The sequence below is a fragment of the Lolium rigidum genome, chromosome 1, assembly GCF_022539505.1.
Source record: "Lolium rigidum isolate FL_2022 chromosome 1, APGP_CSIRO_Lrig_0.1, whole genome shotgun sequence".
In the NCBI taxonomy this organism is placed as follows: Eukaryota; Viridiplantae; Streptophyta; class Magnoliopsida; order Poales; family Poaceae; genus Lolium; species Lolium rigidum.
In genome coordinates this window covers 72,168,538-72,240,626 of record NC_061508.1, presented here as the reverse complement: position 1 = coordinate 72,240,626, position 72,089 = coordinate 72,168,538, and the positions used below count along the sequence as shown (strand labels likewise).

Genomic DNA, 72,089 nt, shown 5'->3' with positions numbered 1-72,089 from the left:
CCGCCACCATAGGGCGGCGCGGCCAGCATGGGGCCCGCGCCACCCTATGGGGTGGGCCCCTCGAGCGCCCCCCTGCGCTGCCCTTCCGCCTACTTAAACTCTCCGTCGCGAAAACCCTAGTACCGAGAGCCACGATAAGGAAAAAGTTCCAGAGACGCCGCCACCGCCAATCCCATCTCGGGGGATTCTGGAGATCGCCTCCGGCACCCTGCCGGAGAGGGGAATCATCACCGGAGGGCTCTACATCACCATGCCCGCCTCCGGACTGATGGATCCATAGCAGTAGCTAGATAGTTGTCTTCTCCTCTTGTGCTATCATGTTTAGATCTTGTGAGCTGCCTAACATGATCAAGATCATCTATTTGTAATGCTACATGTTGTGTTTGGTTATTGATCTATCATATATGTGTTGTTTATGTTCTTGCATGCTCTCCGTTGCTAGTAGAGGCTCTGGCCAAGTTGATACTTGTAACTCCAAGAGGGAGTATTTATGCTCGATAGTGGGTTCATGCCTCCATTGAATCTAGGACAGTGACAGAAAGTTCTAAGGTTGTGGATGTGATGTTGCCACTAGGGATAAAACATCAATGCTTTGTCTATGGATATTTGTGTCGATTACATTACGCACCATACTTAATGCAATTGTCTGTTGTTTGCAACTTAATACTGGAAGGGGTGCGGATGCTAACCTGAAGGTGGACTTTTTAGGCATAGATGCATGCTGGATGGCGGTCTATGTTCTTTGTCGTAATGCCCTGATTAAATCTCATAGTGATCATCATGATATGTATATGAATCTTTATTTGTCAATTGCCCACCCGTAATTTGTTCACCCAGCATGCTATTTATCTTATTGGAGAGACACCACTAGTGAACTGTGGACCCCGGTCCATTCTTTTAAATCTGAAATACAATTTACTGCAATCTCTGTTCTCTGTTGTTCTTCGCAAACAAACATCATTCTCCACACCATACGTTTAATCCTTTGTTTTCAGCAAGCCGGTGAGATTGACAACCTCACTGTTACGATGGGGCAAAGTATTTTGATTGTGTTGTGCAGGTTCCACGTTGGCGCCGGAATCACTGGTGTTGCGCCGCACTGCACTCCTTCACCAACAACCTTCACATGGCCTTCATCTCCTACTGGTTCGATAAACCTTGGTTTCATACTGAGGGAAACTTGCTGCTATACGCATCACACCTTCCACTTGGGGTTCCCAACGGACGTGTGCTTCACGCGTTATCAGTCAGCGCGTCATTCTCTCTGTTGAACTTGATCTTCCCCTCTTGATCATCCCTCATTGCGTCAATAAGGGCTTGGGTGGGTTTAAACGTTGTCTGTCGGTGAACACACTCCCCTGTCACCGGGTCTAGCGATCCCCCATGCCCGTACCACCAGCTTTTGGCCCTTGGGTCCCATCCCATCTGTACCTAGAGGGATTCCTCGCTGCCTCAGGTCGTCCTCCATCTTCTGCCACTTAGGCTCCGAAAGGCGGTATCCTCCTGGCCCCATAATATGATTGTATGTTTTCTTAGCCGCATTTGCCTTATTCTTTTCTGATATGGCCATGAAATGCTCCGATTTCTTCTGCCTCACAAATTCGAGCCAATCATCTTTCAGCTTCTCATACTGTCCATTGAAATCCGGAGTCTTCCCCTTCTCGACATATTGAGCCGCTACATTTTTCTTGTAGATCCGGAATGCTGTGGCCATCTTCTGAAGAGCGAACTCTTTGACTAGCCTCCTCCTCTGACGTCCGCCCTCCACCTCATTACCCTCTTCATCGTATTTGTTGTATTCTAGAGGTAGAATGAAATGCTCCATAAGCTTTCTCCAGCATTCCTTTTTCGTTCTCTTGCTGACGAAACTGAAACCAACACGTGCCTTCACTGGCTCATGCCATTCCTGCACGATGGACGGGGCATTGTCTCTAACAACGACTCCGCATTGGTTGATGAACTTGGTGTAATGCTCTTCGGGTTCCAGCGGCCTGCCGGTTGCACTGATAACATCGATGTTATATGTTCCTCCTTGTTTCAGCGTCTTGGTTTTGCCACGCTTTGTCTTCACCGATTTTTTCGACGATCTGGCCGAGGGCTAAAATAAGAAAGAAAGTCGAGTTAATACACATATTTATTCAAATTGGTAAATTTGTATCACCAGAGGCTCAATGTATATATATACCTCGCCGGAGGTGGTTGCTAATTGCTTATCTCCATCGTCGTTTGTCGATGGTTGACCTCCATCGACAGTGTCCGTTCCTTCGTCATCACCTTGTTGACGACCTTCACCATCACCGTCAAGGTTCAGATAAGAAGAGACATCCTCTTCTTCATCTTCTTCGGCCGCCACATAAGGAATGTCGCCGTTTGTGATGCCGAAAATATGTGCCTCAGCTTCCACATTATAGTTTTCCCTAATCGGGTCGGCTCTATCGTCCGCCATATGTGTCACTCCTGAAAAGATGTAGTAAAAACTAATTAATCCCGGTAAAGAAGGGGGGCGGTGGCGGTGGCGAAAGGGGGGCGGTGGAGGTGGTGAAAGGGTGGTGGCGGTGGCGAAAGGGCGATGGCAAAAGGGGGGCGGTGGCGGTGCCGAGGACAACACACATAGGGGCCTCCCTCGCCGCCCCCTCTCGATCCCAAAAAAAACACCGCGCGTATACGGAGGGGGCGACGAGGGGGCGCGGCACACAAAGTTGTGCGCCGCCCCCTCCGTATACGCGCGGTGGTTAAGTCAAAAAATTTAATTCGAATTTTAGTTAATTAAGTCAAATTTTAGTTAAGTCAAATTTTTTAAGTCAAATGTTAGTTAAGTTAACTCTCATAGTTAAAATAGAGTTCTTTTCTTTATTTATTTTTCTTCTATATTAAAAAAAGATAGAGATTTTCTAAATTATTTATAATTAAAATTTTGTTAAGTTAATTTTTTATTTAAGTCAAATTTATAATTAAAATTTTGTTAAGATAGAGATTTAATTCAAATTTTAGTTAAGTCAAATTTATAATTAAAATTTTGTTAAGTTAAACAACAACAAAAAATTGTGGAGAGGGGCGCCACAGTACACGCGCCCCCCTCTCCCTTGCATGTGATGCGCGCGCGAGCGGCGGCGTCGGTGGCCAGCCGGAAAGTGTGCACGGCGGCGGCGGGGCGTGTGCTGCGTGACTCGGCGGCCGCCGCCAGCGTGCGGCGTTGTGGTGTAGCGCGGCGGCGGAGGAGGGCGGCGCGCGAGGGGCCGGCAGATCGATCATAGTAACGTATGGGGGCGGCCGGCGCAGACGCGGGCGACGAGGAGTGCGGCGGCAGGAGGGCGGCAGCAGAGGAGTCGACAGCGCGGGGCGTCGTGGAGTCGACGGAAGTGGCAGCGGAGGAGTCGATCGGCGCGTAGCCTGTCGGCGTGTTCGAGGAAGAAGATGGAGTGGAACCGCGCGGGCGCGCGAAGTTTTATAGGCATTGAGCTTTAGTCGCGGTTGGGGAGACCAACTGCGACTAAAGGGTACCCTTTAGTCGCGGTTGGTGTCCCCAACCGCGACTAAAGCCTTTTTTTTCGCCAGTTTTGCAGTTCCCGCGGAAACCACCTTTAGTCGCGGTTGGGGACACCAACCCGCGACTAAAGGTGCTTTTCCAGTTTAATAAAACTAATTCATTTCAAAATCTTAAAAATACAAATAATATATTAAAAAATTCAGAAAAATAAAAATAATTCATTTCAAAATCTTAAAAATACAAATAATATATCAAAAAATTCATAAAAATAAAACTAATTCATTTCAAAATCTTAAAAATACAAATAATATATGAAAAAATTCATAAAAATGAAAATAATTCATTTAAAAATCTTAAAAATACAATTAATATATCAAAAAATTCAGAAAAATAAAACTAATTCATTTCAAAATCTTAAAAATACAAATAATATATCAAAAAATTCAGAAAAATAAATTTCTTTCCGCCTCTGTCTTCCCGCCCCGCTCTTCCCACTAGTTTTTCCCGGCCGCCTCTGTCTTCCCGCCCCCCTCTTCCCGCCAGTTCTTCCCGGCCGCCTCTGTCTTCCCGCTCCCCTCTTTCACGGGCTTGCAGGAAAAAATTCCGAGGTGCAACTTCCGAAGATGCCATAGGGCGTGTGCACCAACGACATCTTCGAGAAGCTGCGCCACGGGAGATTTTCCAACCCTTTACCCAGCACTGTTAGAGGAGATGGAGTCTTTCACGGGCTTGCAGGAAAATTTTCCCGAGGAGCAACTTCCGAAGATGTCGTAGGGCGTGTGCACCGACGACATCTTCGAGAAGCTGCGCCACGGGATATTTTCCAACCCTTTACTCCATCCATGGGGATGAAACTCTCCGTACCTGCTAGGTTGGCTTCTTGGTTTGCTTGCCAAGGCGTATCGATGCTCCTTTTATAGGCACGGCGCCGCTTCTGCTTTGTCTTGTTCCTCCGGCAGGGCGTCGTGCGCTACATGCTTTATCTCATCGAGTAGTGGTCCACCCAGGCGTCCTTATCCTGCCGACAGCTTTAGTCACGGTTGCACCCTCCAGCCAGGACTAAATCTTACCCAAACATCCTTATCCCACCGACAGTTTTCTTAGATGACACAAAAACCACCTTTACTCCCGGTTGCACCCACCAGCCAGGACTTAAGCTTACCCAGACGTCCTTATCGCACTGACAGTTTTATTAGATGATACAAAACCACCTTTAGTCCCGGTTGCACCCACCAGCCGGGACTAAAGAATAGATGACCAGCTCTGGATTCCTCTTCTTCCCACCACTTCTTCCCTGTCTTCCCGCCTCTTTCTTCCCGCCTCTTTCTTCCCGCCACTTTCTTCCCGCCTCCTGTCTTCCCGCTCCCATTTTTCCAGCCATTTCTCACTACATATATGTAGCCCGGCTTGGCCAGCATTATCACATATCTATAATCTCTCATCAGTCTCTCATGGCTTCCACCGCACCCACTCTAACCTACCAGCAGGTGGAGGAGCTTTGCGCCTCGAACTACCCTTGCCCACCGGGCTACCGCGTCCCCGCCGGCTGGAGCCTAAGCACCGGAGGCGTCCCGGTCCCTCCCGTCCCTCAGGGTACTGCGCGCCGGGCGGCCATCACGAACCACTACTACCTCGACCTCACGCCGGAGCAGCGAATGAATGCCCGCTGGCATCCGGATAACCAGCATACTTGGGACGCCTTCTTCATCAATCGGCGTGAGAGGGCGCTCGCCAGGTATGAGGAGGACGGTCTGCCTCCTGGGAACTTCCACGAGGCCGGCCGTCGGCTATGGTGGTATGGCCGGACTCTGCAGAGCGTCAAGGACTACATCACGGCCGGCGATATCCCCCGCCTGCGCTACCCTTAGTACGAGCCACGAGCGCCGCCCTACGACAGCGACGACGGCAGCGACGACGACGGCGGCAACTTAGAAGGCGCCGACTACCAGTACAACGGCGGCACTATGAAGACTACGAGTATGCATATTATACGCCTAGGCAGGAGTATGACTAAATCACTCCAAAGTTCATGTATCATCAGTGGTATCTCGAATCAATCGAATCATTCGAAAATGGACACCAAACACATCACGGATAATATAATTCACATGATCCATTCAACAAAGTTTGGTACTATAAATTATTACACATCATTTCTTCCCTTGTGTCCCTGATTTCTTACGATTGTGCCGTATCCATGGACCATCCTCATCATTTAACTTAATGCTTGGGTCAGTGTTCACTTTGAAGGGCGGAATTTCACCAAACATATTATAATCTTCTGACATGTCTGTCTTGTCCTCCACTCCCACGATGTTTCTTTTCCCTGAAAGAACAATGTGGCGCTTTGAATCATCGCATGATGTACCGATCGTTTTCTTATCTTTCCGTTTCCTCGGTTTGCTACTCATGTCCTTCACATAGAAAACCTGAGCGACATCTTTGGCTAGGACGAATGGTTCATCAAGGTAACCAAGATTGTTGAAATCCACCATTGTCATTCCGTATTGCTGGTCCATCTTTACCCCACCTCCTGTTAGCTTGAACCATTTGCACCGGAACAAAGGGACCTTAAAGGAGGGTCCATAGTCAAGTTCCCATATCTCCTCTATGTAACCATAATATGTGACCTTTTGCCCATTCTCGTTTGCTGCATCAAAGCGGACACCACTGTTTTGGTTGGTGCTCTTTTTATCTTGGGCGATCGTGTAAAATGTATTCCCATTTATCTCGTACCCTTGGAAAGTCGTTATAGTAGAAGATGGTGTCTTGGCCAACATGTACAGCTGATCTCCAACATCATTATCATTCATTAAATGTTTTCTCAACCAACTGCCGAAAGTCTCAATGTGGGCCTTTCTAATCCAGGATTCAGGCATCCCCGGGTTGTCCAAGCGTAAAATATTCTTGTGTTTCTCGAAGTACGGAGCCACCAAGCTGGAATTGGTCGGAAGCTGTGTGGTGTGCTTCAGTCATAGAATGGTCGTCCATACATATCGTTGATTTCCTTCCGATCGTGCCTTTTCCATTTAGTCTCCCCTCGTGTCGCGATCGAGGAAGACCAATCGGCTTAAGGTCAGGAACAAAGTCAACACAAAACTCAATTACCTCCTCATTTCCATAGCCCTTTGCGATGCTTCCTTCTGGCCTAGCACGGTTACGAACATATTTCTTTAATACTCCCATGAACCTCTCGAAGGGGAACATATTGTGTAGAAATACGGGACCGAGAATGGAAATCTCTTCGACTAGGTGAACCAGGAGGTGCGTCATAATATTGAAGAAGGATGGCGGGAACACCAACTCGAAACTGACAAGACATTGGACCACATCGTTCTGTAACCGTGTTAGATCTTCTGGGTTGATTACCTTCTGAGAGATTGCATTCAAAAAAGATGACCTTCTCTTCTTTGGTAAGAGCGTAGCTCGCACGACCTTGAAACCATTCCGGATGCCGGTCATCAGGGTCTTTCAAACGTTGCTGGTCCTGCCGTGCTTCCTTTGTATCATTTGTATTCCCATACACGCCCAAGAAGCTTAGCAGGTTAATGCAAATATTCTTCGTAACATGCATCACGTCGATTGCAGAGCGGACATCTAGGACTTTCCAATATTCTAGCTCCCAAAATATAGATTTCTTTTTCCACATGGGTGCGTGCCCGTCAGCTCCCTGCGGATCTGATTGTCCGCCAGGACCCTTTCCAAAGATGACTTTCAAATCCTTGACCATATCAAATACCTCAGCACCAGTACGTTCCGCAGGCTTCGGCCGGTGATCTGCCTTGCCGTTGTAATGCTTGCCTTTCTTTCTTACGTTATGATTTCGGGGAAGAAATCGATGATGCCCCAGGTTCACGTTCTTCTTACAATTTGGCAAATATACACTTTCAGTCTCATGTAAGCAATGCGTGCATGCATTGTATCCCTTATTTGTCTGTCCCGAAAGGTTACTAAGAGCAGGCCAATCGTTGATGGTTACGAAAAGCAACGCTCGTAGGTCAAATTCCTCTTCTTTGTGCTCATCCCACACACGTACACCAGGTCTGCCCCACAACTATAAAAGTTCATCAACTAATGGCCTTAGGTACACATCGATGTCGTTGCCGGCGGGTTGCTTCGGACCTTGGATGAGCACTGGCATCATAATGAACTTCCGCTTCATGCACAACCAAGGAGGAAGGTTGTAGATGCATAGAGTCACGGGCCAGGTGTTATGGCTGGAGCTCTGCTCGCCAAAAGGATTCATGCCATCTGTACTTAGACCAAATCTTATGTTCCTTGCGTCAGCTGCAAAATCTTTGAACTCTCTGTCGATCTTTCTCCATTGCGTTCCATCTGCGGGGTTTCTCAACTCCCCGTCCGAGTTACGGTCTTCTTTGTGCCATCGCAACAACTTGGCATGCTCTTTGTTCCTGAACAGACGTTTCAACCGTGGTATTATAGGAGCATACCACATCACCTTGGCGGGAACCCTCTTCCTGGGTTTCTCGCCCTCAACATCGCCACAAGGGTCATCGCCTCTGATCTTATAACCAAATGCAGTGCATACCGAGCATTCATTCAAATTCTCGTATTCACCGCGGTAGAGGATGCAGTCGTTAATGCATGCATGTATCTTCAGAACCTCTAAACCTAGAGGGCAGACAATCTTCTTTGCTTCGTACGTACCGGCGGGCAACTCGTTATTCTTTGGAAACATATTCTTCAACATTTTCAGCAAGTTTTCAAATCCTGAGTCAGCTACACCTTCCTGTGCCTTCCATTTTCGCAATTCCAGTGTGCAGCCTAGCTTTTTCAGACCATTATCGCATCCTGGGTACATCGACTTTTTGTGATCCTCTAACATGCGATCCCAATTCTCCCTCTCCTTTTCAGTTTCGCAGCGTCTCCGTGCATCAGCAATGGTCCGACCAAGATCATTAGCGGGCTCATCACGTGCCTCTTCTTCACCTTCCCCTTCACCTTCCCCAGCTTCAGCATCCTCTATGAAAGTATCACCGAAATGATCAAGATAGTTGTCATCGATGATATCATCCCCTTCTTCATCTTCTTCCATTATAACCCCTCTTTCTCCATGATTGGTCCAACAATTATAGCTTGGCATGAAACCGTGCCGAAGCAGGTGCAGGTGAACTTCTCTTGAGGAAGAGTAACCCTTCTGATTCTTACAGCCAACACATCGACAGATAACAAAACCCCCCTGCTTGTTCGCATTAGCCACACGAGGAAATCTTTGAAACCCGTAGTGAACTTGCCGGAGAGTTGGTTACCGTACATCCATTGCCGATTCATCTGCATTACTATTATATATATATAATTAACCATCATGCATTTGTTAAACTAACTAGCTAGCTAGAAATAATAGAAATTAAACAATGAACTACACACATGCATATTTTATCAATGACACATGAAAGGTTCAAGTTGCTAACCGCGATCGAGGAGGAAAAATAAATGAGAAAGCTCAAGTGTGGCTGGGACACTTCATATCATGTTTCTTTCAATCTCTCGGGCATTTCATCGAACACCTTGTGTGCATAAGAGGAACCAAAATCAAACCCACCACCCACTTGTGAAGATTGTGAAGAGAAGTGGCACCAAATGGCTAAGTGAGTGTGCTGAATGGTATATATAGGGGTGGGGCTTTAGTCGCGGTTGGCCTGGCCAACCGCGACTAAAGGCCTTCGGGCACTGATACGTCTCCAACGTATCGATAATTTCTTATGTTCCATGCTACTTTATTGATGATACCTACATGTTTTATGCACACTTTATGTCATATTCGTGCATTTTCTGGAACTAACCTATTAACAAGATGCCGAAGTGCCGGTTCTCGTTTTCTGCTCGTTTTTGGTTTCGAAATCCTAGTAACGAAATATTCTCGGAATTGGACGAAATCAACGCCCGAGTTCCTATTTTGCCCGGAAGCATCCGGAACACCCGAGAGCCGCCGGGGGGGGCCCTGTGGGCCCCAGATGATAGGGTGGCGCGGCCAGGGCTGGGCCCGCGCCACCCTATGGTGTGGTCGCCCCTTCGCCCCTCCGACTCCGCCTCTTCGCCTATTTAAAGGTCCCTGACCTAAAAACCCTTACGGAGAGCCACGATACGGAGAAAACCTTCCAGAGCCGCCGCCATCGCGAAATCAAGATTCGGGGGACAGAAGTCTCTGTTCCGGCACCCTGCCGGACGGGGAATTGCCCCCGGAAGCCGTCTCCACCGCCATCTTCACCGCCATCGCTGTTCCCATGATGAGGAGGGAGTAGTTCTCCCCTGGGGCTGAGGGTTCTACCGTAGCTATGTGGTTAATCTCTCTCTCGTACTTCAATACAATGATCTCATGAGCTGCTTTACATGATTGAGATCCATATGATGAGCTTTGTATCGCTACTAGTTGTGTGCTACTCATGTGATGTTATTAAAGTAGTCTATTCCTCCTCCACGTGTGTAAAGGTGATTAGTGCGTGCACCGTGTGGTTCTTGTCGTAGGCTATGATCATGATCCCTTGTAGATTGTGGAGTTAATTATCATTATGATAGTATTGATGTGATCTATTCCTCCTTCATAGTGTAATATGGACAGCGTGTGCACTATGTTAGTTCTTGGTTTATCTTGCAAAGATCTATTATGCTCTAAGGTTACTTAAACATGAATATCGAGTGTTGTGGAGCTTGTTAACTCCGGCATTGAGGGTTCGTGTAATCCTACGCAACGAATGATGTTCATTATCAAACAAGAGTGTATGTAGCACATATGAGAAGAAGTATTTATTATGCGATCAATGTTGAGAGTGTCCACTAGTGAAAGTATGATCCCTAGGCCTTGTTTCCAATACCGCAAACACCGTTTACTTATCGTTCTGTTGCATGTTTACTCGCTGCCATATTTTATTCAGATTGCTATTACCACTCATATACATCCATATTACTTGTATTTCACTATCTCTTCGCCGAACTAGTGCACCTATACATCCGACAAGTGTATTTGGTGTGTTGGGGACACAAGAGACTTCTTGCTTTGTGATTACGGGGTTGCTTGAGAGGGATATCTTTGACCTCTTCCTCCCCGAGTTCGATAAACCTTGGGTAATCCACTTAAGGGAAACTTGCTCGCTGTTCTACAAACCTCTCGCTCTTGGAGGCCCAACACCTGTCTACAAGAATAGAAGCACCCGTAGACATCAAGCACTTTTCACGGCGCCGTTGCTCGGGAGGAAAGGTAAAAGGCACTCATACTTCGGTTCCAGGTAACAGTACTTTTCTGGCGCCATTGTGTGTGTGCTCGAAGCTATTTCCTTTAGACTCTGCAATTGCGACATTTGGTTTCTTGTTTACACTAGTTAGGCATAATGGACAACAAAGAGCTTCTTATTCTATTTCCTGATTTAAGACATGGATGGTTTGATACAAAAATTAAAAAACCTATGGAACCTTATTTACATGATAGTAGCAATGTTATTAGTATGAATGCAATTACTGCTAATGCTATGAAGAAGTCTAAGCTTGGGGAAGCTAGTTTACATAAAAATAATCTTTTTTGCTCCTCCGCTTTAGAAGAAATATTTTGCTCTGATGATGCTTTATCTCCCATATGCGATAACTCTAATGATGCTTCTGATACTTTAAATCCACCTGCTGAAAGTATTCCATATAAAATACCTATGGAAATTATTGAACGTGTTATGGATAACCGCTATGAAGGGGATGGAACTGTCCATCCTAGGAATCATTTATTGTTTTTGCATGAATTATGCGGGTTATTCAAGTGTGCAGGTATTTCAATGGATGAAGTTAGAAAGAAATTATTTGTTATATCGCTATCTGGTGAAGCGGCGCATTGGTATAAACTATTGAAGGACGGGCGCTCTCTTGATTGGAAGGATATTGTGCCTCTATTTTATTCCAAGTTCTATCCCCCAAGTGAAATTCACAAAGATCGAAACCATATATATAATTTTTGGCCTCATGATGGAGAGAGTATTGCCCAAGCATGGGAGAGATTGAAGACTTTAATGCTCAAATGCCCCAATCATGAGCTTCCAGGTAATATCATCATTGATAATTTCTATGCAAGACTTTCTTTTCAAGATAAGACCTTGTTGGATACTACTTGTTCTGGATCATTCACGAGCAATAAAGAAGAGTTTAAAAGGGACCTTCTTGATCGGATTAAGGAGAACGCTGAAGATTGGGAGAACGACAAAGGTAAAGAGTCAGGTATAAACTATGATTATGAATGCATTGAAACTTTTATGAATACCGATAAATTTCGAAATATGAGTGCTACTTATGGTCTTGACTCTCAAGTTGCTGCAAATCTTTATAAAGCCTTTGCTTCTCATTTAGAATTGCCTAAAAAGAATTTTGATAAGTATCATGAACCTTTTAAAGAGGCTTGCATGAAGAATGACATTGTTGTTAATGATTGCAATAAGCATGCTCAAACTCCTAAGAATGCTATTTCCTATAAGCATGTTAATTTTTGTGGAATACATAGACCTTGTGGAATTAATCAAATAGAAGATGAATATTGTATCCATCACAGAAATGAAAAAACTAGAAAGTGGTCTAGAGCTCTAGATGATCTTGGAGAAAAAGTGTGTGCCCTCTATCCTTTTATTTGTGAACTTTGCCATAGAGTTGGTCATTTTAATTTTCAATGTTCCTCCAATGATAATTCAAACCCCATGAGTGCTGCAAAATTGTATTGTGATGATGAAATTATTCCTAATCAGCATGATGAACTTACCTTATTTTTGAAGTGTGAAGAGTTATCAAGAAAAATTTCTTTGTTAAATATTAACGATCTTGATATTGATGATGTCCTGCATGGTTGTCTTTCTTATTGCATTGATAATAGCCATACAAATACTTACATACAAAATATTTTAGAAGATGACACCTTGCCAAAATATGATAGGACCACTGTGTGTTTTCAATTAATTAATGAAAAGGAGGGATCCTCCCAAGTTTCTTCTATTGTTTCTAAAAGTAAATCAGGTTATGCGGACAAGCCACCCTTCAAGCCTCTTCCTCCTAAAGAAGGAAGCGAGGAGAGGGAAGAAGAGAAGAAGAAGAAGAAGAAGAAGGGAACGAAGAAGAAGAAGAAGAAGAAGAAGAAGAAGGAGAATAAAAAGAAAGAGGTAACGGCGTATCCCCGCGTGAATGAGATAACGCTAGGTAACCGTAAGTATGTTGCTCCTAATGATTATTGTGATAATGAATCTGAATATGATGATCTTCCTATGCCCTTTACATACATTAGCGATCATGATTTGAATGAGCATACTACTTTTGATATTACAAATCTCTGGGAAACTAATTCTGAAAATGATAATAATTGCCATAGTGTCAGTGCTATCCATGCTTCCTCCCATAATGATATAGAAAGCTCTAAGCTTGGGGAAGAGGTGTTTGAAAATCCTTTTGCTACTGGTCATTATGTTCTTGATACATCTCCTTGTAATAACAATGATGGTATGATCATAGATAAACCGACTGTGAAAGATAACTATTCTATTTCTTATGATGACACTCGTGCCTCCGATCTTTGATGATTATTATAAAGAATGCTATGATATAGGTTATAACTATCCTTATGAAACTTGTCATAGTCATGATTGGATTACCAAAAACAATTCTTTTAATATGCAACTTGTTTACCATGTTCAAATTCTTGATAATAATCTTGCTCCAATTACTATTAATGAGAATAACTCTTCTTATGCCAAAATTAATGATACTTCTATGCATATGAACCATGATAAGAATGTTTTAAGTGACGGGTATATTGTGGATTTCATCAATGATGCTACTGAAAGTTATTATGAGAGAGGGAAATATGGTTACATGCATCTTAATAATATTAAGTTTCCCCTCTTTATGTTGAGAATCTTTAAGTTACTCGTGTTTTATCCTCTTATGCTTGTTACTTTGCTCTTCATGAATTCATATGTGTATAAGATTCTTCTGCATAGGAAGCATGTTAGGCTTAAATATGTTTTGAATTGCCTCTTGAAGCTCTCTTTTGCTTCAAATACTATTTCTTGCGGGTGCATCACCAAAATTGCTGAGCCCATCTTAATGGCTATAAAGAAAGAACTTCTTGGGAGATAACCCATGTGTTATTTTGCTACAGTACTTTGTTTTATATTTGTGTCTTGGAAGTTGTTTACTACTGTAGCAACCTCTCCTTATCATGTTTTTGTGCCAAGTAAAGTTTCTATGTCAAAGTTGATGTTATATTTGGGATCGCTGCGCAGAAACAGCATTGCTGTCTGTCACGAATCTGGGCACAGTTCTCTGTAGAAAATTCGAAAAAATCTGCCAATTTACGAGCGTGATCCTCAGATATGTACGCAACTTTCATTAGTTTTGAGTTTTTCCATTTGAGCAAGTCTGGTGCCAGCTTTAAATTCGTCTTTACGGACTGTTCTGTTTTTGACAGATTCTGCCTTTTATTTCGCATTGCCTCTTTTGCTATGTTGGATTCATTTCTTTGATCCATTAATGTCCAGTAGCTTTATGCAATGTCCAGAAGTGAAAAGAATGTTTGTGTCACCTCTGAACATGTGAATTTTTGATTATGCACTAACCCTCTAATAAGTTTGCTTGAAGTTTGGTGTGAAGGAAGTTTTCAAGGGTCAAGAGAGGAGGATGATATACTATGATCAAGAAGAACGAAAAGTCTAAGCTTGGGGATGCCCCGGTGGTTCATCCCTGCATATTTCAAGAAGACTCAAGCATCTAAGCTTGGGGATGCCCAAGGCATCCCCTTCTTCATCGACAAAGTATCAGGTTCCTTCTCTTGAAACTATATTTTTATTCTGTCACATCTTATATACTTTACTTGGAGCGTCTGTATGCTTTTGTTTTTGTTTTTGTTTGAATAAATGATTGTTTGGGAGAGAGACACGCTCCGCTGGTTCGTATGAACACATGTGTTCTTAGCTTTTAATTTTCATGGCGAAGGTTGAAACTGCTTCGTTAATTGTTATATGGTTGGAAACGGGAAATGCTACATGTAGTAATTGGTATAATGTCTTGAATAATGTGAAACTTGGCAATTGTTGTGCTCATATAGATCTTGTTTAAGCTCTTGCATCATGTACCTTGTACCCATTAATGAATAATTACATAGAGCTTGTTAAAATTTGGTTTGCATGATTGGTCTCTCTAAGTCTAGATATTTTCTAGGTTGAGGTGTTTGAACAACAAGGAGACGATGTAAAGTCTTATAATGCTTACAATATGTTTATATGTGAGTCTTGCTGCACCATTTCATACTTGAGTTTGCTTCAAATAACCTTGCTAGCCTAAACCTTGTATCGAGAGGGAATACTTCTCATGCATCCAAATACTTGAGCCAATATTCATGCCATTTGTGTCCACCATACCTACCTACTACATGGTATTTCTCCGCCATTCCAAAGTAAATTGCTTGAGTGCTACCTTTAAACCATTCAAAATTTATCACCTCTGATTTGTGTCAATGTTTTATAGCTCATGAGGAAGTATGTGGTGTTTATCTTTCAATCTTGTTGGGCAACTTTCACCAATGGACTAGTGGCTTCATCCGCTTATCCAATAATTTTGCAAAAAGAGCTGGCAATGGGATTCCCAGTCCCAAATTAATTAACAAAAATAGACACTCCTCCATGGTATGTGATTGTTGGACGGCACCCGAAGGATTCGGTTAGCCATGGCTTGAGAAAGCAAAGGTGGGGAGGAGTGTCATCATAATAAAACTAAAATTAAAAGGCACTCCTTCGTGGTATGAGATTGTTGGCAGGCACCCGAGGATTCGGTTAGCCATGGTTTGTGAAAGAAAGGTTGGAAGGAGTGCCACCCAAAAATAAATAAAATGGGAGCCGCTCTTTGAAGGTTTGTCTGGCAAGGGGGTTAGAGTACCCGCTACCATTCGTTGACAACAACAAACACCTCTCAAAACTTTACTTTTATGCTCTCTATATGTTTTCAAAATCAAAGCTCTAGCACAAATATAGCAATCGATGCTTTCCTCTTTGAAGGGCCATTCTTTTACTTTATTGTTGAGTCAGTTTACCTATTCTTTCTATCTTAGAAGCAAACACTTGTGTAAATTGTGTGCATTGATTCTTACATGTTTACCTATTGCACTTGTTATATTACTTTGTGTTGACAATTATCCATGAGATATACATGTTAAAGTTTAAAGCAACCGCTGAAACTTATATCTTCCTTTGTGTTGTTTCAAAGCTTTCTACTAAGAATTTATTGCTTATGAGTTAACTCTTATGCAAGACTCATTGATGCTTGTCTTGAAAGTATTATTCATGAAAAGTCTTTGTTATGTGATTCATTTATTTACTCATTATCTTCATCATTGCTTCGAATCTCTGCATTTATCTCATGTGCTTTACAATAGTATGATCAAGGTTATGATGGCATGTCACTTAAGAAATTATCATTGTTATCGTTTTACCTGCTCGGGACGAGCAGAACTAAGCTTGGGGATGCTGATACGTCTCCAACGTATCGATAATTTCTTATGTTCCATGCTACTTTATTGATGATACCTACATGTTTTATGCACATTATATGTCATATTCGTGCATTTTCTGGAACTAACCTATTAACAAGATGCCGAAGTGCCAGTTCCTGTTTTCTGCTGTTTTTGGTTTCGAAATCCTAGTAACGAAATATTCTCGGAATTGGACGAAATCAACGCCCGAGTTCCTATTTTGCCCGGAAGCATCCAGAACACCCGAGAGCCGCCAGAGGGGGGCCCTGTGGGCCCCAGATGATAGGGTGGCGCGGCCAGGGCTGGGTCCGCGCCACCCTATGGTGTGGTCGCCCCTTCGCCCCTCCGACTCCGCCTCTTCGCCTATTTAAAGGTCCCTGACCTAAAAACCCTTACGGAGAGCCACGATACGGAGAAAACCTTCCAGAGCCGCCGCCATCGCGAAATCAAGATTCGGGGGACGAAGTCTCCGTTCCGGCACGCCGCCGGACGGGGAATTGCCCCGGAAGCCGTCTCCACCGCCATCTTCACCGCCATCGCTGTTCCCATGATGAGGAGGGAGTAGTTCTCCCCCGGGGCTGAGGGCTCTACCGTAGCTATGTGGTTAATCTCTCTCTCTGTACTTCAATACAATGATCTCATGAGCTGCTTTACATGATTGAGATCCATATGATGAGCTTTGTATCGCTACTAGTTGTGTGCTACTCATGTGATGTTATTAAAGTAGTCTATTCCTCCTCCACGTGTGTAAAGGTGATTAGTGCGTGCACCGTGTGGTTCTTGTCGTAGGCTATGATCATGATCCCTTGTAGATTGTGGAGTTAATTATCATTATGATAGTATTGATGTGATCTATTCCTCCTTCATAGTGTAATATGGACAGCGTGTGCACTATGTTAGTTCTTGGTTTATCTTGCAAAGATCTATTATGCTCTAAGGTTACTTAAACATGAATATCGAGTGTTGTGGAGCTTGTTAACTCCGGCATTGAGGGTTCGTGTAATCCTACGCAACGAATGATGTTCATTATCAAACAAGAGTGTATGTAGCACATATGAGAAGAAGTATTTATTATGCGATCAATGTTGAGAGTGTCCACTAGTGAAAGTATGATCCCTAGGCCTTGTTTCCAATACTGCAAACACCGTTTACTTACTTGTTCCGTTGCATGTTTACTCGCTGCCATATTTTATTCAGATTGCTATTACCACTCATATACATCCATATTACTTGTATTTCACTATCTCTTCGCCGAACTAGTGCACCTATACATCCGACAAGTGTATTTGGTGTGTTGGGGACACAAGAGACTTCTTGCTTTGTGATTACGGGGTTGCTTGAGAGGGATATCTTTGACCTCTTCCTCCCTGAGTTCGATAAACCTTGGGTAATCCACTTAAGGGAAACTTGCTGCTGTTCTACAAACCTCTGCTCTTGGAGGCCCAACACTGTCTACAAGAATAGAAGCACCCGTAGACATCAGGCACCTTTAGTCGTGGTTGGCCAGGCCAACCGCGACTAAAGCCCCTCCCGTCCCCCAGCTGTCGAGCGAGCCCGCTGGGCCCAGACCTTTGGTCGCGGGTCGCCTCCCGAACCACGACTAAAGACCCCTTTAGTCGCGGTTCGAATATTTTGGGGACGAATGGGGGTGGATGGAAGCCTCTTTTTCTACTAGTGTACCCGTGAAAGTCTTGTGTGATCTGCTGTTCCATTGGGAATTAGACGGTAGCAACTTACCGCTTTGTGGTCGGCTGCTACGTGCGCAAGTCTGTGGAGTTGCGAATATCTTGCGGGGTTGAGAGCTGTTGCATTGGCAACAGGTATCAATCGAGAGACTTTGTTGCATCATACAAGTTATCATCCACTTCATCATCATATATCTTCGCTGTGTTCATCGCGTGATCATCATCACCACCATTGCTTGCTGCGAAGATCGGGCCACCCCATATCATCTTGGTATCAGATTTCAGTGTTTCCTCGGTAAAGACATCCACAATTCACCCCATAGTTGAGTTGTGAGTGTTTCCTATCTAGAAAAAGCAAAAAAAAAGTTAGGGTTAGGGTTTGCCATAGCCTTAGATTGCACTAATTTCGAGTTTTAGTTGCTTTTCGTAGTTGTTTTTGCGTATCTCTTTCTTCCATCTAGTATTGTTAGGGTTTGTGTTTCCGCTATCATCTAGTTTTAGTTTTTATTACTCTGAGTCCACATAGCGTACAGTGTGCTTGTTCCCAAACATAGACACAACTTTTTGAAATAAGCGACTAAGAACTTTCCCAAAAGAGACTAGTTTTACCGCTCGACAGGCTGCTCGTTAGGGTTTTGGTGCTTTGCATTTTCTGTTGGCCGTGTTACAAAGAGTTGAGTCATACAAATAAAAAAAACAAAGAGAAAATAGAAACAAAGCAAAAAAGAGCTACAAGTGCTCCGTGTGATAAAAAGAAAATCCAAAAAGAAAAAGTGTGAAGTGCTAGTAAGATCAAGTGAAGGCCTAGTTTACTTTTCTGCACCTGTAGTTGAGCAATCGTGTGCATGTTCGTTAAGCTTTGCTAGTGTCTCTCGAGAGAATTGCAACCTTTTCTTCCATCTAGTTGCATTGCCACATTTATCGCCTTGTGTGAGTATCATTGATTGTCTACGGTCAGCACTAGAGCTTGTTACTAGTGCAAATAGGTAGCCTACCTACAGCCCCACATATATCCTGCTTTGCCGTGTGATTTGTTCTTATACCCTTGATATTCTCTTTGCTACATTTGTGCACTAGTTGTCACTAGAAGTGGTAAGCAACACTAATTCACTTTGGAGCGGTAAGATTTCCTTTTCTTATCAGTTTTGAGTGAGTTGTGAGAGTACCACCACAGATTTTGTTTTAGTGCATGATACGTCTCCAACGTATCTATAATTTCTGATGTTCCATGCTAGTTTTATGACAATACCTACATGTTTTGTTCACACTTTATATCATTTTTACGCATTTTCCGGGACTAACCTATTAACAAGATGCCGAAGTGTCAGTTCCTGTTTTTTGCTGTTTTTGGTTTCAGAAATTCTACACAGGAAATATTCTCGGAATTGGACCCCACGAAGACAGAAGTCAATATTTTACCGAGACGGACCCAGGGAGCCAGAGAAGGGCCAGAGGGGGGCCAAGGGGCCTCCACACCATAGGGGGGCGCGGGTGGACCCCTGGTCGCGCCGCCATATGGTGTGGGCCCCTCGGGACCCCTCCGAGGCCGCCCTTCTGCCTATATATTCTTCCAGTCGCGAAAGCCTAAGGGAATCAGTCATATTCCACGAAGATTTACGTAGCCGCCGCCATCGCAAGCCAAGTTCGGGGGACAGAAGTCTCTGTTCCGGCACGCCGCCGGGACGGGGAATTGCCCCCGGAATCCATCTCCACCGACACCACCGCCATCTTCATCGCCGTTGCTGTCTCCCATGATGAGGAGGAGTAGTTCTCCCCTGAGGCCGAGGGCTCTACCGTAGCTATGTGATTCAATCTCTCTCTCTTATGATGTGATCTTTATGTGATCATAGGCTTTGCAATCTAGATGTCATATGCCACTCAAGTGTTTTATTATGTGAACTTCGGAGTTACTGTGACCTCGGTGTAAAGGTACAGTGTGTGTGTGCCGTGTGTAACTCCCTTATGAATTGTGGTGTGTTAGTACCTCCTATGAATGCTCACGATGATAGTGTGGGGTGTTTATTAGTACTTGGGAATACTCCTTTGAGGTGTGCTTTTGCACACTTGCCCAATGAATTTGAGTTCTTTATCCAACAAGAGAGTGTTTTCAGAGTAGTATGAAGTGCTTATATTTATATTCAATTATGATTGCAATGTTGAGAGTGGCCACTAGTGAAAGTATGATCCCTAGGCCTTGTTTCCAAATACTACAAACACCGCTTATTTACTGTTTTACTGCATCTTTATTTCTTGAAATATTTATTTCAGATCGCAATTACCGTTTACCACCATCTATACCACCTGCGTTTTAATATCTCTTCGCCGAACTAGTGCACCTATACATATGACAAGTGTATTAGGTGTGTTGGGGACACAAGAGACTTCTTGTATCTTAATTGCAGGATTGCTTGAGAGGGATATCTTTGACCTCTACCTCCCTGAGTTCGATAAACCTTGGGTGATTCACTTAAGGGAAACTTGCTGCTGTTCTACAAACCTCTGCTCTTGGAGGCCCAACACTGTCTACAGGAATAGAAGTGTGCGTAGACATCAATCGTCGAACCTGGGGTATTCGCAGATCAGCCGCTTGTTTAATTTTAGCGGCTGGATCCGACAAGTGAACCAACTCAAGATTAGGTCCATTTCGATTAAACCGCCATGGACCATCCAGGAGATCCTCCGAGCCACCTTGTCCAGCTCCGGATATTGAGGAAGGGCAGTGATGAAGCTCCAGCTGGCGAGCTCCTCCGGAGGTTGGTTGGCGAAGGCGGGGAGACCATCGTGGACGTCCGAAACCGAGATATTCTTGACATAAAACCATCCGGCGTTCCAGTACCGGACAGACTCGTGGGAAGAAAGAGTCGAAAAGATCCTCTTAGTGTGGAGCACGAAAGTCATGCTGCCGCAATTAACCATAGCCTTTTTGACTCTATAGAAAAACTGCCATAGGCGGACATTCAGTCGGACTCCGAGATAGCCCTCGCAGAGAGTTGCAAAGTTGGAGAGCAGGAGAAATGAATTCGAACATATATTGTGTGGTTGGAGACCATATGTGTTAAGCACTGACAAAAAGAATTCGGAAGGGGAAGAGAAAGACCCCGCTCCACCCAAGCTTTGGTGAAGACTCGTTCGTCAGGCTCTGGGGTCGGAGTGCTGGAGTCTTTGTTGAAACTCCAGGTATCCGGAGCTATGAGTCCTTATTTTTCGAAGGCTCTAAATTCCAACACAGTGACTTCGCTGGGCCACCATTGAACCTTCTCCCCTTCACGGTTCCGGTCCTTCGATCCCTTCTTCTGCTCCACCTCCAGAACTTTAGCAGCCATTCTAGCTTGACCCTCTAGTTCCGCTTGGATATCTTCAACTGTTGGGATCCGACCAAGAATATTGCTGGAAGAGGCGGAATAAGGTTGAGCTAGCCTAGTATCGGAAATATTGGGCGGAAGGAATGCTAAAGGCTCAACAAAGGTTGGTTCCGTTGAGTTTAGTGGTGGGCTATTCGGAGAGCTACCAGTGAACCTAGGTGAGCTAGTGTACATGTTTCCGGCTGCATGCATATGATAAAAACTTAGGAAGCCGGATCCCGCTAAGTCTATCTTCTAAAAGTCCGGTGGACTTACTGGCAACGGCGTGGCGGTTCCCCGTGATGCCGGCAAAGGAGAAGGTCACATGCTTGACGCGCAGGCCTCCGACGAGACCAAAAATCGGCGACGAAGACGAATTCCCGATCAAACGCGAGCAGCTCGGGTCGAGGAAGGCCTTGGAGCAGCGGTGGTTGAAGCTTTTCGGGAAATAGTTCGCCGGAGTGAGATCTAACGGGCGCGCTGGCGCGAGGAAGAAGATGAAGTGGTGACGTGCGGTGAAAAAGTGAAACTGACCGTTCGAATGGGGTATTTATAGGCCTCGCATGGAGATTCATGCGTCAGATTCTATGGTGGGAACGGAACGGTCGCGCGTTAGATGATCGCCATGTGTCTTAGGACAAAAGCGGTGAAATGAACGCAGTGGTGACCTAACTGCACGCCTCCGAAATTTCCGGCTAAACATCCGCATATCCTAAAATTTAGCGCGGTAAAAGGGGAAGTTATGTGCGACGTGGGAGAGAAAACTGCTAAGTTACCGTTAAAAAAGAACGAATGATTTCCGGTTGAATGAAGTCGAAAATGATAAAGTATTGGAAGCTCTTCGAGATTCTCTTCGGATCCGGACAGAGATAGGCAGAAAAGAATGACGAATCTTGAAGAACTTCGGGGCTACTGTTGTGGGTATACTTTATGGGTATATCAACGACGTGGTCTAGATCCGGCAAGCCCGGGTGGCCCACAGATGGTGATGGTGGCATATGGCCCATCGGACGGCCCAGTTGCTATTGATAGAAGATGGATGAAGTCTAGCCCAGGAACAGGAGCCGGATCTTAACCGACCTATGCAGATAGTCGGATCCGTGAAGGCCCATGAAGTATCCGGATCCAATACGGCGTATAAGGCAAGGTGGAACCTTGACGTGCATGGCGATGTAATATTCCGTAGTTAGGCATCTTGTATTCCGGCTAGAACTCTCCATGTAAACCCTACATCCTGGCGCCTTTATAAGCCGGATCCCGGGAGCCCTAGAGGCACGACCACAACTCACTGTAACAACGCGAAAGCGCCCAGATAATTTCAGACAAACAGCAGTAGGCCCTGTCATTGTGCAGGTGATCGAAGCTGGGTAAATCGCGTACCACCGTCCCGAGGACTCTCCGTCCGATGGCCCCTACTTCTTCTCCCCCTTGTGAGGATCCATCCTTCAAAGGAACCGTCGAATAGGCAACGACACCGTCGCTGGCAACGTCGCCTCCGTCCTCCTCCTCCTCACTCGGCGTGGAGGCAGGGTCGCTGGGCGGAGCTAGGGTCGCTTGGCGTCGCAGGGGTTTCCCACCAATGTCGCCATCCTGGCGGCTTGCCCTCGCTCTGTGAGTCCGACGGCAAGGTTCGACGTGAATTACAGCAGGCGTAGGGGTTATAATCCGTGGGGATTAATGGCAGCACGTATAACGAAGAGGCATGTGGTTGCTCTTCCTCAGTGGTTCGGCGCTCCATTCCGGCGGTTGGCGGGTTGATCGACGCGGTTGTCACTCCGGCGGTTGACATCGGCGCACTTGCTGTGCTTTAATTCGAGGCTGATCGAGCGAGGGTTGCTGCCAGGCGGGCCCGTAGGAGAAACGAGCGGACGCTAGGCGCGTCCGCGGAGACGCAAACCTGCCGCATATTTGCGCCGCGTTTGTGTAGCTACGGCCCGGACACGATGCGTCGCCCCGCTGGAGCAGGATGCAGACGCCGGTCCGCGACTCCGCGCGGACGCAAACGGTGGCACACGTCGCCCGCTGGAGATGTCCGTAAAAAACTCTATGGAAAAGCACAAGTCACCTATGCATCTTAGGCGAGTCACTTTAGTTGTAGATAGCTATATTTTCAGCTTGGTGGGTAGGTTCCATCGTCCATTGTCTCGTTTCCCAAGTACCGACGCATGTGTCCGTGGCTCCTTGCTAACCTTACCGCCCTCTGCCTCAACGAGCCGTACGGCTGAAGAGTTGCTACCTGGATCGATCAACATAGCACGTCTCACACAGGCCGGCTGCCGCGAATCAAACCCAGAAAGAGACCCTTAACATTTCTATATAGAGCTGTCGCGTTGTCATGACACAGATCAGATGTTCTGTGTTTGACTTGGATGAAAAGGACAAACTAGCTGTAGAGAGTAGAAATTTGGCACGAGTTCTGATCTTCAAATCGGGACGCCATTTTCCATGGGTGCCATATTTATTCACATGTACCAATCAGATCGCCCAGACTTGAGCTAGTACCATATTTTCCACGACTACGTACGAAAGACTCGGCCTGGACGATCGAGCTGGACAAAGAGAAGTGACATTTTACTTTTTTGAAGGTAGTAGGTCAGAAAAGAAGAAGCCGACGGCGAAATGGCAGGAGAAATGTGATGTCGAAAAGCAAGCATATTACTATGGGTAGTGATAGCCACAGCCAGCGATCTCTCGTCCAGTTCCCACTTCCCACCCATGGCGGCAAAGACCTAAAACGAGCAACCACAGATCAACTTGCCTCCGACACGGCTAGCTATACCAGCACCTGACCTAACCGATACCCACTCACTCGCAATCTGGGCTTGTCCCCTGACCTCCGCACACACAAGTAGAGAGTAGATACAAGTCCCCGTTCAAGTAGATCGATGCAAGTCTCACTCTACTAATTCCCAGCGAGAATGTTTGCAGCAAATGAAACTGAGGAGGAACAATAGACAACTGCAGGAATATTTGCAACAGAATAGTCGGAAGGATTAAAATAGTTGTCGGAGAGATCGGTTCCGCTGATATTGGCCAGTTCGGGGATTCTTGCTTCTTCCAAATCGTGTCATTTTCTTGGCCTAGTGCGCATCACGCATGTCCATTTTTTTAATGGTGACATGTTTTCTTGAAAACGTGTCTGTTGATTCGCATTTGGATTTCTTGTCCTAGCGCGCGTGTGATAAGAACGAGCAAGGACGATAGTTGGTACTAGCTAAGCTCGTAGTTCTTGCGAGAAGGAAGCTACAAGAAGGGTGTGTGCGTGGCTTGCTTCCGCTGCTCGCCCTCTCAACCGAAGCCCAAACCGAGAAATCTTCTTGCCCAGAAAAAAATCTTCTCTTCCCCGCTCGCGCTCCCGGGTTCGCGCAACGGTGCAGGTGCAGCACACTGCGCGTGGGCGGGCGCAACGACGGAGGTGGCCAGTTGCACGCCGGGCGGTTGGCGGCAGTTCTGCAACGTGACGCGCGCGTGACCCACCAACGGACAGGAAAATGGACGCGGAGAGCGGCGGCGGCGAGGCGAGGACGCCGGCGCGGAGGAAGGTGAGTCTGGGCCGCTGCTTTATTGGATTCCGCCGTGTGCAAGATTTCGATCTCTGGTGCGGTTCTCGGTTCCACGGCGACTGACGGCGGTTTCTTGGTTTCTTGGCGGCGGTTGCTCGCTCGCAGCGGCCGTGGAGCGCGGAGCTTCTGCTGGCGTACCAGAGCCTCGGGGTGGTGTACGGCGACGTGGCCACGGCGCCGCTCTACGTCTTCAAGAGCGCCTTCGCCGGCGGGGACATCGAGCATTCCGCGGGGAACGAGGAGATCTACGGCGTGCTCTCCCTCGTCTTCTGGACGTTGACCCTCATCCCGCTCCTCAAGTACGTCTTCCTCGTGCTCCGCGCCGACGACCACGGCGAGGGCGGCACCTTCGCGCTCTACTCCCTCATCTGCCGCCGCGTCCGCGCCGGCCTCCTCCCAGGCGGCTGCGGCGGCGGCGACCTTGCGGTGCAACCGCGCGAGGGCGCGGCGCCCCGCCTCTCGAGCGTGCGCGCCGCCCTGGAGCGGCACAGGGTCCTGCAGAGACTGCTGCTCCTGCTCGCCCTCCTCGGGACCTGCATGGTCATCGGCGACGGCGTCCTCACCCCTGCCGTCTCCGGTCGGCGCCCTCCTCCCCCCACAGATTTAGTTGCCTTCCTGTTATTGCATTGGTACAGCCTGCCTGATGTCCTCTTCTTGCTCTGTTTTCAGTGATCTCGGCGGTGTCCGGGCTCGAGCTCTCGCTGGACAATAAGCAGCACGAATGTAGGTCAATTGCTTGCCCTGCTCGCGTTTACGATTCCTCGATACGCATGTGTGGTTCCAATACTAGCAGATTCCGATTGAACATATTCTAGCAATCAAGTTACTTGTTGCTTTTAGAAAAAAATTCTGAAACCTGAATACTACACTTGTTGAGTAGTGTGTCTGAATGTGTTGTGACATGTTGGTTTTCAGATATACTGCTACCGGTAACATGCGCTATACTGGTGGGCTTGTTCGCCCTGCAGCACTACGGCACACACAGGGTCGGCTTCATTTTCGCGCCCATCGTCTGCTTGTGGCTTCTCTGCATCAGCGCCATAGGGGTCTACAACATCATCCACTGGAATCCGCATGTGTACCGAGCTCTTTCGCCGTACTACATGTACAAATTTCTTCAGAAGACTCAAACAGGTGGCTGGATGTCACTGGGTGGGATCCTTCTATGCGTAACCGGTATGGCAAGAATACAGGCTATTGTGCTGCATTTGACTCCACCACTTTGATGTATGATGATGATGATAAGTCGACCCCATTTAAAACTATTCAAATTCGCAGGCTCTGAAGCTATGTATGCGGACCTTGGACATTTTTCGCAGTCTTCGATTAAGGTAAGAGATCAGTGTCTTAGCTTGAAGTTTCATTTCATAGTCCTTTGCCGGTCCCTTTGCCTTTGAATTAGCCACTTTTAGTTTCCCTACTAGTAACAGGGTGCATATGCATTAAATTCTGCAATGTTTAATAGGAGTACCATTGCACGCATTATTTAAGTAATCGAAGTTCGCACATAAAACAATTTCTGTAATATATGAAAAACCAATACTTGTGTTAGGACTTGGACTTTAAAGCAGTAAGAATGAATTATTTGAAGGGCAATTTTTTTTTTTACGGTGTGCACTGGACTATTGGTATCTCATGCAAATTTGTATGTTCCTTTTCTTTTTTGCCAAAACAATATCAGGTTTTAGCTCCCTTACTGTTATGCTTTACTTCACCTTAAGTTCTTATTTATGTCTAAACTCCCTTGCCGCTATGCTTTACTTCGAACAGATAGCTTTCACATCTTTAGTTTACCCAGCTCTAATACTGGCATATATGGGACAAGCTGCTTACATTTCAAGACATCACAATTTCGAGAATATTAATCATATTGGATTCTACGTATCCGTCCCAGGTACTCTTTATATTTTCATTTTCACCCTCACGGGTAACCACTTTTGTGAGTATAACTGTATAACAGGTTCTTCCTTTTATTATTTACTTACACGATAATCTCTTTCTAGAAAAAATCAGATGGCCTGTTCTGGTGATTGCAATTCTCGCAGCCGTTGTCGGGAGCCAAGCAGTTATTACTGGCACATTCTCAATTATCAAACAGTGCTGTTCCTTAAATTGCTTCCCTAGGGTGAAGATTGTGCATACATCCTCTACAGTACATGGCCAGATATACATACCAGAGATCAACTGGATCTTGATGATACTATGCCTTGCTGTTACTATAGGCTTCAGAGATACGAAGCACTTGACAAATGCACAAGGTAACAAGCACATTTACATAAGCTTATCATTATAATAAGGCATGCATATTTTCCTCTTACCATGAACCACCAAAAGATGCAAACACTTTCTGTTAATCTTGTAATTTTGTATATAAATTTTATGGTCAACTTTAGATGCCAAGCTAACGTGGTTTTTTCATTGTTCAGGTTTGGCGATCATAACTGTTATGCTTGTCACGACTTGCTTGATGTCACTGGTTATAGTCCTTTGCTGGAACAAGAACATAGTGTATTCCCTTGGGTTCCTTTTTTTCTTTGGTGCAATTGAAGTTCTTTACTTCTCAGCATCCCTTGTCAAATTTCGCGAAGGGGCTTGGGTACCCATCACCCTGTCCTTCATTTTCATGATGGTGATGTGCGTGTGGCACTATGGTACCATAAAGAAGTATGATTTTGATGTCCAAAACAAGGTCTCTATAAGTTGGTTCTTGAATCTTGGCCCTTCCTTGGGGATTGTTCGGGTCCGAGGCATTGGGCTCATACATACAGACATCATGTCTGGTATTCCAGCCATTTTCTCTCACTTTGTCACCAATCTGCCTGCATTTCATCAGGTATCTTATCATCGAACTTTTCTTTAACATTTTTGCTTTTAAAATACAAAAGAACACATTTCTAATATTCAATATATACTAAATAATTTGGCTTAGATCACAAGTGTGTTCATCTAGCTAACTTTTACAATGTTCGTACATATTTTTCACCAGGTTCTGGTCTTTCTATGCATTAAATCAGTACATGTACCACATATCCGACCTGAAGAGCGATTTTGGGTTGGTCGCATTGGCCCCAAACAATATCGTATTTACAGAGTGGTTGTCCGATATGGATACCGTGATGTCCCTAAGGATGATATAGAGTTTGAGAAGGACCTAGTCGGCAGCATTGCAGAATTCATCCGTTGTGGAGACTCTGACGATCAAAATGGCTCTCTAGACGGTGCCGCAGACTACTCCTTGGAGAGACTGTCTTCCATCAGCAAAGGTCTAACATTTCAGGAGGAGGGCAGTGAGATTAATGGATCAGATTCGTCGATACTATCCCCAGATAACGAGATATACCAGAACGCGATAGCGCCAAAGGCCAAGAGGGTAAGGTTTGTGCTTCCAAAGGGTGCCCAGATTGACACCGAGGTGCGCAGTGAGCTGCAGGAACTGTCAGATGCTAGAGAGGCAGGCATGTCTTTCATCATGGGACGAGCGCACATGAAGGCAAAAAGTGGGTCTGGTCTGGTAAAGCGGATCACGATAAACTTCATCTATGAATTCCTGAGAAGGAACAGCCGAGGTTCTGTAACTGCAGCTAACATACCTCATGCTTCGAGTTTAGAAGTAGGGATGGTGTGCCAGGTCTGATATGATGTCACCACCACGGTTAGTTGTTCATATATCCGTGTAAATATGTATATCCTAACAAGAAGAGGTATAGAGGATTCATGAAGCAGGGCACCGTTCGCCAAAATTGTAGAGCAGAAGTATGCATAGTTTTCTCTTAGATGTCTTATGTTGAGCTGATCTTTGTTTTGGCTCTTTGATAACTTACTGTCGTTTTCATCATATATGGGTCGCAAAGCTAAATGATGAATAAGGAAGATATCATTTTTGTGCATGGGTTTGCTGCCTGGGCTGTTTTGGAACCTGAATAAGTTACACTCTTAAATACTGAGAGGAAGATGAAAAGTAATAGCTGTCATGCGACAAGGATTTGGCAGAAGTTGGAGTAAGGTTTTGTAAAGTTTGATAATTCGTTATGTTATCCTTCGACAATGGAGTCCGGCCCCCAGGGATACGTGTGGGAAAAGCATATCGATTGAACAATGCTACACTTTGTTTTTTGCTAGTAGAGAAAGATTTTCCCATTAGTCACAATCAAAACGTATTGTTGAGCAACTTTTGGGGTTTAAAGTTTTTTGGTTTGAAAATAGTTGTATACAATGTCACAAACTCAAATTAGTCGATGGAAATCTGAGCAACCGTCTCTAGCCAAATCCTCATGCTTCTCCATTATTATTTTTTTAATAAGGGGAATATATTAATATCGATAGATACAAATTATACCCTAATGGTAGACAGGTGCACCTAATGGTAGTACAGATGCACACATTCAAAAAAAAACTAAGAAAAAGAAGTCCCGCTACAGTACTCTAGTCCTAGCAACAACAGTACAACCACCACCAAGACAACACCTGAAATCCAGTCTCTCCAAAAGTGACGCGTTCAAAAAGGGAACAGTGCACGAGCATCGTCGTCGCCAAATCAAAAGATCTTAGATTTTCACCCTGGAGATGGTCGCCGCTCTCAAAACAATGCCTTCAACAAGGCCATTGCCAAACTCAACTAATTAAGACTAGACCTTGGATTTTCACCCTGAAAGGTAAGACTCTAAACTTCTTCACCTGTGTTGCTGCCCCCACTTGCATACTGTTGTTACGAGACTCAGAATACCAAGCAAATACCTCAACAACACCATGACTCGATCCTCCGCTGGTAGTCCTCCAATCAAGCCTTTAAGAAATTCTCCGTCTCTGATATACCATGGACCAGAATGTCATCTGCTGGCAACACATAACGCTCCCTCCAGAACCAAACGGTCAGAATAAAAAAATGGGTGGGCACGGCCGAATACCTCCCAACCAGCAAACTCTAGGCACGAGCACTGTTACATTTACTAGAGCCTTCCGGAACTCAACATCCAGCCAAATCCAGACGGACATGCATAAGGAAGATCTTCGTCTTGGCACGAGATAGATTCGAGGACCACCACATTTATTCATGCCGATCGAGCAACCCGACGCGACACGCCGGAAACCTGCAAGCCATCGCTCCAAACCCTACCAACGAGGCCAAGGACAGCAGGGGAAAGGAGACGATAGTGCAGGGTCAATCCTCCACCGAAACTGGCCCAACACGCTCCATTAGTTGTAGGAAGGATCACATACGAATCCAATAAGTTTGCTATGAAATTACGTACATGAAAGAGGATGATTGTGCATTGTTCAAGATATAATCATTCTGAATGTTCCATATGGCCTGGGCTAACCAATTTTCAAATAAATTTGTTACATTACTTGCAAAAGGACGTGATATGAACTAATGTTGTATTGATTCACCTTCATTACAGAAATAATATTTCTTTACTCATTTTTCAATTTCTTTTACCAATTTATCTTTTGTGACTAATACTTTACTATGCAAGAACCACATAAAGATTCTATCTTTTGTGGTATTTTTATTTACCAAATTTTATGTACGAAGAAACTTTGTATGATCATTCATTTAATCTCGATATAGTGAATTTGACAGTAGAAGACCCGATGTTGTACACTTCCAAACAAATACATCGGGTTGCATAGATAAGTGGACATCCATCAAACGGCATCCATCTCCTTCGTTATCCGCTAGATCTTGCATAAAACCCATATTTAATGGCACTCGAGACATAACATTAGCCAGCAAAACTTGTTTTCGTTGAACTATATTAAATAAAGATGGATATTGTTGGGAAAGAGGCGTCTTCCCTACCCAGGTATGTTCCGAGAACTGAGTTCCCTCGCCATGAGCTATGGTGAAAGAGCCTCTTAAATAAACAATATATTTTTCGATAAAAGGAATATATATTAATATCGATAGATACTAAATACATCCAGCATCTGCAACAACGCAGTACCCTAATGGTAGTACGGATGCACACAACCAAAAAAAGAAACAAAAAACTAAGAAAAAGAAGTCACGCTATGGTACTCCAGTCCTAGCAACAACTGTACAACCACCACACCGAAAATACAGGCTCTTCACAAGCGACGCCTTCAAGAAGGGAACAGTGCACAAGCGTCGTTGTTGCCCGATCAAAAGTTCTTAGGTTTTCACCCTAGAGCTAGTCTCCGCTCTTACACTACTGCAGAAAAGCTTATAGCCGCCAGGTGGTTAGTGACAGGCAAAATTATGTCTGTCACTAGTAACCATAATCAGCGACAGGCATGTATAAGCCTGTCACTAGTAAAAAATACTAGTGACAGGCGCGTAAAAATGGATGTCACTGGTTATTTTTTCAGAGGCTGGCCGGGAGGGAAAAGTAGCTAGTGAAAGGTAGTAAAAGCGCCTGTCATTAGGCATGGGCCGGTATTTCCCGCGCGTATCCTCCGTGGGGGAAATTAACGTGGGGGAAGTAGTTCCCTAGGTTTTGGGCCCCTTATAACCAAACGAGCCCTTGGGAGATCTTTCCAGCACGCCATCTCCATGGGTCGGCCTTTCCCGCGCTTGTTACCTGGTCCAGCCACACACGCCCACACAGCAACAGTCCGGCCGATCAATATATCGGGAGGCAGCTGCGGAGCCTCCGCGAACAACGCCCCGCGCGGTTCCGGTCAAAAACTGCCGCGATCGCCTCGTATCCGTCCCGGAGTGTCGCGCGTCCGGCCGAAAACGTCTGCGAATCGTGGCGGCCTCGTATCCACACCGGAGTCCCGCCGGACTACAGGTCGCAGAAGACGTAGAGTCGGACGCTGTATTTGCCATGGCATATACTCCTCCGGTCCGTTTTAATCGACGAGCGTACAACGTATAAATACACGTGATCTTTGCAGCTCTTGCGTCGATTTAATCGGACCAGAGGTAGTAGTAATTAAATTCGGTGGTGAATCTCCGCAAAAAAATCCGCGGTGAATTGAAGGAGAAAAGTGTGCGGGGGGAGTGGGCGACTCGCCGGTCAAAATCCGAACCAGAGTTCCTAATCCCAAACCGCCCGCCGCCCTGCTCCCTCCAACGCCGCCAGATCCCCCAACCACCCTGCCCCCCAATGCCGCTAGACCTCAGCGCCGCCGCCCGATGCCAGGACTCTCTCCCCGGACGCGAACTTGGCCGAATCCCAGGCGCGGCCCTGCATCCGCCACGCCGCCGCCCGACACAAGGATGCCTCCTTGCATCCCTGCTCCTCGAAGCCGAACTACACCTGAAGGTACCTGAATATGCGTTTCTCATTTTGGCACAATATATGCTTCCTAATTTGCAGTCTAATTGGAGACCAATGCCTATCTTTTGGAATTGAACATTGGTATCACCATCGCTGGCCCGCTGGCAGGCAGGCCCGAACAGGGGAAATGCACAGCAAGGGATGAAATAAAGCAAATGGCCGTGTCTTAGATAAGCAAGGAATCGATCCAGTAGATCAAGGCTACAGGTTCCAAGTTGATCGATTGGAACAGTCAATTGTGAAACTTTCAATTTGCTAATTAAAGTAGTTCTCCTCTCAAAATCACATATTTTAAGTTGTTTACATCTTGATTTACAAACCAGTTCGGTTTTATGAGTTATGGACTTATGGTGATTCAACAGTTGTAGGTGTTAAACTGATAACCCTTGTATTGTTACATACATATCTGCAGGCCAAAAAAAATTAATCAAGTTTGTCCATCTTTTGAGGCTGTTTGACTAGGTGATTATGCTCCAACTTTGACCTTTGTATACTTTGGTGAGCATGCGGATAGAGGCAAATAGAGCTTGGAATAATACACTTGCTTGCTGCAGGTGTAACTGGAGTATCTCCAGTCCTGGAAAATCCATTGGTATATGCCATCAGTATGTTGCTATTTCAGTTTCTGAACGCAATTTGAAAAGGCACAGTGCATGCAAATGGAAGATGACGACTTCTTAAATAGGTAAATCTGAAACTACCCATTCTGTACAGGATTTCTGTACAAATATATGACTAAAGATGATCTCCATGATTTAATGTTGATTTTATCATATGTTGCTATTTCGTTGCACTCCTCTTCGTAGCATACTGAAGTCTGTGTGGTTGTGTCTCGCTCCTCTGCATCTAGGAACGTTTGGTCTTCAGAGTCATGTGGTCTATCTAAACATTGAGAAGTGGTGTCGCCTTCGGGCGTGTAGGATAAACAATCTGCAACTTTATAGATGAAAGTATCTGAATGCCAGATGATACATATTTGAAGGCTGTCGAGATCTACACCGCATAACTTTTTATTTCATATGAATGGATACATCCAATTATACAGTGTATACAATAATATAAATGCCCGCTGCAACGCGTATGGTATCATCTAGTTGAATTAATGTTCATTACGGCAATATAATCTGACATTGGATGCTAGTTCAATTATGCTCCTTATGCTTCCGGTGTATTTCTTAACCAGGTTAGGCTGGAGTAAATCGTCTAATGGCTTAAATTTTATGAACTATGTCGTCTATTGTTGGTTCTAGCTGAGTGACTTACTGTTCTGCCATGCTTCTTCTTGTTCCCGTAGGTTAATTTAGAGAGCTATAGTAAATATTTCTAATGTAAATTTATAGAGTAATATGTTGACACTTGGGTAACTTTGTTTTGCCTGCTCTTTGGTATAGTGTGCTTTGGTTCAACCCATGCAAAGTTGCCGTTGAAAACCTTACAGTTGTAGGATCTACTGCCGTCTACTACTATATGAGAATTTATACAGAAATATATTGCACTCTAATTTCGAAAATGAGGTGAGCATCAACTGCATTGGTTTTGAGTACTACAACACTACCGCTACTTGCTGCTAATGTTTTGCTTGCTGGTTTTACTATTGGTGATCTGTTTGCAAGTCCAATGCTGGTTTATATCTTTCTCTTGCGTTTGAAAAATATTGATTTCGAATTTGACTACTCTCCTTTTTTTCCAGGAAGGCAAGGCTGGGACTTATGGTGCTCACGTTGGAGGTGATACAGGCATGTTAGTGTCTTTTGGTTCGCCGAGTAGAAGATGTCGAAGTGGCTGGTTTTTGGTTTCTTTTGGTTCGCCTCTAGTTACCCTAGAGTTTTTACCGCTTAGTTTTAAAATTTGTGTAACTGATCGTATGTTTCCTATAATACGCTTTGTATTGTGCTTTTCTTGAATTCAATGTGAGATTGCGCATGTGAAATGCTATATTCTACCTACTTGTTAGTGCATATTCGTCGAGAATGTAATTAATTTTTTTAAAAACATCAAAATTCAGGCATGATAGATTCGTCAACAATGTAATTTTTTTTAAATAACAAAATTCATATCAGTGACAGGCATGATAATGGAGTAGTCACTAGTGAACCCAGAATGGATGCAGCCTTTCATCACGCTAGTGACATGCATTTTTTATGCCTGTCACTAGTTAACCTACCAGTGACAGGCATTCTTCACATCACTAGTGACAGGCAGTACCCTAGTGACAGGCGTATTGCCTGTCACTGATGAGTAAAATGTGCCTGTCACTGATAAGGATTTCTGCAGTAGTGTTAAAACAATGCTTTCAACAAGACCATTGTCAGACACAACTAATTAAGGCCAGACCTTGGATTTTCACCCTGAAAGGTAAGACCTTGAACTTCACATGTGCTACTTCTCCCACTTGCATACTGTTGTTAAGAATACCAAGCAAATCCCTCAACAACACCACGATTCGATCCTTCACTGCTAGTCCTCTGATCCGGCCTTCAAGAAATTCTCTGTCTCTGATACACCATGGACCAGAATGTCATCTACTGACAACACAAAATAGAGCTTCACGTCGCTCCCTCCAGAACCAAACGGTCAGAATAAAAGCATGGTTGCACACGACCGAATACCTCCAAAACCAGCAAACTCCAGACACGAGCACTGTTACATTTGCTAGCGGAGCCTTCCGGAACTCAACATCCAGCCAAATCCAGACGGATATGCATAAGGAAGATCTTCGTCTTGGCGAGAGAGAGATCCGAGGACCACCACCTATATTCATGTCGATCGGGCAGCCCCCACGCGACCTGCCGGAAACCTGCAAGCTGCCGCTCCAAACCCTACCAGCGACCCAAAGGGCAAGGCCATCAGGGGGAAGGAGACGACAGTGCAGGGTCGATCCTCCACCGGAACCGGCCCAACACGCACCAAAGATCGAGATCGGGGGGAGGGGTAGCCTGGGAGACATCCATATCGAGATCTAGGATCACCACCACCACCACCCGCTGGCCCAGCATCTTCACTCCATCCATGGCGCTGCCGGGAAGAGATATCCGCCTCCACCCCGACCAAGGGCGCCGCCCTGGACGTTTCACAATGATGACCCGACCAGACACGCCCTAGTGGCCATGGGGAGGATCCCGGGCGACCTCCACCCGAACCACCTTCGGTGGTTGGGTCCGCCGCCACCATGGCGAGGGCCGACGGCACCGGCGGCGAGAGGAGGTCGCTGATTATGTTTTGTTTACACTTCGTTGCACTTTTATACATTTTCCGGCACTAACCTATTGACAATATGCCACAGTGACAGTTCCCTGTTTTCTGCTGTTTTGTATTTCAGAAAAGTTGTACAGGAAATATTCTCGGAATTGGACGAAACAAAAGCCGAAGATCTTATTTTATCGTAACGAAGACGAAGTACGGAGGAGAGATGAAGATGCACCACAGGGCGGCCACACCGACCCATGGCACGGCCCAGGTCCTAGCCGCGCCAAGGGGTAGTGTGGGCCCCCTGGCGTCCACCGACCTCTCCATTCCGCCTATTTATTCACGATCTTGGGAAAAACCTAAATACCTGAGCCTCCATCCACGAAAAGTTCTGTCGTGGCCGCCATTGCCGACCCTAGCTCGGAAGGGTTCTGAAGCTCTTCCGGCACCCTGCCAGAGAGGGAGATCATCACCGGAGGTCTCTACATCTCCATGCCCGCCTCCGAAGTGATGCGTGAGTAGTTCATCCCTAGACTACGGGTCCATAGCAGTAGCTAGATGGTTGACTTCTCCAATTTGTGCCTCATGTTTAGATCTTGTGAGCTGCCTATCATGATCAAGATCATCTTTATGTAATGCTACATGTTGTGTTTCCCGGGATCCGATGAATATTGAATACTATGTTGAGATCGATTATATACTTGTCATATGTTATTTGTGATCTTGCATGCTCTCCGTTTCTAGTAGATACTCTAGCCAAGTAAATGCTTGTGACTCCAAGAGGGAGTATTTATGCTCGATAGTGGATTCATGCCTCTAATTTTCTGGAAGAGTGACAATAACTTCTAAGATTGTAGATGTGTTGTTGCTACTAGGGGAAAACAACAATGTTTTGTCTAAGGATAATTCTATTGTTTACTTTACCGACAATCTGTTGGTTGCAACTTAATACTGAAAGGGGTTCGGACGATAACCTGAAGGTGGATTATTAGTCATAGACGCAGTTGGATTACGGTCTATGTATTATGTTGTAATGCCCAAACGAATCTCATAGTAATCACATTGTCATGTATGGTCTTTATTCTGTCAATTACCCAGCTGTAATTTGTTCACCCAACATGTTATTTATATTTATGGAGAGACACCTCTAGTGAACTGTGGACACCGGTTCTTTCTTTTACCGTGATAAAATCATCCTGTTCTATTTACTTACTGCAAGTATTGTTCTCTTTAATTCCACTGCAAACAAACATCTTTTTCCACGCTATACATTTAATCCTTTGTGTTCAGCAAAACCGGTGAGATTGACAACCTCACTGCAAGTTGGGGCAAAGTATTTTGATTGTGTTGTGTGCAGGTTCCACGTTATTGCTGACGCCGGTAGTGCGTCCTGCCACAAGTCAGCTAACAACACCTTCAGACGTCACGCTTTTCTCCTACTGGTCGATTAAACCTTGGTTTCTTACTGAGGGGAAACTTGCTATTGTGCTCATCATACCTTACTCTTGGGATTCCCCAATGGTGTGCAATCTGTGCTCATCAAGATACTTTTCTGGCGTCGTGGCCTGGGAGAAAGAGGATTTCTGCAAGGGGAGTCTCTCATCTCCAATATCTTTACTTTGTTATAGTTTTGCTTAGTTTATTTTACTTTATCTTGTTTGCTTCATTATATCGAAAACACAAAAAAATTAGTTCCTATTTTAAGTTGTTTATATGTCTAGTCCTGTTACTAGATTTTCACTTTCAAACAAGGGAGTGAGGAGAGTTTCAAACAAGCTTGGTCTGGGATTAATAATTCTTATGATAAAAGTGAACCAAAAATGACTCTAGGCCTAGTTCTTAGTAGCTTTTACTTTGGTCTTGTTCTTTGTTATAGATATGCTTTGGACACTGTAGTAGGAGGAAATTTCCTTCATTGTGATGGAGATCAAGCTTTTAATGCCATAAAAAAGTTGATTGCAACATATAACTCACCAAGTAATTTTGATTCATCCCTTGTGAGCATTTATGCTAGATTAAATACTCTTGAGACAAGTACAACTTGCTTAAAGAATGTTATAGTTTGCTTCGAGAAAATTATGATCATGTTTCCGTAAATTCTGAATCCTCAGGTTGTCTCCCTTCAGTAAAAGTTTATATAAATGGTGATTCTTTATACTCGTTGCGATATTATGTCTAAGTTATGTCTTATGCCTAAGGATAGTTATGAGTCTTTAAATCTTTGGGAACTTTCGCTCCCTGTCTTTTGCTAGTCTTCGTCTGTACTGAGTATGATCTCTACTCGTGCATCCAACCACCAAAAACCAAAGTTGCCAATTGTGTCCACCATATCTACCTACTAGCATCATTGCTATTCCAGTATATTCATCATGTTTTTATCTATCTTCCAAATTAAATTATGTCATGAGAAAATTAGTTAGTAAAGCTCTCACAAACTTGATGGCACATTTACTCTCTTGCACTTAATAAACCTAAACCATTGTGACCATTTTATGAAGATTATATGCTTGCAAATTACGGGTTGGGAGTTAGCACAACCATGATTTCATGGGGCACGCTTTCAACATTACACTTATTCCAATTTAGTTGATATCATGTTCTTTTGTTTATGGATGCCTAGCGGTGTGAAATAAAATGGAAACTTGTAAGTCCATGGAGTTTGTATATGTGTTAGAGAAACGTCTGGGCGGCCAACTTAAGCCATGCATCATTCATGGTGAAAATTTAGAGCGAACCATAGTGAGCATTCTGTGAAGAATCTTCAATAAAAAAGCTATGCCCATAGTAAATAAAAGGATTGCTGCGATGCTCATTGTCTGTTTGTCTTGTCATTTTGCTATGGTAATGCTCCTACATCATGGGGCAGGAGGTACCCCGTTGGCGTTCTCAATGATACATGTATGCTTACAATGACAAGAACTTATTTGGTACCTAAGTTGAGTAGCATGAGGTTTAGGTACTCGTATTCAAGGGGCATGTGATTTTCAACTTGTGATTTGTCAAGCATATAACTCATATTTCCCTCACATTAACTTTAACCAATGAAGATGCTTATGATAGTGGTAATGAGAGCTCAAAACTAATGAGTACCATACTTTTTGGAAGATTTATAAAACGTGTTAACCTTGTTTCCTTCTACGAAGGACCTTTCTTGTACTTTTATGTTGAGTCTTCATCTTCTTGCTTTATGCACCAATTAAGAGAGCATAGTTGTCATTCCGAGTATAATGTGCATAGTCCCAAAATTTAGTATTGATTGATTCATGATTATGATATTGCTTGTTCTCAAATTACTTGTATCTAGTCACCCTTTGAATTCTAAAGGTGTCCTGGCATTTCTTTTTTGCTACTTCGCAAAGGACAAGCTGAGTACCACTTTGCTATGTTTTTCCTATGCTCATAAATAAACAGTTGCTTTCAATGCACAATTATTCATGATCCTTTGTTTGAGTTAGTTGTCATGTTGTAACATAGTTGCTAAGTTCTATTGTTAGAATTATATCTATCATGCCTATGTTTAGAGTACTTTGGTCCCAGCTCACAATACTTTTACAATAACTGGATCAAAACTTATTTTTGTTATCACTTACCTACTTGAGGACGAGCAGGAGTTAAGCTTGGGGATGCTGATACGTTGCAAACGTATCTATAATTTTTGATGCTCGATGCTTGTTTTACACCAATTTATATATGTTTTGTTTACACTTCGTTGCACTTTTATACATTTTTCGGCACTAACCTATTGACAAGATGCCATAGTGCAAGTTCCCTGTTTTCTGCTGTTTTGTATTTCAAAAAAGTTGTACAGGAAATATTCTCGAAATTGGACGAAATAAAAGTCGAAGATCTTATTTTATCGTAATGAAGACGAAGTCTAGAGGAGAGACGAAGAGGCGCCACAGGGCGGCCACATCGACCCATGGCGGCCCAGGTCCTGGCCTCGCCAAAGGTGGTTTGGGCCCTCCTGGCGTCCACCGACCTCACCCTTCCGCCTATTTATTCACGATCTCGGGAAAGCATAAATAACCGAGCCTCCATCTACGAAAAGTTCCGTCGCGGCCGCCATCGCCGACCCTAGCTCGGGAGGGTTCCGAAGCTCTTCCCGGCATCCTGCCGGAGAGGGAGATCATCTGTCAACACCCGGATTTTTAAGTCCAGATGCCTATTATGCCATTCATCGCAATCCCAGGAATATTGTTTTTGCGAGACATAATAGATTGATATCACAACACATCATTCATTACATCACATAATTGTCTTACATAGAAGGATCACATGATCCAGTCTTAATACATCATAGTGGATCTAGAGATCCTATTACAAAACACATAGCGGAAGCGAAGTAACGGTTGCGGTCCATCTATTCCACAGGCAACTGTTGACGTCAGGAGTGATCCTAGTTGTCGTAGACGTCCTGATGTCCATCTTCCTCGCATCGTCTGTTCTCCTTCATAGTCCGGCCATTTGAATAGCCAGGGACAAAGCCATGAGTACTTCAAAGTACTCGCAAACTAATACTAATGTAAGCACTATCAACTATAGTAAGGGGGTGCTAAGCTCTAAGTTTATTTGCATAAAGCCAATTTTATTTCATAAGCATTTAGTAAAAAGCCTCTTCATTTGCTAACTAACTCAAGTGGGAACATTAGTGTCATTCCCACAACTCTGTTGTGATTCAAGTCAAAGTCACCATTTCAAGTTCAAATCACAAGTCACCCTTCACATGTCACATTTTTGAAAATGGTCCGATGACGGAACAAGTATGGCCTTTCCAATCGTCCGTAACCGTGGACACGGCTATTCGAATAGTTCTACACTCTGCAGAGGTCGTACACTTGTGCCACAATATTTGCAATAATCCGTCGGGGTTAATCGGCCCTGATTTATCATACTCCGTATGCGGACTACCAACCATAACCTTTCACTTATATACTCTAGTACAGGCACCTCTCCCCATGAGCTTGGCCTCCCGGTGAAAACCAACCTCGTTAACCCGGGAACCGCACGAGGCTTGGGCCGGACAATTCACCTCATTCACGTCATATCACATCATTTCTTTGGTAGAGGCAGCCCTCGGCATAACCCCGATGACGCTTGTTTAGAGGGAACCCATACTAAAGCACATAAATTTCTAGTTAAGCCCTTACCCATGTCGGGTATTGTGGGGGTACTTGCAAAATTGGAATGGTATCGCATCCGAACCCAACCATCAGGTTTTGTAAAGTTCACCATGTCATTCACAAGTCACATTCACCTTCAAAATCTTTCAATAGAATGACTCATCATTCCAAGGTTTTCAAAGTCATTTCATTTCACAAGTTCCCATCTAGAGTAGTCAATTTTATTTGTTAGCACTAGCAACTAATCATGAGGGGTGCTATCTAGCTTTCATTGCTCTAGGCTAAATTTGATACTCTTGTAGTATTCTATCTCTAGACCAAAGTTAACTATAAAAGCAAGTTATAATAATCAAAGTAAAAGCTTGTAAGAATAAAACTTGGGATGGGATCATGAAGCCTAAAGTAAATTGGTGAGTGTGCCTTGCTCTAGTAGAGCTTTGCACTTTGCAAGAATATTAGCTTGCCTTGGTTGGTGTGGTGATCAAAGTTCTCTTCTCCTTCCTCTTGGTAGAATACCTCCTCCTCTTGATAGTCTCCGGTACTAGCGTCTAAAAACGAATACGAGGATACAATCACCAAACAACACTTAAGTAAACTTAATTAGCCTTATTGGCTCACACAAAGGATCTAGCATCACTACTTAACATTTATTCACACATTAAGCTAGGGTTTCCTTATTTAATAATAGGAGAATAATTTCCTCTTATTGAACATTGAAGTTAGGGTTTCTCTTTGGTTTGGAGGAATAATTTCCTCTCATTGAATTCTTCTTAAGATTTAATCTTTTCAAATAACCAGGGGTGATCACATGTTGACCAAGGTCAACACTTCACCCTTAGTATTTGAGAAAAGTGATTTAAATGAGATTCATCATCTCATGTGTTTTAAATAACCTTTGCAATTTAAATACTATGTTGATTTAAATTCTACAAGTGAGCAAGTATGAGCCTAAGCATTTAAAGGTCAACACATTACTTCATATCACTTGAGAAAGGATTTAAATTAGGTGCTACACCTCATAGATTTAAATTCTAAAATTTGGATATAGTTTTAAATGGGCTAGTATTGACTACATTGCCAATATTTTGCTTCTAGCCCATGATCATATACAGAACATATATCATATTTTTACATAATAAATTATAGTTTGTTAAATGTGAATTATTGCAATTGGATTCACTTCAAAATTCAAATTTGTTGATTTTTAAGATTTATTTAAATACTGAAAAGTCTCTGTTTTGTTATTTTTGCTATTCAAAATCTACACCACATATGAGGTTGAATCCAGTGAGGTTAGCTAGATAATTTTATAAGCTTTCTATAGCATTTTGAATCACCAGATTTGGATTTGTAGATTTAAAGCTATTCAATTTCTAGCACTGCATCAGTATGCAAAAAGAAAGGAAAAAGATAAAACGGAAATTCAATTCAAACTGAGGGCGGGAAGAAGTTGGGCCGGCCCAGCTGCTGCCCGGGCCTGGCGTGCATGGCACATGCACGTCGGGTTCCGCGGGACGCGCGGATCGTCTTCCTCCCGACGCTGCTAACTTGCGGGGGCTCTAACTTTTACCTCGGAGCTCGGATTGAGGCGTGGTTTGTTGCGTTGGAAAGATATTTCCAAGGGCTACAACTTTGCTGTAGGTGTCGGGGGCTATGGTGATGAAATTCTGGGCGGTTTTGAGGGATGCCGCCGGTGAGCTTGTTGACGCCGGTGAGCTGCGAGGAGGGCGAGAGGGAGGCGCTAGGGGGAAGAAGGGGATGCTGCTGGGTTGTGTGGTGATGTCCAGGTCGAGGGGCGGGGTTTATATAGGCTCCAGGGGAGGGAGGCGCGGCATGGCCGGCATGGTGGCCATGTCGTCGACGGCGTGGCTACAGGGCGTTCTGGGCCGAACGGTCATGTCTAGGAGGTGCGTGGGAGTGAGGGGAAGCTAGTGGCGCAGTGGGACGCGACGGGATGCAGTGTGCACGAAGAGAGACATGGGTGGCCACGGGTTGGTGACCATGGGCATGGCATGAGTGTTGTGGTCATCCCCTTGCTTGTCTGGTCTCATGGTCATGTCTAGCAGGTTTCTAGGGTCCAGGGGACTGTAGGTGACATGGTGCTGCAGGGCGGAAGTGACCAGAGAGAGGGGTGGCATGGTGGTGTCATGCCATGGTCGGCATGGAAGCTTTTGGTCAAAGGTGAGCGAGCTCCAGTGTTTGCAGGTGATGGAAATGGTGCAGGAGGGTGAGGTGATGCTCCAGGGCTGCAGGGGTGGCCAGGGTTGGACTTGGTCCAAGCAAAAATCCAGCATGGGCATCATTTTCAGTTCTGCCCACAAGGTGTTTGTAAAAATGGCCGCAAGAGAAAAGTTTTCAAAATTTGGAAATTCCTTTGGTGGATCTCATTCATATAATCATAGAGGTAGAATGGTGGTGGTGGTGGTCAATTTGGTGTTGTTTTGCAAAGTTTCAAAAAGTGGGTGAATCTTCTCTTTAGTTCAAAGTCTCCTCTTGTCTCTTCTATTCTGGTCAACCTGGTCAAAGCTAGCATGTGTGGTCAACATGAAAGTGGTTCACCTTGACAAGGTCTTGGATGACATGGCAATAGTTGACCAAGTTTGGTTTGAAGAAAAGTAAAAACCAGGGGGTAAAGTAGTGAAGAAAATATTTTGGTGACATATGACCATTATCCTATGTGTGAAGATTTTGAGTTTTCCTTTGGTTTGATTCTGGTTTCATTGATGCAATTGTGTTAGTTTATCATATTTAGGTATTCTACAAGCAAGAGAGCAAGCAATTATGGCCTAGAGTGAAGATTTGTAATTTGGCATAATGTGTATGTGAGTGAAATTGGGATTTTCTCCCTATTTAATTTCTCTCCATTTAATTTGACTTTTGTTGACTCTAATGTGATTCTTATTAGTTTAGAAACATTTTAAAACCATTGAAACCATTTCAAATGGTCTTGTTCAAAGATTTGCAAAAATGGCCATAACACATAAGAGGTGACATGTCAAATTTTCTTATTCTTGTTAATTGTTCCTCTTGCTTCACTTGGGCATGGGTTAGGGTCAATTTAGTATTATATTAGGTTGAGAGATGGTTTCACACCATTTGGTCAAGGTTTAAAGTGCATAGGTCAAGAATTGGGGAAATGGCTATGTGCCACATATGCCTCTATGCATATGTTGTATTTGATTTTTGATTTGTCTTGGCTTGACCCCCTTTGATGTTGTTGAGTGTTGAAATGGCATATGGAAGTGATCCAACCATTCACAACAAGTACTAGGGTCAATATTCTTTATTTCCCAAATTGCTATTTTATTCTCATATGCCTCTATGGCATTTTTAGTTTCTTTTTATTTTCTTTGGAAACCACTTGGATTTGGTTTGATAGGTACTAGGTAAGGTGTGTGAAGGTTTTCCAAACCTCTAAGCAAAGTAGAAAAGCTTAGGGTAAAGTTTTATAAAAATAGCCATAGGCACATATGCCTTTTTCTTATTTGATTTCTTTCTCTTTTATTTTATTGGGTGGGTGACCTTCACTTGATCACCTTAGGGTTTTAGGGTTTAGCACATAAGCATAATAACACTCCTCATGGCAAAACACAAGATTTAAACAAGATCTATATGTATCAATCTTATTTTAATAAAAGTTTTTGTTGGTTCCAAAATTTGGAACTAGGGAAATTCATTTTGTTTGTTTTGAAATTTTTGGGTTGTTACAAACCCTTCCCCCTTAAACAAATCTCGTCACGAGATTTTAAGAAAAGTTAGGTTCCTAAGAAAGATTGAGCAGAGATGTTAACAGGGGAACATACTTGGCATGGCCTGAGGGGCTTCCTGGGCTTCATTGGCAGTCATGTGGTAGAAACGGCCGTTGTTGTTGTTCTGGTTCCTTCTTCCTGCGAAGCGGCGCTGTTGCTGAGCAGGTGCTGCGGTATTGGCGGCAATCTTGGCAAGCTTCTTGGGGCACTCATTGGAGTAGTGACCCACAACTCCACATTCGTAGCAGTTGACTGTGGACTTGTCTTTGGGGTTGATGGGAACAGTGTTGCTTCCAGTCTTTGGGGCATTATTGGGGTTGTTATTGTTACCATTGGGGTGGTTGTTGGTGTTGTTGGGGTTGCTGTTGTTGTTTTTGCTGTGGTTGTTGTGGTTGCCACCGGGCTTTGGGGGTCCTCCGTTGTTGTTGGAGTAGTTGGGGCGATAATTCTGAGCAGGGGGCTTGTTGTGTCTTGGGGTGAATCCTCCAGTTGAGTTGTTGCGGTGCTTCTGGGTATGGTGGGGTCCACTCTGGTTCATCATTCTTCTCTTGCGGTTCTCGTTGGCTTGATGCAGCTTTCCTTCCATCTGTATGGCTGAGTCTACCAGGGCTTCCAGGTCAGCGAACGGAATGTTCACTAACACAGTCTGCATCTCGTCGTGTAGTCCGTTCAGAAATCTCTCCTTCCTCTTCTCGTTGGTGTCTGTCTCATCCGGGGCGTACCTTGACAGAGTAAGAAACCTGTCGCGGTATTCCACCACGGACATCCTTCCTTGTTTGAGTTCACGGAACTCGTCTCTCATTTTCTTGATTAGTCCTTGGGGCACATGGTATTTGCTGAACTTGAGTTTGAAGTCTTCCCAGGTCATCATTTGTCCCGCATTCATTGCGCGGGCACTTGTCCACCAGGCTCTAGCAGGTCCTGACAGATAGTGGGTGGCAAACAGTACTTTCTCTGCGGCTTCTACTCCCGCAACTTCTAAGTTGTTCTCCATTGTTTGGAGCCAGTCATCTGCGTCTAGGGGCTCTTCAGTCTTGCTAAACATTGGGGGATTAGTGTTTTGGAAATTCTTCAGCCTTGGATCCAGGGTGATCGTGGTTTCCATGGCCCCGATTGTTCCGAGCTATCTCGCTGCAGAGTGCATCAATGTTGGCTTGCCGTTCAGCTCTCTCGGCTTCGCGGTCTTCCATCATCATCTGCAGTATTTGCATCATTGCATCTTGGGTGGCGCTGCGGGTTGGTGGGGCCATCTGAGGATTGGAGTAATTGATAAGATAAGAGGGAAATTTCTATGGTTTGTTTGAGTTAAAGTTCACAAAGTTTCAAAACATGAGTAGTGTTGAGGGGGTAAAAACCAACAACACTTTTTCATTCATACCAAGCATCACACCTTACAAATCTAACACACCGTTGGTTTTAAGAACCATTCATTCGTTCTACGATACAATGGGACCGATACAACTCACACCTACGATAGTGCTTTAATAATACTACTCTTCAGGGGGGATTCTTCTTCTTCACGGGTGAGGTGCTTGGCGAAGGGCGAGGGCGTTGTCCAAATCCCTGCGAGTTTTGTACTGCCTGAAGTCCTGGTGTGCTACATAGGGGTTCATCTCCGTGTGTGGTGGCATGGTCATCGATCTTCCCATGGAGTCATGTCTTGGGTAGTAGATGAAACGAGTGTTCCGGATCTGGTTCTCATTTTGTCCACACAGACGGGTGATTGCTTCTAGCATAGCTTTGACTAGTCCTTCCTTCCAGGTGTTTCCCGTTACAGAAAACCATATGGTTTCCCATACCGGGGCTCCAAGCTTTCTTCCTAGATCAGCAGAAACTTCCCACCGGGGTGATCCTCCCAACTGATTATTGAAGGACGTTCCGAAGAACTCGTGGTACGGGTGTCCTAGATATTCCACTAGTTGCTTCAAATCCTTTTCGAACTTCGCTTCTCCTCCGTGACCAAGCTGATAGCATTCCCATTGGTATTCCATCTGTGAGAAATTTAAGATGACTAAGTTAGAGAAGTGATCAAGTGTGCAAAATTTTATGTAGGATTATAAGGAAAAGTGGAGTATGGATCTCTTATTTTGGAAAAGATCTCAAGGATAAGAGTGAGAATAAGTTTTCATAAATATCTACTTCATTTGTTTTTGAAACTAAATTTTTCGAGACGTCCATTCTAACTAGGGTCTCCTAAGGTCAACAATGGCTCGATACCAACTTGTCAACACCCGGATTTTTAAGTCCGGATGCCTATTATGCCATTCATCGCAATCCCAGGAATATTGTTTTTGCGAGACATAATAGATTGATATCACAACACATCATTCATTACATCACATAATTGTCTTACATAGAAGGATCACATGATCCAGGTCTTAATACATCATAGTGGATCTAGAGATCCTATTACAAAACACATAGCGGAAGCGAAGTAACGGTTGCGGTCCATCTATTCCACAGTAACCGTTGACGTCGGAGTGATCCTAGTTGTCGTAGACGTCCCGATGTCCATCTTCCTCGTATCGTTGTTCTCCTTCATAGTCTGGCCATTTGAATAGCCAGGGACAAAGCCATGAGTACTTCAAAGTACTCGCAAACTAATACTAATGTAAGCACTATCAACTATAGTAAGGGGGTGCTAAGCTCTAAGTTTATTTGCATAAAGCCAATTTTATTTCATAAGCATTTAGTAAAAAGCCTCTTCATTTGCTAACTAACTCAAGTGGGAACATTAGTGTCATTCCCACAACTCGTTGTGATTCAAGTCAAAGTCACCATTTCAAGTTCAAATCACAAGTCACCCTTCACATGTCACATTTTTGAAAATGGTCCGATGACGGAACAAGTATGGCCTTTCCAATCGTCCGTAACCGTGGACACGGCTATTCGAATAGTTCTACACTCTGCAGAGGTCGTACACTTGTGCCACAATATTTGCAATAATCCGTCGAGGTTAATCGGCCTCGATTTATCATACTCCGTATGTGGACTACCAACCATAACCTTTCACTTATATACTCTAGTACGGACACCTCTCCCCATGAGCTTGGCCTCCCGGTGAAAACCAACCTGTTAACCCGGGAACTGCACAGGGCTTGGGCCGGACAATTCACCTCATTCACGTCATATCACATCATTTCTTTGGTAGAGGCAGCCCTCGGCATAACCCCGATGACGCTTGTTTAGAGGGAACCCATACTAAAGCACATAAATTTCTAGTTAAGCCCTTACCCATGTCGGGTATTGTGGGGGTACTTGCAAAATTGGAATGGTATCGCATCCGAACCCAACCATCAGCTTTTGTAAAGTTCACCATGTCATTCACAAGTCACATTCACCTTCAAAATCTTTCAATAGAATGACTCATCATTCCAAGGTTTTCAAAGTCATTTCATTTCACAAGTTCCCATCTAGAGTAGTCAATTTTATTTGTTAGCACTAGCAACTAATCATGAGGGGTGCTATCTAGCTTTCATTGCTCTAGGCTAAATTTGATACTCTTGTAGTATTCTATCTCTAGACCAAAGTTAACTATAAAAGCAAGTTATAATAATCAAAGTAAAAGCTTGTAAGAATAAAACTTGGGATGGGATCATGAAGCCTAAAGTAAATTGGTGAGTGTGCCTTGCTCTAGTAGAGCTTTGCACTTTGCAAGAATATTAGCTTGCCTTGGTTGGTGTGGTGATCAAAGTTCTCTTCTCCTTCCTCTTGGTAGAATACCTCCTCCTCTTGATAGTCTCCGGTACTAGCGTCTAAAAACGAATACGAGGATACAATCACCAAACAACACTTAAGTAAACTTAATTAGCCTTATTGGCTCACACAAAGGATCTAGCATCACTACTTAACATTTATTCACACATTAAGCTAGGGTTTCCTTATTTAATAATAGGAGAATAATTTCCTCTTATTGAACATTGAAGTTAGGGTTTCTCTTTGGTTTGGAGGAATAATTTCCTCTCATTGAATTCTTCTTAAGATTTAATCTTTTCAAATAACCAGGGGTGATCACATGTTGACCAAGGTCAACACTTCACCCTTAATATTTGAGAAAAGTGATTTAAATGAGATTCATCATCTCATGTGTTTTAAATAACCTTTGCAATTTAAATACTATGTTGATTTAAATTCTACAAGTGAGCAAGTATGAGCCTAAGCATTTAAAGGTCAACACATTACTTCATATCACTTGAGAAAGGATTTAAATTAGGTGCTACACCTCATAGATTTAAATTCTAAAATTTGGATATAGTTTTAAATGGGCTAGTATTGACTACATTGCCAATATTTTGCTTCTAGCCCATGATCATATACAGAACATATATCATATTTTTACATAATAAATTATAGTTTGTTAAATGTGAATTATTGCAATTGGATTCACTTCAAAATTCAAATTTGTTGATTTTTAAGATTTATTTGAATACTGAAAAGTCTCTGTTTTGTTATTTTTGCTATTCAAAATCTACACCACATATGAGGTTGAATCCAGTGAGGTTAGCTAGATAATTTTATAATCTTTCTATAGCATTTTGAATCACCAGATTTGGATTTGTAGATTTAAAGCTATTCAATTTCTAGCACTGCATCAGTATGCAAAAGAAAGGAAAAAGATAAAACGGAAATTCAATTCAAACTGAGGGCGGGAAGAAGTTGGGCCGGCCCAGCTGCTGCCCGGGCCTGGCGTGCATGGCACATGCACGTCGGGTTCCGCGGGACGCGCGGATCGTCTTCCTCCCGACGCTGCTAACTTGCGGGGGCTCTAACTTTTACCTCGGAGCTCGGATTGAGGCGTGGTTTGTTGCGTTGGAAAGATATTTCCAAGGGCTACAACTTTGCTGTAGGTGTCGGGGGCTATGGTGATGAAATTCTGGGCGGTTTTGAGGGATGCCGCCGGTGAGCTTGTTGACGCCGGTGAGCTGCGAGGAGGGCGAGAGGGAGGCGCTAGGGGGAAGAAGGGGATGCTGCTGGGTTGTGTGGTGATGTCCAGGTCGAGGGGCGGGGTTTATATAGGCTCCAGGGGAGGGAGGCGCGGCATGGCCGGCATGGTGGCCATGTCGTCGACGGCGTGGCTACAGGGCGTTCTGGGCCGAACGGTCATGTCTAGGAGGTGCGTGGGAGTGAGGGGAAGCTAGTGGCGCAGTGGGACGCGACGGGATGCAGTGTGCACGAAGAGAGACATGGGTGGCCACGGGTTGGTGACCATGGGCATGGCATGAGTGTTGTGGTCATCCCCTTGCTTGTCTGGTCTCATGGTCATGTCTAGCAGGTTTCTAGGGTCCAGGGGACTGTAGGTGACATGGTGCTGCAGGGCGGAAGTGACCAGAGAGAGGGGTGGCATGGTGGTGTCATGCCATGGTCGGCATGGAAGCTTTTGGTCAAAGGTGAGCGAGCTCCAGTGTTTGCAGGTGATGGAAATGGTGCAGGAGGGTGAGGTGATGCTCCAGGGCTGCAGGGGTGGCCAGGGTTGGACTTGGTCCAAGCAAAAATCCAGCATGGGCATCATTTTCAGTTCTGCCCACAAGGTGTTTGTAAAAATGGCCGCAAGAGAAAAGTTTTCAAAATTTGGAAATTCCTTTGGTGGATCTCATTCATATAATCATAGAGGTAGAATGGTGGTGGTGGTGGTCAATTTGGTGTTGTTTTGCAAAGTTTCAAAAAGTGGGTGAATCTTCTCTTTAGTTCAAAGTCTCCTCTTGTCTCTTCTATTCTGGTCAACCTGGTCAAAGCTAGCATGTGTGGTCAACATGAAAGTGGTTCACCTTGACAAGGTCTTGGATGACATGGCAATAGTTGACCAAGTTTGGTTTGAAGAAAAGTAAAAACCAGGGGGTAAAGTAGTGAAGAAAATATTTTGGTGACATATGACCATTATCCTATGTGTGAAGATTTTGAGTTTTCCTTTGGTTTGATTCTGGTTTCATTGATGCAATGGTGTTAGTTTATCATATTTAGGTATTCTACAAGCAAGAGAGCAAGCAATTATGGCCTAGAGTGAAGATTTGTAATTTGGCATAATGTGTATGTGAGTGAAATTGGGATTTTCTCCCTATTTAATTTCTCTCCATTTAATTTGACTTTTGTTGACTCTAATGTGATTCTTATTAGTTTAGAAACATTTTAAAACCATTGAAACCATTTCAAATGGTCTTGTTCAAAGATTTGCAAAAATGGCCATAACACATAAGAGGTGACATGTCAAATTTTCTTATTCTTGTTAATTGTTCCTCTTGCTTCACTTGGGCATGGGTTAGGGTCAATTTAGTATTATATTAGGTTGAGAGATGGTTTCACACCATTTGGTCAAGGTTTAAAGTGCATAGGTCAAGAATTGGGGAAATGGCTATGTGCCACATATGCCTCTATGCATATGTTGTATTTGATTTTTGATTTGTCTTGGCTTGACCCCCTTTGATGTTGTTGAGTGTTGAAATGGCATATGGAAGTGATCCAACCATTCACAACAAGTACTAGGGTCAATATTCTTTATTTCCCAAATTGCTATTTTATTCTCATATGCCTCTATGGCATTTTTAGTTTCTTTTTATTTTCTTTGGAAACCACTTGGATTTGGTTTGATAGGTACTAGGTAAGGTGTGTGAAGGTTTTCCAAACCTCTAAGCAAAGTAGAAAAGCTTAGGGTAAAGTTTTATAAAAATAGCCATAGGCACATATGCCTTTTTCTTATTTGATTTCTTTCTCTTTTATTTTATTGGGTGGGTGACCTTCACTTGATCACCTTAGGGTTTTAGGGTTTAGCACATAAGCATAATAACACTCCTCATGGCAAAACACAAGATTTAAACAAGATCTATATGTATCAATCTTATTTTAATAAAAGTTTTTGTTGGTTCCAAAATTTGGAACTAGGGAAATTCATTTTGTTTGTTTTGAAATTTTTGGGTTGTTACATCATCACCGGAGGCCTCTACATCGCCATGCCCGCCTCCGAAGTGATGCGTGAGCAGATCATCCCTAGACTACGGGTCCATATCAGTAGCTAGATGGTTGTCTTGTCCAATTTGTGCATCATATTTAGATCTTGTGAGCTGCCTATCATGATCAAGATTATCTTTATGTAATGCTACATGTTGTGTTTGCTGGAATCCGATGAATATTGAATACTATGTTGAGATCGATTATATACTTGTCATATGTTATTTGTGATCATGCATGCTCTCCATTGCTAGTAGATACTCTGGCCAAGTAAATGCTTATGACTCCAAGAGCAAATATTTATGCTCGATAGTGGGTTCATGCCTCTAGTTTTATGGAAGAGTGACAATAACTTCTAAGATTGTAGATGTGTTGTTGCTACTAGGGAGAAAACAACAATGTTTTGTCTAAGGATAATTCTATCGCTTACTTTACACACATTGCTTAATGCGATAATCTGTTGCTTGCAACTTAATACTGGAAGGGGTTCGGACGATAACCTGAAGGTGGATTATTAGTCATAGATGCAGTTGGATTACGGTCTATGTATTATGTTGTAATGCCCAAACGAAACTCATAGTAATCATCTTGTCATGTATGGTCTTTATTCTGTCAATTGCCCAGCTGTAGTTTGTTCACTCAGCATGTTATTTATCTTTATGGAGAGACACCTCTAGTGAACTGTGGACCCCAGTCCTTTCTTTTACACTGATAAAATCATCCTGTTATGTTTACTTACTCCAAGAACTATTCTCTTTAATTTCACTACAAAAAAAATCTCTTTCAACACTATACATTTAATCCTTTGTGTTCAGCAAAACCGGTGAGATTGACAACCTCACTGTAAGTTGGGGCAAAATATTTTGGTTGTGTTGTGCGCAGGTTTCACGTTGTTGCTGACGCTGGTAGTGCGCCCTGCCACAAGTCAGCTAGCAACACCTTCAGAAGTCACGTCTTTCTCCTACTGGTCGATTAAACCTTGGTTTCTTACTGAGGGAAAACTTGCTATTGTGCTCATCATACCTTCCTCTTGTGGTTTCCCAACGGTGTGCAATCTGCGTTCATCAGGCGCGGCGGGGGACTTGGTGGCGGCGCAGCGAGACCACCCTCGGAGTCGCCCTAGAGAGCGACCCACGGCGGTACGGGGGTCTCTTTTCAAATGGGGAGAATTTCACTTCCAACTAGGGATGCACACAGTCATAGGCATGAGTACTATGATTTTTAATCTTGGTAAAAGATTAAATCATAGTCCTCAAGATAAATTGCATGAGTACCAGGTCTAACCTGGGCATCAAATATATATACGAACCTAAATTAGCGTACGTGAGGATTTGAACTCAGGTGCTGGGTTTGTACATCCACCCCCCTAACTAGTTGAGCTAGGCTCACTTCCCTTTTAAATGGGGAGAATTTCACTTGCCGGCCTCTGCAACAACTAGGGATGCACAACCATTAAGCATGAGTACTAAGATTTTTAATCTTGGTAAGATTAAAGCATAGTCCTCAAGATAAATTGCATGAGTACCAGGTTCAGCCTGGGCCTCAAGTATAAATAGAAACCTAAATTCGCGTCCACGACGATTTGAACTCAGTTGCTAGGTTTGTACACCCACTTTCTCCCAACCAGTTGAGCTATGCTCACTTCCTCTATATAGTTTGTCTCAAATAAAGTCAAAGCCTTAAGACTCCTCTTTTTGGAAAGTTCTTATAAAGATAAAAGATGAGTTCTTTTTAAATAAGGCTCTTTCACCGTAGTAATGGTGAGGAAATTCGGTTTTGGGAAGAAACATGGCAAGGGAACACGCCTCTTTACCAAAAATATTCATACTAGTCGATTGAAATCTTTACCGGTGATCCAGAAAGGCGACCGGTCTTCTCATTCTGGATCAAAGATTTTTTTTAGAAGAGACAAGCAATCTATTTCAAGTAGCGTATTGTTACAGCCAACTTTGAGTGTAAGTTTCGTTCCTCGTAGACCGCAAATGCTTCAACCATTTTGGTAGCTTTCAGTATTCGATCTTACCCAATGTTGAAGTAACTGTCCCACCATCATGATTTTTGATCACCTCTCCCCATGACCCCATGTTCTGATTTGATAGTATAGTGGCATCCACGTTAACCATGATCCATCCTTCTTGCAGGCTTCATCCAACAAACAGGTTGGGTCTTTGGTTTTTGTGATTCTACTTCTTGTATCATGTTGGTTATGGGCTTTTTTTCCTTTCCTATCATTATCCACAAGTAGATTCTTGATCAGCTTCAGGGTGTCATAGTAGTTTTGTATGACATTCTAATTACTTAAGTGTCCTATGACTCTAGCTGAATGTGCCACACAAGCATCCCCTTTGCTAAAAGTACAATTGTTTCGATGGTGCCAAGCTCTCCACCATAGAAACATAACTTTAGCCCTCATATTCATCATCTAAACTATCTAGTAGAACAAGCAGCCAGTCCCTACCAGTGTATCTTAGAGCATGATCTTGGGGCATCTGCGATGCCTTTCTCAGTTCTTGACTCAACACACGAGCTCTGGTGCACTCTATAACTGTTTCATACCCGTTTTCTTCATCTGTGTCACAAATATGATCGGTCGTACATGTGTTAGGGAGGGATTCTGCTACAATTTGCTTCAAAATGCTAAGATACAAAATCCCCGTTCTTAGATTCAGGTAATCTGATTTTTAGTACTTAGGCAACATCATTAGGCATGGATATTTTTCTTACAATGCTTCTTTCCATTCCATCCGATCATGGTCAATGATATATTTGACCCTTCTCAATATAGATTTAGTTAGGTTTTTGGTTATTTTGCAATCCCCTCTTCGGACCTAGCTGACTTGCCAAATCCTCACTTCACTTCCATATAATAATCCCTTCTTTAGAAGTTCAAGTCCATATGCAATATCCTGCAAACCGGTGAAGATTTTTTTTAGTCTTGCACATAAACTTTTCGGGAAAGTGATCAATCGCCAATATGGTATTTCTAGTAAAACTTGGTTAGATTATGTTAGGTCTCTAAAACCCATACCTAAGTAGTTGAATTATTTTAGGTCTCTAAAACCCATACCTCAGTGGGACTTGCTTTTTGTGAGATTGTCCCAGCTACTCCAATGAACGTGTCTCCGGTTGTGCTCATCACCCCACCACAATTGTCTAGTTAGCTGCATTAGATCTTCACATAGACCGTTTTAGAATTTAAAAACACTCATTGGATAAGTGGATAAAGCTTGCACCTCCTTCGCCGCAACTGGAAGTTATTTATCCGACAAATCTGACATTGTATTTTTATATTTATTTTTTATCGAGAAGAACTTTCCATTTTTCATATGTCTGTCTGGTATAGGAAGATCCAGGTATTTTTCTTCAAAGCGTGCGTTCAGAACATTCAAGAGTTCCATTGTTCGTTTCCCCAAATCCTCTATACATTTGTTTCCTAGTAACAAAGAGTATTTTCCTGGGTGTAATATCTCACCTGCAGCCTCTTAATCTCACAATAATACGTTTTATCTTCAGCTCCTAAAAGTTGCGAACTATCGTCTGTGATCAACAAGTGTGAAGTTCCATGACTTTGGCGACATATTTTCAAAAGAGTGAACTAATCAATTTTGGAAAAGTAAAAAAAAATGGAATACACTCCCTGTTCCAATGAATAAGGCTTGTATTTTTTTCTTCCAAAAAGTCAATCCAAGTAAAGTTTGACCATATCTTTAGAAAAATCTTCAATAAATATGATACTCTACACATATCACATGAATACATATATCATGATGTATCTAATGATATTAATTTTGTATTTTGCATATTAATGATTTTTTAAAAAAAGATAGTCAAATTTTACATGATTTGATTTTTCAGAAATAATATAACCCTTATTCATCTGAACGAAGGTAGTATCAATTAAAATAATTTCTGGGTTGCGAATTTGGATCACTCCATTTAAGATATTTGGAAATTCCAATTCACTTTATAGAAGATTTAGAAATGGAAAAGGAATGTCTCTTAAACACCGCTTTTGTGCCTACTTGCGAACCATTTCATGTTATTAGCTTTTTTTTAGATGGTATATACATGTCTCTGCCCTATGTGAATATGTGATCCATGTGATATAAGTAATAACCATTGGATAACACAATCATACAATAAAGGCCATATGCATCATTCGATGCAGAGGCCGGGTTCATATCACTTTTCACAAAAAAAATGGAACATAATTTTGCAACATTGTAAAGAGTTTTTATGTAACCCGTTTGTATTCTGATTTTTCTTTGTTTAACTAGTGTTTCCGATAACAAGCAAACAACACACGTGGTGATGAGATCTGAGATCTAGGGATTGGCCCGATCTCGCGATTTGACCCAAGATCCAAGGGGAAGAGGTGGGAGAGCGCGAGGAACACGAGGAACACGAAGAACACGGTACTCACGCACGCACACCAACCCGATACACCTGATACTTACCCTCGTGACTCGGTAGATCACGCCAATGGAATCTCCAAGGAAGAGGCACGCGGCAGAATTCCCGGAGAGAGATTGGTGTTGGAGAAAGGGAATTGGTAAGGGAGAGAGAGTGCCTTGCACTAGAATCTCACTGATCAATTCACCAAACAACAACAAGAGTGCCTTGATTACAGAGGGATGATACCCTAGGGAGACTAAGCTCAAAGTTGGTTTAAGCTCAAATTTATGTCTAAGGGGTAAAGGAGGGGTCCAAGGTACTTATATAGGCATACATGGCCAGCAAGGCGAAAAGGTACGCAAACAGGATAACTTAGGCAGTTTGGTGGGGCAAATCCCGTCGGATCCGGTTGGAGGCCGGTCAGACAGGACCTGGCACTGGGTGTCCGGTTGGCGGCCGGTCAGACCGGGCCGGCGCCGGGTGTCCGGTCGTGGGGCCGGTCGACCGATCGCCAACCGGAAGCTTCGCAGATTTCCGTCCGGTTGGTCTCCGTACGAGCTTGGGGGAACTCCGGTTGGCGACCGGTTGACCGGGCCTGGGACCGGGTGGTCCGGTCTGTGGTCCGGTCTGACCGGGTTCTGGACCGGCCGGCGTCTTCTCTTCCTTCGAGCGCTTCGAGTGACATCGGGTCCAGCTTCGTGTCCATCTTCATGTCCCGTTGTTCCTCTCCTTCCCTTGGCCATGGTGCATCTTCCCCTCCGGGGTCTTGATGGTCCTCGTACCTAATGACACAAAGCACATCAGCATGAGGTAGCATTCCATCCAAAGGCGTACCGAGATCAAGGGTGGTGAGGAGCGAGTTCACCTTATCATGTAGAGCTTTAACTCGAGCCCTTGTCATTGGTCCGCTTGGGGGACTTGTTGGTCTTGGTGAGGGGGTGTCCGAAGGCCACCCCGCATCATCTCCCCCCCCCCTTGGGAGAGAGTCGTCCTCGACTCTTGTTCCTCCTCATCTCCATGATAGGGTGAGAGATCCGAGATGTTGAAAGTGTTGCTCACCAAGTACTTTGATGTTGGTATGTCGATGACGTAGGCGTTGTTGTTGATGCGCTTGAGGACCTTGAAAGGTCCATCTCCTCTTGGCTTGAGCTTGGAGTTGCGTTCTTGCGGGAACCTTTCTTTCCGTAGGTGGATCCAAACGAGGTCTCCTTCTTCAAACACGCGTTCCTTTTTCTTGGCGTTGAGGCGGTTAGCTTGGCGAAGTACATGCTCTTGTATGGTTGCTCTTGTTTCTTCATGTAGTTTCTTCATGGCGGTGGTGCGCTTGTCGAAGTCCATGTTCGTCCTTTCATGAAGAGGTAGTGGGAGGATGTTGAGTGCTGTTGGAGGTTCGAATCCATAGATGATCATGAAGGGACTCCGTGAAGTTGTGGAGTGCTTGGCTCGATTGTAGGCGAACTCCGCATGGGGTAGGCAATCTTCCCATGACTTCAAATTGGTCTTCACAAGTGTGCGGAGGAGTGTTGAGAGGCTTCGATTTACCACTTCGGTTTGTCCATCGGTTTGAGGGTGCGAGGATGATGAGAATAAGAGCTTCACTCCAAACTTCGTCATGAGCGACTTCCATAGGTAACTCATAAACTTGACGTCTCGATCCGACACAATGCTAGCCGGTATCCCATGTAGGCGAACCACTTCCCTGAAAAACAATGAAGCAATGTGTGAAGCATCATCGCTCTTATGACATGGTATGAAATGAGCCATTTTAGAGAACCTATCCACTACCACAAATATTGAGTCATGACCATGTTTTGTGCGTGGTAAGCCAAGTATAAAGTCCATGCTTATGTCCGACCAAGGTGCATATGGAATGGGCAAAGGCATGTAAAGACCATAGGGATTGGATGTAGACTTAGCTTGTAAGCATGTTGTACACCGTCGGCATAGGCGTTCCACGTCGCGGTACATTCTTGGCCAATAGTAGTGGGTTGAGAGCATGGCATATGTCTTCTCTCGTCCAAAGTGACCCATGAGACCACCTCCATGTGACTCTTGCAAAAGCAACTTACGAAGAGAAGACTCGGGAATGCAAATCTTGTTAGCTTTAAACAAGTAGCCATCATGCAAATAGAAATCATCAAATCCTCGGTCAACGGAACACTTTGCAAAGATTGGTCCAAAGAAAGAGTTGGAAGGGTAAAGTTCTTTGATCTCCTCAAGACCCAAAATGTGAAACTCCAAGCGGGTGAGTAGAAGAGTATTCTTGCGGGAAAGTGCATCCGCAACCACATTTTCCTTGCCCTTTTTGTATTTGATTACATAAGGGAAGGACTCTATGAACTCAACCCACTTAGCATGTCTCTTGTTCAAATTGTGTTGACTTTTCAAATACTTCAAGGACTCATGATCCGAATGGATAATAAACTCTTTTGGCCAAAGGTAATGTTGCCAAACTTCAAGAACACGAACCAAAGCATAAAGCTCCTTGTCATATATAGAATAGTTGAGGCGTGCGCCATCCAACTTCTCGCTATAGTATGCCACGGGTTTTCCATTTTGCATGAGGACACCACCAATTCCAAGGCCACTCGCGTCACATTCTATCTCAAATGTTTTAGCAAAATCGGGGAGAACAAGTAGTGGTGGCTCGGTGAGTCTCTTTTTCAATTCATCAAAAGCGTTTTGTTGTGCTTTGCCCCAAACAAACGGAATATTCTTTTTTGTAAGCTCATTTAAAGGGCAAGCGATGGTGCTAAAATCTTTCACAGAGCTGCGGTAGAAACCGGCGAGTCCATGAAAACTCCGAACTTGACCAACATTTGTGGGAGTGGGCCAATTGTGGATGGCCTCAATCTTGGAAGAATCAACTTCAATCCCGTTGGCGGAAACCACAAAACCAAGAAAAACCAATTTGTTTTGAGCAAAGTTGCATTTTGGGAGGTTGGCAAAGAGCTTCTCGTGGCGCAATATGCATAAGACTTCTCTCACATGTTGAACATGGTCCTCGAGATTTTTGCTATAGATGAGAATGTCATCAAAGTAAACAACCACGCTCTTGCCAATGAGAGGTCTCAAAATGTGGTTCATAAGACGCATGAAAGTCGAAGGAGCATTGGAAAGACCAAATGGCATGACGAGCCATTCATATAGACCAAGCTTGGTCTTGAATGCCGTCTTCCATTCATCACCAATTGCCATGCGAATTTTGTGGTAGCCACTACGCAAATCAACCTTAGAGAAAATGGTGGCACCACTCAATTCATCAAGCATGTCGTCTAAACGCGGAATGGGATGGCGATAACGGACGGTAATGGCATTGATGGGGCGACAATCCATACACATCCGTTGCGTCTCATCCGGTTTAGGAACAAGAATCACGGGCATGGCACAAGGGCTAAGGCTTTCTCGAACGTACCCTTTGGCGAGGAGGTCTTGTATTTGGCGTTGAATCTCCTTGGTGTCTTCGGGGTTGGTGCGGTAGGCGGCACTGTTTGGTAGAGGAGCGCCGGGTATGAGGTCGATGCGGTGCTCGATGCCCCGAAGCGGTGGGAGTCCATGAGGTAGCTCGTCGGGGAAGACGTCTTGGAACTCCTTCAAAAGAGACAACAAAGACGAAGGAATATTGGATAAGTCGTTAGTCTCCGACGAGAGGCCCTTGCAAATGAGCACGTAGTGTATGGTGGTGGATGGGTTGTCTTTCACTTCTCTCCACTCGCTTTTTGTGGCTAAGAGGACACTCTTTCTCTCACTCATATGTGGGTGGTGGCGCTCACTCTATTTTTGGTGGGTCGCTCCCTCTCCTCTCAACTCACTATGGTGGGTGTGGAGTTGTGCCCGCGCTAAAGCCTTCGCATTGTCGGCGATGATTTGGCTAGGAGTCATTGGGCGAAGCTCGAACTTCTTGTCCTTGACCTTGAAGGTGTATGCATTGGAGTAGCCATCATGTATGGCCTTCTTGTCAAATTGCCATGGGCGGCCAAGCAACATGTGACACACGGTCATGGCTACCACGTCGCACTCAACGGTGTCTTCATAGAGTCCTATCTTGAAGTTGACGGTGACGGTGTGTTGTATCTTGACATTGCCCTTGTCACTCAACCATTGGACATGGTATGGATGAGGATGCTTGCGAAGTGTGAGGTTGAGCTTCTCGCATAACTCGGTGCTTGCTAAGTTGTGGCAACTCCCACCATGGATGATGGCCTTGATTGACTTGACACCAATGCCGGCACGAGTTTGGAAGATGTTGCATCTTTGGTCTTCCATAGCTTGGGGTTGAGTTGTGAGCACTCGAGTGACCACAAGTGAAGGGCTTGGGTCGTGGGTGCATAAGAGAGGGTCTTCTCCACTTTCCTCATCATACTCTTCCTCATTAGCAACGGCGGCTTGTACTAGGGCTTCATATTCGCCCTCACTTAGCGTCTCTATGTCACCATTCTCCATAGTGATCATAACCTTGGTGTTCTTGCACTCGAAGGATTTGTGGCCTTGAGTGCCACACTTGAAGCAAGTGACATTGGAGGGTCCCGTCGAGGCCTTGGAGGAGGCGGTGGAGGACACCGATTGCTTCATGCGACTTTGGATAGAAGGTTGCTTGGAAGGTGTAGAGGATGCGGTTGGCTTGACACTTGTTGTGGGATTTGTTGTAGAAAGTTTGGAGGCGAAGTATTGCTTGGACTTCGAGTACTTGATATCCTCATTCACTTGACGCTCGGCCTTGGAAGCTTGGTGAACCAACTCAACCATGTTGGAGTATTGTTGGAACTCCACAATCCTCTTGATTGGGTAGTTGAGGCCATTGAAGAACCTAGCAATGGTTTGGTTCTCGGACTCTTGGATGTTTGCTCGCATCATAGTTAACTCCATTTCCTTGAAGAACTCCTCAACGGTCTTGGTGCCTTGCTTCCACTTTTGGAGCTTGTTGAAGAGATCGGTCTTGTAGTGTGTAGGAACAAAACGAGCTTGCATCTCCTCCTTCATATCTTCCCAAGTGTCAATTGGAGGTTGTTGACGTCAGAAACCCACTGGCGGGTAGCGACTGGTCAACACCGTAGAGCCGGGAACAACTAGGGCTGCGGCTGGCCCTAGTCCCTCAGAGCGACGGCCCGCAAAGCCTCCTGGTCGCGCGCCGATGCAAACTGCAAGGGCGTGCCACCTGACCTATACCTGGTCAGGAAGGTGTGGATGATGCCTCGCTTAGTTTCCTGCAGGGCACACACGTACACGCTAAATACGAGCCTCGATCGGCTCTCAGGTTGTCCTGTGAATCGGCTCATGGAGCCGATCCACCCATGATTCGTCCAAGGTGGCCGAATATATGGTGGTCCTGCTTGATCAAGATGAAGCGTATGAGATCCACGACGATCTGGGGTTTTCACCGCATAATCGGATCATCCTACTCACGATTGGGCCTCGCGCTCATGCACGGTGATCGTAAGCCAGCCCTAGACAAGGCCTAAAAACCAACACTAGGTTGATCCTCGGAACGTCCCGTCTAGGGGCAGCAAACTACACCCCGCATGCCGCTGGATCCTCCAACCCTTTGTAAGGCCTAACTATTGCAGATATTAAACTAATCCTTGATGAATCAAGGAGCGATCGTAACGGATCAGATCTACTAAACGGTGATCAAGCGGGGTGCCGTCCCTGCACCCATGATGAGGTACAAGGACGGCTAGATGCGCAAGGGTTGCACTACGAAAGCATATGATACTAAGAACAATGCTAACCCTAACGCATCTAAGATAACTACGTTGCTCGCCATCAAAAAGGCTTCAAGCACGAGCAACGCATGAACAACTAGGCAGGCTCGTGCTGCCTAGATCGCGAGATGCGATCTAGGCAGCATGGTGCTTACCGGAGGAACCCTCGAGACGAAGGAGTTGGCGATGCGCCGAGATTGGTTTGTGTTGAACGTTGGTTGTTGTTTATTCCATAAACCCTAGATACATATTTATAGTCCAGGGGACTTTCTAATGTGGGCGTGCACTAAACCGTGCACGAGACAAACTCTAATCTCTACGTAACCTACTATATAAAGATACACGGGCTAACAAGCCCAAACTTGATAAACAAGGCCGATTCACGTATTTCTTCCACGTCCATCTTGATCGCGGCCCATCTCTGACTTGGTCAAATTCTGGTGATAACACATGCCCCCCTGGTTTTGATAATGATAATTGCAAAACCATCTGCATTCTTCGAAGGGCCATGCCGTGGCAAAATCGTCGCAGTTTTCTTCATGATGGCGTCTTGCCTCCTCGCCTTCTCTGTTCGACTCGACGGTTCTAGCACCAGGTCCTCGGGAACTGCTTAGGCATTAAATCGCCGTTCCCCTTTTATTCGACCACATCCTAGGGTTCCTCTCTTCATCTCCCTACTCCACAGCGAGCCATCGGCAAACCGAACAACCCTCCTCGGTCCCCATGGATTCCTCCTCTTCCTCCGCTTCCTCCGGCTCTGTCTCTCCGGTCCTCCTCCTCCAGCGAACTCGAGCAGGAAGTCGATCCGATGGCCATCTACGAAGCCCGCGCCCGGAGTATTGGGACGCCGGGATCGGGACTCTTCCAACGAGTCGGAAGATGGTGAACCCCTCACTGATGGGGAAGAAGACCTTCAGTTCCTTGTCGACGGGGAACTGGAAACACCAAGCGATGACGACCTCTTCCCCTGGGAAGGGAGCTTTTCCTCCGACGAGGAAAAGGAAGAAGAGGAAGACGCCGACGATGACTCCCTCGAAGGTTACCCACCAGCGAAACGCCTCCGCATGTGGTGGGACGACGACGACAGTGCTGACGAAGAGGAGGATGAAGCCCCTGCAGAGGGCTACGGGAGCAGCGATGAGGAGCCCGACGGTAGCGGCGCCGATGAGGGTTCCGAGGATGATGATGAAGGCAGTGACGGCCCGTAGTTTAGGATCTACTAGCATAGGCCTAGCAGTAGCAGATGGGTCAATAGACCCTTTCTTTTGTTCTCCTTTCTTTAAGTAATCGGTCCTTCCTTTGTAAGAAATCCTGTTTATTAATGGAGAAGCTTCCCCAATTTGATATTGCCGATTTCTCCGAACCGCTTCTCAATGAACCGATAACAATGTATGATCCAACTGGTAGATAATGTGGGATCTTCAGGAGAGCCCCTAAATTTCTTCCGCCAGTTTCAACGACCCTCTTTAGTGACTGCTCATCACTTTGTGAAGAAGGTGGCAACGGAAAATCAGCCGACGATATCTCCATTGGCTCTTTAAACAGAGTCATCATTAGCCTCCAAGCTGTAACGCAGCGAATCAACCGATTCTAACTGAATCGGTCTTTTAAAAACAGCGAACCTTCAGGGTGAGCTGCCCCCCGAGTTTCCTTAGCACATTCCTTGCGCCTTGCTGATCGGATCGGTTCCTCCCCTGACATGGTGACCCTCTGGTTAGAACTCTTGTATCCCTTGAGTCGATGGCCCTGCATCGGCTTTCATATCCTCAAGTCGATGTCTGCTGCATCGGCTGTGCTCAAAAATTTTTTGAATTTTTTTAGGCCGATTTGTGTGTCGGCCCCCATATTTGACAGTATTGTCTCATATCCCCGTGTTTTATCCATCTAGGTGCCCCCCGAGCCGATTCTGTCAAGAGAATTGATGGTATCGGCTCTTCAGGTAATCCCTGTTGGGTCAAACGTTGAGCCCAGGCAGAATGGATGGTGAGGATAATTTTGGCCGATTGCTGGAATCGGCCTCCATGCCGCTTGCTCGGTGAAGGTTTTGTAACGCCCCTTCACAAATTTTTGGGGGCCGATCGCGGGGATCAGCCTCGCCATGTTCGCTTATTGACGTGCTCTTGCTACTCGTCCAAGCCGGCAGATAAAACTAGCCCAATCTCTCGACTTTATCACGTTGGTATGCTTGCTGCCGTCCACCTTGAGTGCATCGTGTGATCGTGGAGCTCCATACCTCGCCGGTCGAACGAGCACCATGTTTGTGCCAGCCGATGTTTCATCATCGGCTTTCCTTTGCTTGGGGCGCCACTCCTTTCTTTGCGGCAGTCCCTCCTCATCCAGGGTCCTCTGGACTTTCGCAGCCAGATCAGGTCGTGCCTTTCTCAGCGTATGCAAGTATAACCTTTTGGCCTCCTCCAGACCGCGCAATCGCTGAACCCTGCGTTTCTGTGAATGGCTGAGACCATCAGGGCACCATCTTGGACGGTGACACCTATCTTCTTCCTCTTCTTGTCCCTCGTCTTCTGAATCCTCGAGATCTGCCCAGCGAGGGGACTCAGCGCGTTTGCTCTGTGGTGGGAGAGGCCCTAAACGCTCGAATACGGACACGTTGGCTGCCTCCTTCTTCTTCCGGTTGCATTCTGGGCAGTTGCCGATTGTTGGCAATCGGCTCATTCCTGAATCCCAGCAGTGTCTGAAGAAGGGGCAGTCCCGGTGCTCGGCGTTGTCATCTTGCTCCCTTGGCTTTTCCGTGGCACGGCGCTCGTGCTCCTCCTCATTGTGATCGAGCCGACGATATCTTCTCGGCTCCTCTAGCCGGACGGTCTCTCTCATCATCGTCGCCGTGTTGCCGGCGTTGGTCGTACTCGACTCACATACTTGCCGAGGAGGTGATCGAGAGAGGGTCGTTGATATCTTATGTTCTTCACTTCCCCCTCCGTGACGTAGCGCTTGCCATCTTGACGGAGCCGATCGCATGGAGCGGCCCCCTCGCGTCCTTGCTCCGAGAGCAGCTGTCCTCATCCCCGTCCTTCTCAGAGCGGTGTCCAAGCTCTACCATGCTGATGTTGGCTGAGAAATCAGGCTGGCACCCTCCGAGGTGAGCGAACTCCACCATGTTGACGGCGGGGAAGGGGTGTGTGTCGACCTTCATGGCATACTGGTTAAAAATTAGTCGCCCATTTTCGATCGCCCTCTGGATCTGCCGACGCCACACCCTGCGGTCGTTGGTGGTATGGGAGTACGTGTTATGCCATTTGCGGTATGGCTTTCCGTTCAGCTCCTCGCACCGTAGGAATTTTGTGGCCTTCGGGTACCTTTATGTGCTTCTCCGTGAGTAATAGATCGAAAATCTGCTCCGTTTTAGTCACGTCGAAGTCGAACCCTCTTGGAGGCCCTGGTGGCTTCACCCATTTGCAGGTTACTGGGCCTGCCGCTCGAGTCCACTCAGCCACCGCAACCTCTTGTTCTCCCGTAGCGCCTTCATCTTCGCCTGCGTCAACCATGGTAACCACGCGTTTGAATTTGTCCTGGTAGACGTCCGGGTGGCGCTCGTTCATACGCCGACGGCTTCGCACCATGTGTGCTAATGAAGGGTAGTCTCGCTTGGGAGGCCACGTCCTTGATCGATGATGATAGACCCACCACCGCCAACTCGACTGCTTCTTTTTCGCTTACGTGAACCGAATAGCATCGGTTCCTAACGGTCCTGAAGCGCTGGATGTATTCCGACACTGTTTCCCCGCGCTTCTGTCGTACTTGTGCTAGATCGGCAATGCCAGCCTCGGAAGCCTCTGAGTGATATTGCTCATGGAACCGTTCTTCCAGACTGCTTCCAAGTCTGGACTGAGTTCGGTGGCAGCGAAGTGTACCAACCGAAAGCCGATCCTGTGAGGGACTGTGAGAAGTACCTCACGCGCAGCTCGTCTGATGCTGAGATCATGCCCAGCTGCGCCAAATATCGGCTCACATGCTCGATGGAGCTGGAACCATCTGATCCGCTGAACTTTGTGAAATCCGGGAGCCGATATTTGGGTGGTAGCGGGATCAATTCGTACTCGTTGGGGTACGGCTTGGTATAGCCGATCGCCTTTCTTTTCGGCATCATGCCGAACTGGTCTTTCAGGATCGTACAAATTTGATCCGCGGTGATGGCTGCAGGTGCCGAACCCTGAAGGTTCGTCGGAGTGGCGTACTTAACCAGCCATGCTTGTTTTTCTGGCTCTGAGCCAACTGCAGGAGCTGGGCTCGGGAGTTTTGTCGGGGTGGCGTATTTAGCCACGTTTGCTTCTCAGGGTCTACCTCCGACGTTCCTCCTGTTGCCCCAGAAGTCCCTGCTATAGCAACCTGGTTCGAGGGTGCCCGTGTGTCTGCGATCGGCACGTATGCGCATGCGTATCCGTGCGGGATCTCCTTGGGCGCGTCATGTAGGAATTGGTAGTCACTGGGGTCACCACCAATCTTGTAGACGACATAGGCCGATGAGTTCGGCGCTTCGGGTGCTGCCAACGCGAACGGCAGCGGTGGACGGGACTGGAGTAGCAATTCCCCTTGGTGAGTCCCTAGGGCTGGTCCTGACGGAGAGTATTGATGGCTCATGATCTCCTGGATTACGCGCAGAGCGACGCGCTCCAACGTATTCACCAGGCTCTCAGAATGGCGGTGCAGCGAATGAGCCACCATGAAGTTTATCTCCTGACGCAGCGACCTGGTGCGTTCCTCTGACGGGGTGGACAGGTCCACTCCATCAAGCGCGCCTTCAGGTGAGAACCCCTTCCATCTGATGCCATGGGAACGGGTCTCGTGGAAAGAGCCGATTAGGTCGGCTTCGAGGACAGCTTTGACCTCGTCATACTTCTTCTTGAGCTCGCCATCGAGCTCCTCATAGGTAACAGGAGTTTCTTCAGCCATCTCTGATGTAGATGGCGAGGTGGTTGTCGTTGAAGATTGTCCCACCGGGCGTGCCAGAATGTGTTGACGTCAGAAACCCACTGGCGGCTAGCGACTGGTCAACACCGTAGAGCCGGGAACAACTAGGGCTGCGGCTGGCCCTAGTCCCTCAGAGCGACGGCCCGCAAAGCCTCCTGGTCGCGCGCCGATGCAAGCCGCAGGCGTGCCACCCGACCTATACCCGGTCGGGAAGGTGTGGATGATGCCTCGCTTAGTTTCCCTGCAGGGCACACACGTACACGCTAAATACGAGCCTCGATCGGCTCTCGAGTTGTCTCGTGAATCGGCTCATGGAGCCGATCCACCCATGATTCGTCCAAGGTGGCCGAATATATGGTGGTCCTGCTTGATCAAGATGAAGCGTATGAGATCCACGACGATCTGGGGTTTTCACCGCATAATCGGATCATCCTACTCACGATTGGGCCTCGCGCTCATGCACGGTGATCGTAAGCCAGCCCTAGACAAGGCCTAAAAACCAACACTAGGTTGATCCTCGGAACGTCCTGTCTAGGGGCAGCAAACTACACCCCGCATGCCGCTGGATCCTCCAACCCTTTGTAAGGCCTAACTATTGCAGATATTAAACTAATCCTTGATGAATCAAGGAGCGATCGTAACGGATCAGATCTACTAAACGGTGATCAAGCGGGGTGCCGTCCCTGCACCCATGATGAGGTACAAGGACGGCTAGATGCGCAAGGGTTGCACTACGAAAGCATATGATACTAAGAACAATGCTAACCCTAACGCATCTAAGATAACTACGTTGCTCGCCATCAAAAAGGCTTCAAGCACGAGCAACGCATGAACAACTAGGCAGGCTCGTGCTCGCCTAGATCGCGAGATGCGATCTAGGCAGCATGGTGCTTACCGGAGGAACCCTCGAGACGAAGGAGTTGGCGATGCGCCGAGATTGGTTTGTGTTGAACGTTGGTTGTTGTTTATTCCATAAACCCTAGATACATATTTATAGTCCAGGGGACTTTCTAATGTGGGCGTGCACTAAACCGTGCACGAGACAAACTCTAATCTCTACGTAACCTACTATATAAAGATACACGGGCTAACAAGCCCAAACTTGATAAACAAGGCCGATTCACGTATTTCTTCCACGTCCATCTTGATCGCGGCCCATCTCTGACTTGGTCAAATTCTGGTGATAACAGAGGTTCACCCTTTTCTTCCCTTTGAGTAACAACTTGTTCCCACCATGTGTTTGCATACTCTTCAAACTCAAGGGAGGCCATGGCTACTTTCTTGGCACCGGAGTAGTTGTGGATGCGGAAGATCTTGTCAACCTTGAGTGCCCATGAGAGGTAGGCCTCGGCATCGTCTTCACCCTTGAACTTGGGCATGTTGAACTTGAGCTTTCCATACATATTCTCTTCATCTTCCATGTTCCTTCGGCGAGGACGGAAGCCTTCATCTCTTGCGGCTTGGGGTGGTAGAGGAGGTCTTCCACGGCCAACCATAGCATTGGGTTGGCGGTGGAGTTGGACACTAGCTTCACTTGGCTCACGTTGGTGATGTTGTTGCGGATCTTGACGAGGTTGTTGGCGTTGTCCAATGATGGCCCTCTCATCTTGATCATGTTGTGGTTGTCCTCGGCCCCTTTGGTCATGGCGAGGATGGTTTCGGAGGTCACGCCTTGGTGGATCTTGACGACCTTGGTCTTGAGCATCAACATGGGCTTGACGATGAGGTGTCGGTTCCATGTTGTGGAAGACGTTGTCGTGGGGTTGGTCGTCATGCCCATGGTGGGCATGGCGAGCCGCTTGATGACGATCTTGGTGAAGAGCTTGTTCTTGTTGAGGACATTCATGAGGACGAGCATGGCGATGGAACTCTCCGCGCCTTGAGTTTGAGCGAGAATCATCTTGACGAACATGTGGGCGACGAGGTCGATGATGATCTCCATGCCTTGAGTCGGAGCTTGAGGACGAATGGTGATCATGAGAGTAGTCATCATGTGATGAGGTCGATGACGATGAGGAAGTAGAGCAATGTCGATGTCGACGTCCCAAGTTGGTGATGGCGCACTCGAGGCTATCCATGCGCCTCTCCATGTTTGCATCATTGGCCGTCACTTGATGATGCAAGTTGTCCATAGCTTCATGAAGAAGATTCATATCTTGGTTCACTTGGCCGAAGTTGTGAGCCACTTCTTCATATTGCTCATCGATGCGTGTCTCGAACAAGTTGAGTTGGTCCTTGAACTCTTGGCGTTGCACCCATAGGTTGTGTTGGGTGGCCAACCTTTCGGAGGTGCGTAGGACCTCATCCTCCTTTGCTTGGTCTCCGTGCCTATCCATGATAACAAGACAAGAACTATGTTGTGGATGTTAGTGGAAGGAGACTACCTCGCACTCTTACCTTGGTAAGATATTATTGAGGCAATCAACCAAGCCCAAAGTAAGATCAAGTGTATCGGGACACACACAAAGGCACACGCAAAAGCTAGCAAATATGGTGTTAGGTGTGGATGGTGGAAAGCCAAAAGACGAAATCCAAAATCGAGTATGTTGTTAAAAGTGGGTAAGGTCCAAAAATCAAGTGTCAAAGTGAAGATCACTATAAACACGGAAAAATGTGGAACTCACACACGAGATGAACGGGGTTAGTGCAACCAAGGAACGAGCGGAAAAAGGAAAATCCCTAAGCAAGGGTGCTCAATGTCACACTAACGCAAGAAGAGATCGAAGCTAGGTTGCATAGAGGAGAAACACCAAGATTCGCACGAGGTCTCTCTTCTCTATCTCTCTTGCTTGCTTAAAAGCTTTTCACTCTTTTTGTATTGGTGGCACTTTGCACTTTGCTTTTCTCTTTTTTTTTCACTAGCACACTATGCTCTTACTCTTTTGCTTGCCACTCACGAGCTCCACTTATGAGCTTTACTCACACAACACACACCCTCACGTTCGGGACCTCGTGCGATGTTTCGCAACACTCGAAAAGCTTCGCTCGTGGGATAGATCGCAAAAAGAAGAGGGCTACAAGGGGTACTGCAAGTTATACATGCGATGGTGGAGATGATGGTGGTGGTGGTGGTCGGCGGTGGTGTTAGTCGATGTCGAAGACGGGAGCCCGGTCGGTGGGCCGGTCTGACCGGAGCTGGCGCCGGCGTGTCCGGTCTGGAGGCCGGTCGGACCGGTCTCTGGGCCGGCCGTCCGGTTGGCGGCCGGTTGGCCGAGTTCTGCGCCGGACGGTCCGGTCTGGGGGCCGGTTGACCGGTTTCGAAACCGGGTTTCACGATTCTCTCTCTTGTTCTTCCCCAAACCAAAACCAAAAGATCAAATCGACGGGAAAACGATGGAATTGGAGGCTAAAAGTTGGGGAAAAAGTAGATCAAGCACAAAGACACCAAATCCACGGATCAAAACCACTCAAAACTCAACCAAATCACAGATCGGTCCAAAGGCCATTTGGGCTATTTTTTGGAAAATTTTCTAGAAACGAAATCGGGTGGGTGGAGGGTCAAAATCGCGGTAACCAAAGGCTGCTGATACCATATGATGAGATCTGAGATCTAGGGATTGGCCCGATCTCGCGATTTGACCCAAGATCCAAGGGGAAGAGGTGGGAGAGCGCGAGGAACACGAGGAACACGAAGAACACGGTACTCACGCACGCACACCAACCCGATACACCCGATACTTACCCTCGTGACTCGGTAGATCACGCCAATGGAATCTCCAAGGAAGAGGCACGCGGCAGAATTCCCGGAGAGAGATTGGTGTTGGAGAAAAGGGAATTGGTAAGGGAGAGAGAGTGCCTTGCACTAGAATCTCACTGATCAATTCACCAAACAACAACAAGAGTGCCTTGATTACAGAGGGATGATACCCTAGGGAGACTAAGCTCAAAGTTCGTTTAAGCTCAAATTTATGTCTAAGGGGTAAAGGAGGGGTCCAAGGTACTTATATAGGCATACATGGCCAGCAAGGCGAAAAGGTACGCAAACAGGATAACTTAGGCAGTTTGGTGGGGCAAATCCCGTCGGATCCGGTTGGAGGCCGCTCAGACCGGACCTAGCACTGGGTGTCCGGTTGGCGGCCGGTCAGACCGGGCCAGGCGCCGGGGTGTCCGGTCGTGGGGCCGGTCGACCGGTCGCCAACCGGAAACTTCGCAGATTTCCGTCCGGTTGGTCTCCGGTACGAGCTTGGGGGAACTCCGGTTGGCGACCGGTTGACCGGGCCTGGGACCGGGTGGTCCGGTCTGTGGTCCGGTCTGACCGGGTTCTGGACCGGCCGGCGTCTTCTCTTCCTTCGAGCGCTTCGAGTGACATCGGGTCCAGCTTCGTCTCCATCTTCATGTCCCGTTGTTCCTCTCCTTCCCTTGGCCATGGTGTGTCTTCCCCTCCGGGGTCTTGATGGTCCTCGTACCTAATGACACAAAGCACATCGGCATGAGGTAGCATTCCATCCAAAGGCGTACCGAGATCAAGGGTGGTGAGGAGCGAGTTCACCTTATCATGTAGAGCTTTAACTCGAGCCCTTGTCATTGGTCCGCTTGGGGGACTTGTTGGTCTTGGTGAGGGGGTGTCCGAAGGCCACCCCGCATCACCTGGGGTAGGCAATTGGGTGTAGCCATGTATGGCATATCTTGGGATAGAAGAGGTTTCGGTCCTAGGTTTGCAAAGCTCAGACTAGAAATAAAATGGTTCCCCACCTAGTGTTTAGATGCGGCGGGTTTGAGTTGGAGCTCCTCCCTTACAGAGAGCACATCCGATGCATGCCATCTAATCGTATTAATTATAAATTAAAAATTTACAATGATGTATCTCCTAAAGCACTAATGGCACGTACAATGGGGTGATATCAGCCTTCCCTTAGAGATGTCATGTCAGATTTTTGCTTAGTTGGAGGAGAGAGAATGCAGAGAGAGAAGGTTGTCTTCCCTTAGCTAAGGGATCATCTCTTAGAAAATAAGGGAAGACTATTTTCTCCATTGTATCATATATGTCTTCCCTTAGCAACAAATTTTCTACCAAAATTTAATTATTAGTACTAATACTAATTGCTAGAGATGGCTGTAACAGATAATGCATTGTATGACTTATATCTAAGGCCTTTTCTAGCTGATGTGGCGGGATAAGGGAAAACATGCATTCTCTACCATTGTATATGCCCTAATCGGATTAGTGATTCATCTTCACAAATGTGTTCCTATCAAAGAGAGCGAAAAAACAAGATCACATATTTTGACCAATTCTTTGTTAGCGCAATAGTTATTATTTTTATACACAATGGTTGTTAAATTAACATCAGTCTATTACCAAGATAATAATGCATAGTTTTCAAATAATATATACATGGTTTTAAGCACTGCAATTTTTATGATGTGCTTGAGAGTGAGTATTTCTATTTCTATAACTAAGATATTATATCATTTCACTAAAAATTGTATCATGCATCCTTGCATTGATTTATAATGATTTACTTACTACAAGTTGGAAATAGTCCGGCAATAAGTGTTAAATGTTTTGAAACTACTCACAAAAATATAGATATGAAAACATGTCAACACACAATCTATTTGTGAACATCTCACCATGACTAAGCCAACGTGTCCAGTGCACGGGACATTACAGACTCATGTCACAATTAAGTTCTCTAGAGAAATGTATATGTCCAGTGCGCGGGACATTCCATGCATCTCTGTGTGGTTGGATCCACTATGTTTAGTGCTTTAAGATTTGTGCTATCTGATTCCATTGAGTTTCGGAAATTTGAAACACGTTGGTATGCAATGAAACACAATGATTTGATGCACGGGAGAACAAACACGTCGCTCAAGTTCTCTACTCATCTACAAGAATCTCAAAATGAAATTCTACACACGCCTAAAAGAAGAAAGTTCGGCTCGATAAATCAAAGCCGAGGCTTGAATGATTACTGTCTCCTCTGAATCTTCATCCCTCTCAGGAGAAGCAAACAAGGCATAAAGCTCAAACCCCGGACCAGAAGCAAACAGAGGCATATGAGCCTCATCGATCACCCGCATAACATCTCTCGAAGAAAGACGAGGTCACCGGAGAAGAGGGAGACAGAGGGAATGGGGAACTGCTTCACCAACACCGAGTACACGATAATCCAGCCTTCGCCGCCGTCGGGCCGCCAGCCGTCGGCGAACGCCGAGCACGGTAAGCCGCCACCAAAATGCCCTGAGCAGGCGGCCCCGATCGCGAAGCCCCTGCCGTGGTCGACACCGGCCTGCGGGATGGTCC

The 72,089-nt window shown here is 45.3% G+C and overlaps 1 protein-coding gene and 1 long non-coding RNA gene across 3 annotated transcripts; both read left to right on the top strand.

Moving 5' to 3' along the window:
• The first annotated feature begins 24,503 nt into the window (after nucleotides 1–24,503).
• Nucleotides 24,504–28,305, top strand: LOC124647139 (potassium transporter 24-like). Its single transcript, XM_047187123.1, has 9 exons — nucleotides 24,504–24,554; nucleotides 24,681–25,152; nucleotides 25,245–25,298; nucleotides 25,491–25,751; nucleotides 25,854–25,906; nucleotides 26,346–26,469; nucleotides 26,579–26,833; nucleotides 27,002–27,408; nucleotides 27,562–28,305. The coding sequence occupies exons 1-9, from the start codon at nucleotides 24,504–24,506 to the stop codon at nucleotides 28,207–28,209; spliced, it is 2,325 nt and encodes a 774-aa protein (XP_047043079.1). The 3' UTR covers nucleotides 28,210–28,305.
• A 3,766-nt stretch (nucleotides 28,306–32,071) lies between these two features.
• Nucleotides 32,072–33,757, top strand: LOC124675575. 2 transcript variants are annotated; one of them, XR_006993321.1, is made up of 3 exons: nucleotides 32,072–32,284; nucleotides 32,377–32,507; nucleotides 33,513–33,757. It is a non-coding gene; the product is annotated as an uncharacterized LOC124675575 (long non-coding RNA). The 2 variants fall into 2 exon arrangements; XR_006993319.1 differs by having other exon boundaries at nucleotides 32,072–32,507.
• The last annotated feature ends 38,332 nt before the right edge of the window (nucleotides 33,758–72,089 follow it).

Bases quoted from the DNA above. Each gene is read 5' to 3' on its own strand.
- LOC124647139 (XM_047187123.1), top strand. From the start codon at position 24,504: ATGGACGCGGAGAGCGGCGGCGGCGAGGCGAGGACGCCGGCGCGGAGG. The intron at 24,555-24,680 runs GTGAGTCTGGGC...GCTCGCTCGCAG, and splicing joins GGACGCCGGCGCGGAGGAAG to CGGCCGTGGAGCGCGGAGCT. The intron at 27,409-27,561 runs GTATCTTATCAT...ATTTTTCACCAG, and splicing joins ATCTGCCTGCATTTCATCAG to GTTCTGGTCTTTCTATGCAT.